The sequence below is a fragment of the Pseudopipra pipra genome (assembly GCF_036250125.1).
Source record: "Pseudopipra pipra isolate bDixPip1 chromosome 30 unlocalized genomic scaffold, bDixPip1.hap1 SUPER_30_unloc_1, whole genome shotgun sequence".
Lineage (NCBI taxonomy): Eukaryota > Metazoa > Chordata > Aves > Passeriformes > Pipridae > Pseudopipra > Pseudopipra pipra.
The window spans coordinates 169,780-237,857 of NW_026990578.1; the positions used below are offsets into that span (position 1 = coordinate 169,780).

Here is a 68,078-nt window from a genome sequence, read left to right on the forward strand (position 1 = left end):
CAGCTCAGGGTTGGGAAGGGGGGGAGGTTGTGGGACCTCAGAACCAGCTCAGGGGTTGGGGGGGGGTGGGTTTCTCCTTCCAGCTGCTTTTCTCGGCCCAATTCTCGCCTGGCAGGGGCACAATTTGCTGTCTGGGGGCAGGGACCCTGCTCAGTGCCACAAACTCTGGAACCACCCTGATTTTCTTGCCTGCCCTTCGTTGCTTTGCTAAATCGTGGATTTCGTGTGAGGAATGTGTGCAAAATCAGATAAGGAGCAAAGCAGGGCTTGTTCTTTCATTAAAATAACGTTATTAAGGTGTGTTTTCTCCTTGCCCTCATCAGAGTTCCCCCACCCCACTAAAGCTCCAAAATATTGCAGCGTTTTCCTCCGAGCCAAAGAGGAGCTGCTCAAGCAGAGCAGAAAGGGAGCAGATTTCTGGTTCATCAGTGAAATGGGCAGATTTTGGATCAGATTTTGACCTATTTTGAGCTGAAAACCCCAAACATTCTGGTGCTGTTGCAGTGACGGACTTAAATGCCCTTGAGGGAATTCAAGCAACAGGAGCTGCTTCTCCCCTTTTGCCAATTTTTGGGGTCATTTTAGGTGGGTTTCTTGCGTCTCACTTTAATCAGCTGAAAATCCATTCTCGGGGCTCAGTGGACAGAGGCAAAAGTCTCCAGAAGGGCGGGATTGTCTTCTGGAGCTTCCCTTTCCCCGCTGCCCGTGGGACGAGGAGGATTAAAGGAGGTGATTAATTCCTGGCAACCACGGGGTGACAGGTGCCATTCCCTGGAGTTCCCAGGGCATCTTCCAGCCTCACCCCTCGCTTCTATTCCTCCTTGATGTGCCCGTCAAGCACGAAACCCCCCCCGGGGCAGGATATTCCGGGAGAGCCCGGGTCTCACCTTGTCGATGAAGGAGGCGAATTTGTTGTTGAGGGTTTTGATCTGCTCCTTCTCCTCCTTCCGGATCCTTTGGATGTTGGGGTCGATCTCCAGGTTGAGGGGCTTCAGGAGGCTCTGGTTGACGGAGACCTCGTGGATCCCCCCCGCCGGGAAGGCGGGGTACCCGTAGCCGAGGTTGGCGAAGCCGCCGCCGTAGGCGCTCCCGGCTCCGTAGAAGCTCCCACCCCTCCCAGCCACGGAGATCTTCTTGCAGCCGCCGACGTTGTAGAGGCTCTTGCTGCCGAAGCCCCCCCCGACCCTGGCGAAGCCGCTGCCGGCGCCGCAGCCCCCCAGGCGGGTGACGGAGCAGGAGCTGAAGCTGGTCCGGCACGTGCCGGGCACCGCGGCCGAGGCGGCGCTGAAGCCGCTCCGGCCCCGCTGGATCCGCACGGTGGACTGGCGAGACATGGCCCGGCTGGGTTTTGGGATCGGGATCGGGATCGGGATGGATGGATGGATGGATGGATGGATGGATGGATGGATGGATGGATGCTGCGGCGGGAATAGAGGAGCGGAGGCGCTGGCCCCGAGCGAGGAGTGGGCGGGATGAGGAGAGGGACGAACCTGCGCCGGGCACGGGCTGGGAGAGCCCTTTTATGCCGGGCTGGGCTGGGTTGGCTGAGGTGGATCTCCCCTCTGATGAATTCAGCTTGGCATGTCCGACAGCATTCTGCAGGGTGAACTCACCCCCACACACGCCCTGCTGAGACAATGCAGGAGGTTCTCAGCAACAGGGATTGTTTGGGAATAACTGTCGCCTTCTCCTGCCTCTGGAGACATCCAGACTCGTCGCCTTCCCCGAGCCCCGGGAGGTGAGGATGAGTCACGGCGGGCACGGGGAGAAAACACCGTTCCGAGCGCCTGTCACTCAACAGCTCTGCCTCGGGAAAACTCCATCCCTCGGGAGTGCTCCCGGCCCTCCTTTCGCTCCCAAGCAGGGCTTGGGAAAGTCCAGACCCTGGTGCTGCAGGAGAGGGGTCGGTGCCGGGCCAGGAAATGTTGCACAGCCAAGCCTGCAGAGAATTCCCCCTGCAGTAAATTCAGTTCACTCTGCAGAGAATTCAATTCCCCCTGCACTGAGTTCACTTTGCAGAGAATTCACTCTGCAGTAAGTTCACCCTTCAGTGAATTCCCCCTGCAGTAAATTCACCCTGCAGGGAATTCAAATCACTCTGCACTGAATTTTCCCTGCCCTGAATTCCCTCCCTGCAGTAAATTCACTTTGCAGTGAGTTCAATTCACTCTGCAGTAAATTCAATTCACTCTGCAGTAAATTCACTTTGCAGTAAATTCACTTTGCAGTGAATTCAATTCCCCCTGCCCTGAATTCCCCCTGCATTGAATTCACTTTGCAGAGAATTCTCCCTGCAGTAAATTCACCCTTCAGTGAATTCAATTCACTCTGCACTGAATTTCCCCTGCCCTGAATTCCCCCTGCAGTGAATCCTCCCTGTAGTAAATTCACTCTGCAGTGAATTCAATTAATTCTGGACTGAATTCACTTTGCAGCAAATTCACTTTGTAGTGAATTCAATTCCTCCTGCCCTGAATTCCCCCTGCAGTAAATTCACTTTGCAGAGAATTCCCCCCTGCGGTGAATTCCCCCTGCACTGAATTGTTTTACCCTGGGGGGTCTCTGATATGGGATTTGTGATAAAATCCTTGTGAGATTTGCCCGGAGAGGCCGTGGAATCCCCATCCCTGGAAGTGCCCAAGGCCAGGTTAGAGTCACCTGCTCCAGGGAAGGTGGAACTGGGGGGGCTTTCAGGTCCCTCCCACCCCATCCCATCCCATCCCATCCCATCCCATCCCATCCCATCCCATCCCATAATTCCATGTCCTGCCCGGTCCCCTCCGAGCCACCACGGGAATCTGCAGGAATTTGCTCCCACCCCTGAGAAAATCAAAGCTCAGCTCCCTGATCTCTGCCCAAAGTCCTCCTTCTCCGGGTTCACCCCTCTGCCTTTGGAAGAACAGTTCCGGGCTGGAACTGAGGAGTTTGGGGGAGTCCCTTCTGTTCCTGGGAGCTCTGGGACAGCCGAGCTCTGTCCCCAACCTGTGCTGCTCCCTCGGGACCTTCCCTGGGCAGCAGGAAAACCCCCGACCAACAACCCAGTGAGGAACAAAGAGCAGGGCAGGTTGTGGGAACGGGAACTGCTCTGACGCCTCTCTGGGAGGATCCATTCCCTGTGGAAATGGGGCTCTTCCCAACACCCAGTTCACAACCACGGGGTCATTCCCCGAGGATTTCATCAGCTCTTCCAGCACAACTGGGATCCTGCCTCCTCGAACCCACCAGAGAATCGGATCCACCCTCTCCAGGATTCCCTGCAGGACACAGAAAGACATCCTGGATCCATCCTTTCCCGGCACAGCCCCTTGCAGGTGCTTTGAGTGACAATTTAAACAGAAATGTCTAAACAATAATTCCTTTTGAGGGGACAAGAAGGAGGTTCCTGCACCTCCTCGTGCCGCAGGTTGGTCAGGGAAGGATGATCCGTGTTTAATTCCCTTAAACAAGAGGGGGAAATCGGAAATGTGTCCCCCTGAGCAGCTTCCCCTCGTGCTGTCTGCGGGTCTGAGCAGCTGCTGCAGCACAGGAACGATCCAATAATCAGGAATCCCCATAAAATCGAGGAATTACCCCGGTGGGGGGTGTTGTCCTTCCGTCTGTGGTCGGAGCAGGAGTTTCCCAGGAATATTCTGTGTCCCGTCGTTTCCCCCCCTGCCCAGCGGACAAGGCTCCAAATGGAGGTTTTTAAATGAAGGGGGGAAATAAATAACGATTTTGGGTTGGGTTTGGAGTTTATTTCCAGGCTGAGCCTTTATTGCAAGGAAGGGCTCAATCCTGGAGCCTTTGTCTCGCTGGGGCTGACGTCCCACACCCACGGGAGCGGGAAGCAGGTGGATTAACAAACCACAGGGCTGTGTCCAAAAGGCGTTTTTGGGAGGATTATTGCCCGGCTTTGGGGTTTTCCTCACCAGCTGACAGAGGATGTCACGACCTGGAGGCACGAGGTGGATTCCCCCTCACGCAAAGCGGGGATTCCAGTCCCACAGTCAGAGATTTCCAGCTGAGAGAGGGGGAAAGAGTTAGGGAAGGAATTCCTCCCTGGGATGGGTTTCCCACAGGATGCCCCGTCCCTGGAAGTGTCCAAGGCCAGGTTGGATCCACCTGGGACAGGGAAGGTGTCCCTGCCCATGGCACGGGGTGGGATGGGATGAACTTTCCCACCCAAACCCATCCCGTGACCGTGAGATCCTCAAAGGCAGACGGAATTCCTCCCGGTGGGAGCTGCTCTGTCCCTTCCATCCCCCTCCCCTCTCTCCGACCACCCCCCAGGCTTCTCAATCCCACCTTTTTCCCAGCGAAATTCCCCACCGGACCCCGGATCCTCCCCTCCTGAGGGATCCCAGCCCCTGGAATTGCCATTTCCCCCCTCTCCCAGCACGACGTGGGGAGCTCGTGTGGCCGAGCCAGGGCGTGCAGGGCTGAAATCCCCCCCCCCGTTCCCAGGAGCTCAATGAGTCAGCGCTTCCCTCTCCCCCCTCGGGCTCCTTTTGCACCAGAAACTCGGCTTTTTTTGGCCAAAGAACGCGGCGGCTGCGTGTTATTAACAGCAGTAATAACCACCCGGCTCCTGCGGCCCGGCGAGAGGGAATTCAGCGCTCCCCGGGCCCGCTCCCCGGGGTGGAGGTGATGCGGTTGTCGCTCACCTGGAAGGAATTTCCCAGGTAATTACAGGAGGCAGGACCGGCAGCGCCAGGAGCTGCAGCGGCAGGTTCGGGGGCCGGGCCGGTGCGAAGGGGGGTCCCCACCCCGGGCCCTGTTGGGCAAACAAAGAGGGTTTCCAGGTGACTCCCGCGGGAGTGTCTCCCGTGGGGCTCCGGGCACGGCGGGAATTCGCTCCTTTTCCTCCTCCGGGGATGGTCCCGGAGCGGGAATTCGCTCCTTTTCCTCCTCCGGGGATGGTCCCGGAGCGGGAATTCGCTCCTTTTCCTCCTCCGGGGATGGTCCCGGAGCGGGAATTCGCTCCTTTTCCTCCTCCGGGGATGGTCCCGGAGCGGGGAATTCGCTCCTTTTCCTCCTCAGAGGGTGGTCCCGGGGCTCTCTCGCTGCTGAGGAGCTTTTCCTCCTGATCCCCCCGCAGGTCCTGCCAGGGCTGAGCCCCCCCGGGGGGCAGAGCTTGGACGGGCTCTGAATCCTTTTCCATCCCTTCCCCTCCTCGTGTCTTCCCTCCGGGACGAGCAGAGGGTGCAAGGCCCGGCCCGAGAGGCAGGAGAACCCTTTGCAGCACACTGTAAACCTGGGACTAGAGCCCTAAACCTGGGACTAAAGCCCTAAACCTGGGACTAGAGCCCTAAACCTGGGACTAGAGCCCTAAACCTGGGACTGAAGCCCTAAACCTGGGACTCGAGCCCTAAACGTGGGACTCGAGCCCTAAACGTGGGACTCGAGCCCTAAACGTGGGACTCGAGCCCTAAACCTGGGACTCGAGCCCTAAACCTGGGACTCGAGCCCTAAACCTGGGACTCGAGCCCTAAACCTGGGACTCGAGCCCTAAACCTGGGACTCGAGCCCTAAACCTGGGACTCGAGCCCTAAACCTGGGACTCGAGCCCTAAACCTGGGACTCGAGCCCTAAACCTGGGACTCGAGCCCTAAACCTGGGACTCGAGCCCTAAACCTGGGACTCGAGCCCTAAACCTGGGACTAGAGCCCTAAACCTGGGACTAGAGCCCTAAACGTGGGACTGAAGCCCTAAACCTGGGACTAGAGCCCTAAACGTGGGACTGAAGCCCTAAACCAGGGACTGAAGCCCTAAACGTGGGACTAGAGCCCTAAACCTGGGACTAAAGCCCTGGCTGAGTTTGGGTCTGGCACCGTGCTGATATCAAAGCAATAACTCTCCTCTGGTATCAGGAGGTGAGTCCTGACTCTGTCAGGGCACCAGATGTGACTCCGGCCCCCATTCCACGAGGACTTTGAGCCTTTTTGCTGTGTTTTAGTGAATCTGAGGGTTTCAGTGAGCGGGGACGGCTCCAACAGCTTTGCCCCGGTCCCTCTCCAGCTCTCAGCTCTGCTGCTCCTCTCCAGCGTCCCCCTGGAAATCCTTCGCCTGCTGCAGCTCCTCAGACCCGGCAGCAGCTTTTGGACGTGTCTGTGAGTGTTTAGTTTGCAAAAACGCCCGTATTTGTGAGACGAGAGCGAGTCCAACTCCCTCGCGCTGGTTCACCTGTGCTGCTTAATCTCAGTTTAATTATCAGCAAAGCCAGGGCTGTAATTTGGGTTAATTGCCTAAATTAAAGCCTTTGGGTTAAACTCGGGCTTCTCACCTGCGTTCAAACCCGGCTCCTTTCAGCCCTAATTCGCTGTCTCATCCCACGTTCCCCAAGCCCTGCCGGTGTCCCCGGGGGGTTTCCAGGGGACACCCAGGACCCCTCGGCCTCCCCGGGCCCCCCCGAGACCTCCCCGGGCCCCCCCGAGACCTCCCCGGGCCCCCCCGAGACCTCCCGGGTGGGGGGAGTCCCTGAATCCCGATTTCCCGAGGGATGGACCGGGACGGGCTCCTCAGCTGCTTTCCCACAGGAGCTGCCCCGTGCCCGTTCCAGCCCTCGCAGCGCGTTCCCGGCTCCAGCTGCTGGGGCACTTTGAAGTGTAGGCGTGACCTGCTTTCTCCGGAGAGTTGTTTTCGGGGCCAGCGCGGAGCCACCGCTGCAGCCCCGGCTCTGGGAACCATTCCCTGTCGCTGGGGTTGCCTCGCATGGGGCAGGGGGGGGCTCCTTTTCCCCGGGGGTTTGGTGCTCCTCGAAGGACCCTCCGAGCTTTGGTGGGGCCTGAAACCTCCTTCATCCTGCCCTGGTGCTCCTTCATCCTGCCCTGGTGCTCCTTTATCCTGTTGTGGTGCTCCTTTATCCTTTTCTGTTGCTCTTTTATCCTTCCTTGGTGCTCCCTTATCCCACTCTGGTGCTCCTTTATCCTGTTGTGGTGCTCCTTTATCCCATCCTGGTGCTCCTTTATCCTGTTCTGTTGCTCCTTTATCCCACCCTGGTGCTCCTTTATCCCACCCTGGTGCTCCTTTATCCCACCCTGGTGCTCCTTTATCCCACCCTGGTGCTCCTTTATCCCACCCTGGTGCTCCTTTATCCCACTCTGGTGCTCCTTTATCCCACCCTGGTGCTCCTTTATCCCATCCTGGTGCTCCTTTATCCCATCCTGGTGCTCCTTTATCCCACCCTGGTGCTCCTTTATCCTGTTCTTGTGCTCCTTTATCCCACTCTGGTGCTCCTTTATCCCACTCTGGTGCTCCTTTATCCCACCCTGGTGCTCCTTTATCCCACCCTGGTGCTCCTTTATCCTGTTCTTGTGCTCCTTTATCCCATCCTGGTGCTCCTCTGTCCTGCTCCGGTGCTTGGATGGTGGTACCCAAAGGAACCCAAATCCCCCACATGCCCTTTTAAGACCTCTGGAGAACTCCCCAAGCCCAGTCAGGGCCGTTGGGGCTGTGACTTCCCCGAGCTGCACGTGGCAAACCAGATCCAGCGGGCTGCAGGTGCTCCCAGATGTTGCCACATCTCCTTTCCCAGGGCCCCAGGGCATGTCTCCTTCCTCCCGGTGAGGGACGTGGAGCCCTGGGAATGGGGCTGCTGGGGGGCCCCGTGAGCTCAGAGCAGCTCTGTGCCCGCACAGCCCCCGTCCCTCAGCTCCATCCTGCCCCCAGAGCTGCCCCTGGGCCCGTTTTCCACCCCGGGAGCGTGGGGAGTTTAATTTCTCCCCGTTAAAACAACGGGATCCACACAGCGAGCTGGGAATCCCAGAACCTGCTGAGCTGGAAGGGACCCACAGGGTGGACACTGAAGGGAGATCCCACTGGTTCCAGCCCCAGCATTCCGTGAGAAGTTGGATCTCTGAGCTTTTCCATCTTTTTATCCCACCCTGAGCTTCCAGGTGTGGGAATCCAGGCTGGAAGGAGGCACCTCCCGAAGGGACATTTGGGGTCCTGGGGGCACTTCCCCAGGAGCAGGAGCACCCCCAGGAGATGAGGATTCGGGTTCCAAACCCCCCAGGGCTGCTCGGGGGGAAATGCCCCTGGGAGACGGGGATCCGAGGGTCTGGATGCTCCGGGAAGGAGGGAACCCCCCGAGCGGGGAGGATGAGGAGGGAGGGGAGTGGGGAGAGATCCCAGTGAGGAGGGAGGGGATCAGTGAGAGATCCCAGTGAGGAGGGAGGGGATCAGTGAGAGATCCCAGTGAGGAGGGAGGGGATCAGAGATCCCAGTGAGGAAGGAGGGGATCGGGGAGAGATCCCAGTGAGGAGGGAGGGGTGGGTGAGAGATCCCAGTGAGGAGGGAGGGGATCAGTGAGAGATCCCAGTGAGGAGGGAGGGGATCAGTGAGAGATCCCAGTGAGGAGGGAGGGGAGTGGAGAGAGATCCCAGTGAGGAGGGAGGGGATCAGAGATCCCAGTGAGGAGGGAGGGGATCGGGGAGAGATCCCAGTGAGGAGGGAGGGGATCGGGGAGAGATCCCACTGAGGAGGGAGGGGATCAGAGATCCCAGTGAGGAGGGAGGGGATCGGGGAGAGATCCCTCTGAGGAGGGAGGGGATCGGTGAGAGATCCCAGTGAGGAGGGAGGGGATCAGTGAGAGATCCCAGTGAGGAGGGAGGGGATCAGTGAGAGATCCCAGTGAGGAGGGAGGGGATCAGAGATCCCAGTGAGGAGGGAGGGGATCAGAGATCCCAGTGAGGAGGGAGGGGTGGGTGAGAGATCCCACAACTCCCGAGGCTCTGTGGGGACAAGAGGAAGGGACTCGGTGTCCCAGCACAGGGAGGGATTCTTGGCGTGTCCCGCGCAGGGAGCTGGGACGGGGGATCCCGGTGGGTCCCTTCCAGCTCAGCACATTCATTCCCTGATCCCGCGATCCTGCGCCGCGAGGGCTCCGAGCCTTTCCCTGCTCTGGGTCCCCACCTGCTGGAGACGCCGGGTGGGATCTGGGAGGTGTCGGGTGGGATTTGGGAGGTGTCGGGTGGGATCTGGGAGGTGCCGGGTGGGATTTGGGAGGTGCCGGGTGGGATCTGGGAGGTGCCGGGTGGGATCTGGGAGGTGCCGGGTGGGATCTAGGAGATGCCGGGTGGGATCTGGGAGGTGCTGGGTGGGATTTGGGAGGTGCCGGGTAGGATTTGGGAGGTGCCGGGCGGGATCTGGGAGGTGCCAGGCGATGGGCGCGGGGGTCCCGCCGGGGCAGGAGCTCGGAGGGGTTTCCCTGCGGCTTCTCCAGGACGTTCCATGAGGGGTTTTTCCCTTCCAGGCTCGGCTGACGCCTCCCTTCTCCCCCAGCTGGAGTTTGCAGGGATCGAGGGCTGGGTGGGCACCAACCAGGCTCCTTTTGGGATCCCGAGGGCTGTGGGTCCTTCCTGGTCTCTCCCCTCCTGCCCCGACCCCTTTCCTCACCCTTGGTTTGTGGTCCTGCCTCCAGGGCTGGATTCCCACCTCATGTTCTGCCTTTGGAGTTCCCACCTCGTGTTCCCACCTTCAGGACTGAGTTCCTACCTCATATTCCTGCCTTTAGAGCTCCCACCTTTTATTCCTGTCTTTGGAGTTCCCACCTTTTATTCCTGTCTTTGGAGTTCCCACCTTTTATTCCTGTCTTTGGAGTTCCCACCTTTTATTGCTGCCTTTGGAGTTCCCACCTTTTATTCCTGTCTTTGGAGTTCCCACCTTTTATTCCTGTCTTTGGAGTTCCCACCTTTTATTCCTGTCTTTGGAGTTCCCACCTTTTATTCCTGCCTTTAGAGTTCCCACCTTTTATTCCTGCCTTTAGGAATTCCCACCTCCTGCTCCCGCCCTTGGGGTCGGGTTCCCACCTCTGCCCCCTCCCTGCTGCCCCAGGGATCCCCCCCGGCCCTGGCAGGGAGTGAGATCCAGGGACACTCCCAGAGCCCCAGGAGGGAGCCTGGAATCAGTTCAGGAGCTGAAACCCTCCATCCAGGGGCTCATGGAACCCCCCCCCGGGGGGGCAGGTGGGAATTGGGGGTCCGGGTGCCGGGGGCACCTCGAAGACTTTGGGTCCATTCCAAATGAAGCCGAGGCCCCAAAACTGCCCTTCCGGAGGCACAGCCAGGATATTTCACGGGATATTTGGGGAAAGCTCCCTGTGCCAGCACTGGGTGTGCAGGTCTGGGGCTCTTTGCCCCGTGCCCACCCCTCCAGGGGCTGTTCCTGGTCCCTGTGCTCCGTCCCCTCCCTGCTGTGACACCGATCCCTCCAATCCCTCCCCGTGCCGCTGATTCCAGGGCTGGGCTCCTCCCAGGAGAGATTAACTACCCCTTGTACCAACTAACAGCTTCCCCTGCACGAGCCAGCTCATGAATCCCAGCTGAGCCTTCGGGAATCCTCCTTTTCCCACCTCCCCACGCTCCCTCCCTCCGGCAGGGACAGGCAGAGAGGGCAGCTGTGCAGGTCACCCCCATGGGGGGATTCATCCGGCTTTTGGCTCAGTCCCGAGGCAGCTTTTCCTCCCCTGTGCCTCAGTCCTCCATCCATGGAGCCATGGAATGGTTTGGCCTGGAAGGGACCTTGAAGGCCACCCAGTTCCACCCCCTTGCCATGAGAAGGGCACCTTCCACCACTCCAGGCTGCTCATCCCACCCTCCTTCCCACCTTCCACCAGCCCAGGCTGCTCATCCCACCCTCCTTTCCTTCTTCCACTGGGTCTGATTGCTCATCCCACCCTCCTTTCCCCCTTCCACCACTCCAGGCTGCTCATCCTACTCTCCTTTCCATCTTCCACTGGATCTGGTTGCTCATCCCACCCTTCTTTCCCCCTTCCACCACTCCAGGCTGCTCATCCCACCCTCCTTCCCACCCTCCACCATTCCAGGCTGTTCATCCCACCCTCCTTTCCATCTTCCACTGGATCTGGTTGCTCATCCCACTCTCCTTTCCCCCTTCCACAGGCCCAGATAACTCATCCCACCCTCCTTCCCACCCTCCACAAGCCCAGTTGCTCATCCCACCCTCCTTTCCATCTTCCACTGGATCTGGTTGCTCATCCCACCCTCCTTTCCCCCTTCCACCAGCTCATCCCACCCTCCTTCCCACTTTCCCTGACTTCTCCCAGAGCCCAGCTCCTAAAGCTGTGTTTTGTTTCCTCAGGGAGCCAATCCTGTCCCAGGATCTGTCCCCAGCGTGTCCCCCCCGCAGCAGGGACGGGGCACAGGCACCCCAGGATGGGGCACAGGCACCCCAGGACAGGGCACAGGCACCCCGGGATGGGGCACAGGCACCCCAGGATGGGGCACAGGCACCCCGGGATGGGGCACAGGCACCCCAGGATGGGGCACAGGCACCCCGGGACGGGGCACAGGCACCCCGGGACGGGGCACAGGCACCCCGGGATGGGGCACAGGCACCCTGGGCCGGCAGAGAAGAAAAGCCAAAGCCCAGCAGGCTTTAAAAATGACAAATGCTCTTTATTGGACCTTCCCGTGTGTTGGGCCTGGAGGTGAAGGGGCTGCAGCCCCGGGGACGGGGAGTTGGAAACCAAACACACACCAAGCAAAGCCTTTCCCGCGGGGGCCTGAGAGAACAGAGGGGCTGGGGGGAAAATCTTGTTGCAGACAAAAACCTTTGGGGGTTGTAACCGGAGTCGCAGGCAGAGGCTTTGGGAGCCTCCCGGAGGAGAGGACCCGGGGCTGTGGCTCCACAAAGTGGTCGGACGCGGCTTAGGACGAAAGAAACCTCGTCCCCGATCAGGGATGCGCTTCCCCTTCCCTTTGGAGCGCGAATCCAAAGGGAGACCGAGGACGGAGGCGCTGCCGGGGGTCCGCAAAGCCCCGCCGGGGACCCGCCACAACCGGTGCTTCGGCCAAAGGCGCTCCGGGTGCCGGAGGGGGGTCCTGGAGCCCCCCCCGCGGGCCCGGAGGTGAAGGACGGAGGAAGCAGAGGGTCTAGCGCAGCTATTTACACCCTGGACGCGCAGGGCAGGGGCGGGCGGGACCCGCTCCCGCCGCCCCCGGGGGGCTCTCCGCCCTTATCTGATGGTCTTTTTGCTGGTGGTGGTCTTGGAGACGATCCTGACGCTGCCGCCCGTGCTGGAGCTCACGCCTCGGCTGCTGCCGGAGCTGAAGGTGCTGCCCCCGCCGTAGCTGAGCCCCCCGAAGCCGCCGCCGCTGCCGCCCCCGAAGCCGCCGCCGCTCACGGAGAAGCCGCCGCCGCCGCCGCCGCCCATCCCGAGCCCTCCGCCCATCCCCAGGCAGCTCCCGCCGCCGTATCCCATCCCGCTGGAGCTGCTGACCACGGCTGGGGGGGACACACCGGGAACGGCCGCGTGAGGGTCCCGCTGCCCCCCAAAACCCCGAACTGGGGGGTCTGTCGGGAGAGAGGGAGGGGGGAGGTGGGGAGGTACTTACAGACGCTGACGGCTCCCACTCCTTCTCCAGCCAGCCTGTGGGAAAGGGGAAAGTGAGGAATGACGCCGACAACTGTCCCCGGGAGCACCCAGCGAGGCTCCCGGGGGGTCTCTGGGCTGGGGCAGGGCCGGGTCGCGGGCGGGAGGTGACAACGTTTGTTTTGGGCAGCGCCGGGAGGTGACAACGCTCGTTTTGAGCAGCGCCGGGAGGTGACAACGCGCATTTTGAGCAGTGCCGGGAGGTGGGGGAACGAAGCTTTTCCTACATGATTTCACCGTCCCTCTCTGCCCCGGAGCTCCGGCCCCTCGGGAGGAGCTCTCTGAGCGCAGGGAGAGGGTCCCTGCCCTGAGGAGCAGCAGCACACGACAGGTCCCCGTGTCCCCACCTGCTCTCCTCCCCCTCCAGCAGCTTCCTGTAGGTCGCGATCTCGATGTCCAGGGCCAGCTTGACGTTCATGAGCTCCTGGTACTCCCGGAGCTGCCGGGCCAGGTCCTGCTTGGCCTTCTGCAGGGCGTCCTCCAACTCGGCCAGCTTGGCCTTGGCGTCCTTGAGGGCCAGCTCCCCGCGCTCCTCGGCCTCGGCGATGGCGGCCTGGAGGTTGGCACACTGGGAGGGGGGAGAGCAGGGGCCTGGTTGGCTTGGGATGCCCCAAACAGCTCTCCCGAGTGTTGCTGGGGGGTGCAGACACCAGGGTGGCACTGAGAGCCCAGAGAACCACAGGGGGATCACAAGGACCGTCGAGTCCAACTCTTAGCCCCACACGGGACACCCCAAAAGCCACACCCCGCGCCTGAGAGCGTTGTCCAAGCACTCCTGGAGCTCTACCAGGCTTGGGATCACTGCCCTGGGGAGCCTGGTCCAGCTCCTGGTGGGATCTGGCTCTTCCCACTGTGCTCAACCTCCACCAGCTCCCACCCACCCTGCACCCTGAGGGACCCCCCTGCAGGACCCCCCCGTCCCACCTGCTTCTTGACGCTGTCGATCTCGTTGCGCAGCCTCTGCACCATCCTGTTGATCTCCGAGATCTCGATCTTGGTGTTCCTCAGGTCGTCCCCGTGGCGCCCGGCCGAGACCTGCAGCTCCTCGTACTGGGACGGGCAAGGAGACCACTGGTTACACCCCGGGGGGGGCTCAGGGGAGCAGAGGGGGCTGCGGGGCACCGGGAGCAGGTCTGGATGTGGGGAAAGGGCTGCGGGACAACATTCCCTCGGGAAAGCTGCCCGTGGAAGGGCAGCGTTTGCCGCCGGTTGTCGATGCTCAGCGTGATTGCAGAGCCCACACAACAGCCCGGGAGGGAAAGGGTGTCCAGCCAGAGCCACCAGTGAGCTCGAGGTCAGGGCACTGACCCATCTCATCCCTGACACCCCCTGGATCCCGGGAATCAGGCCGTGCTCCCAGGAATCAACCTGTGCTCCCAGGAATCAGGCCGTGCTCCCAGGAATCAGGCTGTGCTCCCAGGAATCAGGCCGTGCTCCCAGCCAGGAATCAGACTGTGCTCCCAGGAATCAGGCCGTGCTCCCAGGAATCAGGCCGTGCTCCCAGGAATCAGGCCGTGCTCCCAGGAATCAGACTGTGCTCCCAGGAATCAGGCCGTGCTCCCAGGAATCAGCCTGTGCTCCCGGGACCCACCTTGTTCTGGTACCAGGCCTCGGCCTCGGCGCGGCTGCGGTTGGCGATGTCCTCGTACTGCGCCTTCACCTCGGCGATGATGCTGTTGAGGTCCAGGCTCCGGTTGTTGTCCATGGAAAGCACCACCGAGGTGTCCGACACCTGCTGCTGCATCTGGGACAGCTCCTGCCCGCGGGGAGAGACACGGCGTCAATGGCCGGGGGTGGAAGTGCTTTGGGAACTCGCCCCGAGCTCTTCCCTTGCGTTTCCGCTGCTCCGTCGGCATTTTCCACCTTATTCCTGCTCTGTCACTTCCAAAAAGGCTGGGACCACCCTCTCTTGGTGCTGGGCAGCCCCAGGCACAGCTCCCAGAGCTCTGGGACAGGGAGATCAGTAGGGAAGGAGCTGTGAGTATGCTCTCCAGGGAAAGGTTGGATCCCAGAGCCCTGGGATGGGATGATCCATAGGGAAGGAGCTGTGAGGATGCTCCCCAGGGGAATTTTGGGTCTCAGAGCTCTGGGATGGGGGATCCATAGGGAAGGAGCCATGAGGATGCTCCCCAGGGGAATTTTTGGTCCCAGAGCTCTGGGATGGTCCATAGGGAAGGAGCCATGAGGATGCTCTCCAGGGGAATTTTGGGTCCCAGAGTTCTGGGATGGGATGATCCATAGGGAAAGAGCTGTGAGGCTGCTCTCCAAAGGAATTTTGAGTCCCAGAGCCCTGGGATGAGTGGGATCCATAGGGAAGGAGCTGTGAGGACACTGCCCAGGGGAATTTTGGGTCCCAGAGCCCTGGAATGGGATGATCCATAAGGAAGGAGCCATGAGGACATTCTCAAGGGAATTTTGGGTCCCAGAGCCCTGGGATGAGTGGGATCCATAGGGAAGGAGCTGTGAGGACACTGCCCAGGGGAATTTTGGGTCCCAGAGCCCTGGAATGGGATGATCCATAAGGAAGGAGCCATGAGGACATTCTCAAGGGAATTTTGGGTCCCAGAGCTCTGGGATGAGGGGAATCCATTGGGAAGGAGCTGTGAGGATGCTCTCCAGGGAAAGGTTGGGTCCCAGAGCTCTGAGACAGAATGATCCATAGGGGAGGAGCCATGAGGACACTTCCCAAGGGAATTTTGGGCGCTCACCGCCTCGTAGAGAGCCCGCAGGAAGTTGATCTCCTCTGCCAGCGAGTCTGCCTTGCCCTGCAGCTCCACCTTGTTCATGTAGGCGCCGTCCACGTCCTAAGGGAAGGAAACCCAGGGATTTCTGGTGAAAACCAGGAGCCAGAGGGGAGTGAGGACAGCAGGGACCCTGCTTCCAGGTCTGTTACTCATGGAACCGTGGAATCGTGGGATGGTTCGGGTTGGAAGACACCGTAAAGAGCATCTCGTTACAACCCCTATCCCACCATCCCAGGGGGATCCAACCTGGTCTTGGACACTCCCAGGGATCCAGGGGCAGCCACAGCTTCTCTGGGAAATCCATCCCAGGGCCTCCCCACCCTCATAGGGAATTCCTTCCCCAAATCCCATCTCTCCCTGCCCTCTGGCAGTGGGAAGCCATTCCCTGTGTCTGTCCCTCCAGCCCTTGTCCCCAGTCTCTCTCAGCTCTCCTGGAGCCCCTTCAGGCCCTGGAAGGGGCTCCAAGGTCTCCCTGGAGCCTTCTCCAAGCCAGTGGGGGTGGGATGGGATGGGATGGGATGGGATGGGATGGGATGAGTGTGTGTTCCCTTGGAGAAGGGAAGGCTCCAGGGAGACCTTGGAGCCCCTTCCAGAGCCTGAAGGGGCTCCAGGAGAGCTGGAGAGGGACTGGGGACAAGGGCTGGAGGGACAGACACAGGGGAGAAGGGTTGGCTGGAGGACCTCAACCCCCACCAGCTTCGCTGAGTGAGTCAATTCCCTTTTGATTCCCACAATTCTCTTTTGATTCCCACAATTCCCTTTTGATTCCCACAATTCCCTTTTGATTCCCACAATTCCTGGCTCCCTCACCTTCTTGAGCACCACGAACTCGTTCTCGGCCCCCGTGCGCCGGTTGATCTCATCTTCATATCTGCCAGGATGAGAGGGAGGGGGAGGCTTGTGATGGGAGCCGGGAGCCGGACCCGCCCCGCTCCCAGAGCCTCAGTTGTGGCTCCCGGCCGGGTTCCACCCTCCCACCCGGCTCCCACCCTCCCACCCGCTCATCCCGAGCCGACTCAGGGCGAATATTGCTGCCTTTGAACCTCCAGCCCGTGAGTAGGCCCGGCTCGAATGAGCCCCTTTCGGTGGCCGCCCATGAAGCCGAGCTCACCCGCGGATGTGCCCGCGGAGCCCGGTCGGGCAGGAACGGGAGCTGCTCTCCCGGGTGACCTCTGCCCCGAGCGAAGTTATGCAAAAAAAGGGCTTTCAACAAAGCTGCGAAGGCATAATGAGGGAGCCATGTGCTGTTTGATATTGTAATGACGCCGAGGGCTCTGAATCAGCCGCCGCAGCGTTTAATTAAACATGAAACGGCGGGTTGGGCAAGAGCAGGATCATCCCGGGGTTCTGGGGAGCTTTTTGTGGCTCTGAGCAACGTCCTCTCATCAGATAACCAGGGCAGGGCCGGGCTGGAGAGCAGACGGGACACGAGGGCTCTCCAGGCAAAGGCCTGGGTTTCAGGGGCAGGTTTGTGCCAGTCCCCAGACCAATCTTGGTGAGGGTTCCCTGCGGCGGGAGCTTGGAGCAGGCACGGGAAGGAGCCGGTGGGAGGGGAACTCTTGGCTTGAGTAACTCCAGACTTGAAATAAAGTGTGTTCTCCTTCCCAGGTGGCAACTCTGAAACTTGGGAATCAACCTAGACCTGAAATCCAATCTGTTCCTAGACCTGAAATCCAATCTGTTCCCTCTTCTCTTTTTCCCAGGTGGCACCTCTGAAACTTGGGAACCAACCTAGACCAGAAATCCAATCTGTTCCCTCTTCTCTTTTTCCCAGGTGGCACCTCTGAAATCCAGCCTACGGAATTAATAATTTCTGGGGTCTGATCAGTGTTTCTGAAAGCCTAAAACACGTTTCAAGGCCTGAAATGCCCCCAAACCCGCAGCAGGAGCTGCGTCAGTCCCTCCTGTCAGATGAAAGCGCTGTCTCCCCGTCCCTCCTCCCAAAAATCTGCCTCTTCCCAGCCTTAATTACCCAATATTAACAAATTTCAGCCCTCTGGGGCGACTCTCAGACAGGTTCAATAAGGGAGAGATTGTTCTCACCAGGCTGCAGCCAACTAAAAACCAACAGCCCTGCCTAAAAACCCACCCAAAAACCAACAGCCCTGCCTAAAAACCCACCCAAAACTCAACAGCCCTGCCTAAAAACCCACCCAAAACCAACAGCCCTGCCTAAAAACCCACCCAAAACCCAACGACCCTGCCTAAAAACCTACCCAAAACCCAACAGTCCTGCCTAAAAACCCATCCAAAACCCAACAGCCCTGCATAAAAACCTACCCAAAAACAATGGCCCTGCCTGAAAACCCACCCAAAACCAACAGCCCTGCCTAAAAACCGACCCAAAACCAACAGCCCTGCCTAAAACCCCACCCAAAACCAACAGCCCTGCCTAAAAACCCACCCAAAGCCCAACGGCCCTGCCTAAAAACCCACCCAAAACCCAACAGCCCTGCCTAAAAACCCACCCAAAACCTGACAGCCCTGCCTAAAAACCCACCCAAAACCAACGGCCCTGCCTGAAAACCCACCCAAAACTCAACAGCCCTGCCTAAAAACCCACCCAAAACCCAACAGCCCTGCCTAAAAACCCACCCAAAACCAACGGCCCTGCCTGAAAACCCACCCAAAACTCAACAGCCCTGCCTAAAAACCCATCCAAAACCCAACAGTCCTGCCTAAAAACCCACCCAAACCCCAACGGCCCTGCCTGAAAACCCACCCAAAACCAACGGCCCTGCCTAAAAACCCACCCAAAACCTGACGGCCCTGCCTAAAAACCCACCCCAAACCAACAGCCCTGCCTAAAAACCCACCCAAAGCCCAACGGCCCTGCCTAAAAACCCACCCAAAATCCCTTTCAGGTGCCAACTGGTGTGTTCTGAAACTGGTTCATCCCCCCCTCTGGCCACTGTGTCCCAGGAGGGGCTGAATTTCCTCCCCAGGGATATTTTTCAGTCCAAGAGCTGAACACCTCTCAGGTGGTGGGAGCTGAGCGAGGCTGAGCACTCCCAGCTCGCTGGGCTCTCTGGAAAAGACGGAATTTCCTTCACAAAGTGAGAACTTGGGGCCTTTGGGAGCTGGAATTTCGTGACCACGTTCCACTCCCTCCCTGCCTGCCCATCATCCCCCTGATTTACTCATTTCTCTGTGCCCAGGAGTGTTATTTTGGGACACTCCAGGGGTCAGACCCAGTTTCCCACGAATTCTGTGCTGAGCACTGACCTTGCACTCAATAAATCTCCCTAACCAGGGGTTGGATTTATTAAACCTGAGCCCAGGGAAGAGGAAAACCCGGCGCGAAGCCGAGGTGTGAAACGGGCAGGAGGGAGGGAACCGCCCGCCCGGCGTTGTTCCTGCTGCCCCACACGATCCCTTACTTGTTCTTGAAGTCCTCCACCATGTCCTGCATGTTCCTGAGCTCGGAGTCCAGGCGGCCCCGCTCGCCCACCAGGCTGTCGAGCTGCCTCCGCAGGTTGCCGATGTAGGCTTCGAACAGGGGCTCCAGGGACTTCCTGGTGACCGTGTGCCCCTGCTCCTGGAGGAGGCTCCACTTGGTCTCCAGCACCTTGTTCTGCTGCTCCAAAAAGCGAACCTGGCGAGGGACAAAAAACAAAACAACTATCACTGGGATTTCTTGTTGAAACCCAAGGCACCAAAACACCCCCCCCAACCTCGACCGCCGGGAAAAGGTGGGATCCTCAACACCTCTGGTGGCCTTGGAAGGTCAAGGGACACGGGGACAATCTGGCCAAAATTATTGGGAACATCCTTATTTCGGGTTCTCAGAAGTACCAGAAGCCCCTGGAGATGTTTAGAGGGAACTTTTGCGGAGTTTAGATCAGGCCAAACACCCGTATTTGTGATTTTAGGTGTTTCTCCCCTCAGCGGATGCTCAGCCCACCTTACTGGTGTTATCCCACCGTAGAGTTGGTGTCATTCCATTGCTGGAATTTTACAACCAGGAGAAGATCCATCCAACCCCCAGGGACGTGTTTTATGGGGAGAAGGGGGAATTACTGTGCCAATGAAAGGAAGGTGCTGAGAAGCTCATCCTCGCCGAGAGGAAACATCAAACGGGTCTTTAGTTTCCAGCCAAGCCCCGCCGTTTGCCGGCCGGGATCCGTCCAGGCAGGTCCCCGGATCCAAGGGAAGTCTCTTCCTGAAGTTTTTTTCCCGAGGCAGCCGAAAACCGGCCCGGCCCGCCGGGCAGCAGCGAGCTCTCACCTTGTCGATGAAGGAAGCGAACTTGTTGTTGAGGGTCTTGATCTGCTCCCGCTCCTGCGTCCGCACCTTCTGGATCTCGGGGTCGATGTCGAGCTTCAGGGGGGCCAGCAGGCTCTGGTTCACCGTCACCTCGTGGATGCCGCCGGGGGGGCACACGGGGAACCCGGGGCCGCCTCGGCCGCCGAACCCGGGACCTCCCAGCCCGAATCCGCTTCCCAGCCCGTACCCGCCACCGGCACCGGCTCCTCCTAAGCCAAAAGCGGCTCCACCGCCACCGTAGCCCAGCCCGAAGCCGGCGCCGCCGCCGAAGCCGAATCCGCCCCCGGCTCCGCTCCGGAGACCCCCGATGGAGATCCTTTTGCTTCCACCCAAGTTGTAGAGGCTCCTGCTGCCGAAGCCGCCGCCGGCTCCGAAGCCCCCTCCGCCTCCGGCTCTTCCTCCCCCGACTCTGGAGACGGAGACGGAGCTGAAGCTGCTCCTGGTGCCCCCGCCACCGCCTCCCACGATGGCAGAGCCCGAGCTGAAGCCCCTCATGCCCCCTCCGGTGGATGATCGGAAAGAGATCCGGCTCATGGTGGCTGCAGACGCAAAGAGTAGGGAAGAAAAAGGGCCGGAGAACCGAAGCTGCGCGGCAGGAAAAGAGCAGAGGGCGAGGGAGGCAGAAACCCCTGTGATGGGAGAGCTCGGGAGCCTCCTCTTTTATCTGCTTGGAAAACTTGGCACGGGGATTCGGGACTTGATGTGCCTTGCAGCGACTTGCCTTGTCCAACACACCTCGGCTGCGGGAGGCGCTGAAAAATGCATTGTTTGCAGGCAGGGAAGTAACGGGCAGAGGGAGCTCCCCACCCCCCCAGCGCCTCTGAGTCATGGAATTAGAATTGAATGGGACCGGGGGCAGGATCCGACACGATTCCCGGGACCCTGGGAGCCGCTTTCCCTCAAGGGCTCGCTCGCTTGAGCAAGATCCCTCACCCCGAAGGTTTTGCAAGTGGGGTTTTGGGGTTGGACACGTTTCGTAAGCGGCAGAAATCGGGGCTTTTCCAAGGTTTCCAGCTCCAGGGCTGGACGTGGGTCTCCCATTTGTTGGCTTGGGAAGTTGGGTGTGAAGGTGGTTTTGAGGATCAGAGCAGATATTTTGATTTTTTTTTTTTGGGGGGGGAATCAAATGGCAAAATCAGATTTGATTTTTTTGGGTTTCTTTTGGATCCGAGTGATCACGGGCTGGAGGGGACGAGCTGAGTGGGAGTTGCCTCCTGGCACTATTTTCTGGGATCTTCCCAAGAAATCATCTCCCCCTTTGCAGGGGAAACCGAGGGATTAGTTCACTGAAGGTTTTGCAAGTTGGGTTTTGGGGTTGGACACGTTTCGTAAGCGGCAGAAATCGGGGCTTTTCCAAGTTTTCCAGCTCCGGGGCTGGACGTGGGTCTCCTGTTGTTGGCTGGGGGAATTGGGTGTGAAGGTGGTTTTGATGAGCAGAGCAGATGGTTTGATTCGGTTTGGGAAAATCAAATGGCAAAATCAGATTTGATTTTTTTTATTATTTTTTTGGATCCGAGCAATCACGGGCTGGAGGGGACGAGCTGAGTGGGAGTTGCCTCCTGGCACTATTTTCTGGGATCTTCCCAAGAAATCATCTCCCCCTTTGCAGGGCAAACCGAGGGATTAGTTCACTGAAGGTTTTGCAAGTTGGGTTTTGGGGTTGGACACATTTCATAAGCAGCAGAAATCAGGGCTTTTCCAAGGTTTCCAGCTCCAGGGCTGGACATTTGTTGGAGTGGGTCTCCCATTTGTTGGCTTGGGAAGTTGGGTGTGAAGGTGGTTTTGATGAGCAGAGCAGATGGTTTGAATTTTTTTTTTTTTTGGGAAAATCAAATGGCAAAATCAGATTCTGTTTTTTGGGGGATCTAAACGGTCGCAGGTTTGAAGAGATGAGCTGAGTGGGAGTTGCCTCCTGGCCCTATTTTCTGGGACCTTCCCAAGAAATCCTCAGCCCTCGTTGGAGGGGAACCCGAGGAATTGGTTAACACGACTTTGAAAGGCAGCAGGCAAATCCCTTTTCCAGAATCACTTCAAATTAGATTAAACAACACCACGAGACTCATAAAACAGCCAGTCAAAAGCTACTTGGAAGGATTGTTGCTCTGTAGGTTCCCCCTGTCAGGCCCAGGGTTCAAAAGCTCCCTCTGAAGTGGGATTTTTATCACTTTTTTCCGCCCCCCCCTCTGTATTTATCCAACAGTTCCCACGTCAGTGCTGGAAAATGTTTCTAAAACAGCTTTTGCCTCTTGATCTTGGCCCGGGGTGAACCCTCAGGAGGAGCTTGAACCCCCCCGGTGAGTCTGGGTCGTGCTTTGGGACGGGGTAAGAGCTGGGGGTCCTTCTCCTGGATCCATGAACAGCTGGATGTGGGACACGAGGAAGATTCCCCCTCGCTGCCACCCAAAACACCTCCCAAAACATTCCAGTGAACCGGATCCTTCCCACCTTGGCCGGGTGATAAAACAGCGACGGGCTGAGAGATGAAACCCTGAGCTCCTGAACCAAAAACTCATCCTCAAATTCATCTACACGAGCAACAAAAATCTCCTAAACCAAAAACTCATCCTCAAATTCATCTACACGAGCAACAAAAATCCCCTAAACCAAAAACTCATCCTCAAATTCATCTACACGAGCAACAAAAATCCCCTAAACCAAAAACTCATCCTCAAATTCATCTACACGAGCAACAAAAATCTCTCCAATTCACCGACGTGAGCAATAAAAAAAAAAAATCTCCAAAATTCACCAGTGTGAGCAATAAAAAAGAAACCTCCCAAATTCAGCAATGCGAGCAATAAAAAAAAAAAATCTCCCAAATTCACCAACATGAGCAATAAAAAAGAAACCCACCCAAATTCAGCAACGTGAGCAGTAAAAAAGAAACCCACTCAAATTCAGCAACGTGAGTAATAAAAAAAAAAATCTCCAAAATACACCGACGTGAACAATAAAAAAGAAACCCTCCCAAATTCACCAACGTGAGCAGTAAAAAAGAAACCCTCCCAAATTCAGCAACGTGAGCAATAAAAAAAAAAATCTCAAAAATTCACCGACGTGAGCAATAAAAAAGAAACCCTCCCAAATTCAGCAACGTGAGCAGTAAAAAAGAAACCCTCCCAAATTCAGCAACGTGAGCAGTAAAAAAGAAACCCTCCCAAACGTGAGCAATAAAAAAAAAATCTCCTGAATTCAGCAACGTGAGCAATAAAAAAAGAACCCTCCCGAATCCACCGACGTGAGCAATAAGCGCTCCAAAAGGAGCAGCTCAAGGGGATCGGCTGCGTCTCGGAGCTTGTTTGTGTTGATGCGTTTCCAACCCCCGCCGTGTTTTTTTTTCCAGTCTGGGAACTTGAAAGGGCCTGAGCGGCCGGGGCTGGGCTGGGCCGGGTCTGGTCGGGTTCTGTCGGGTTTTGCCCCGCCGCGATCGGCGAACGCTCCCAAATCCCGGCTCCCCGAGCGATTGCCAGCGGTGACTCACCGGCCCCGCGGCGCCCATCGGAGCCCAGCCCGGGACGGGCCGATCCCGCTGGAAAAGGGAGACGGCGCCGGTAGCAAGGGGGTGCTCTCGCCCCGGCAGTGGGATGTGGGAACACCCCGGCTGCTGGAAAAGCGGCTCCGCGGGGGAAAAACTCCACCCGAAACCGGCGAGCCGCCGTTTCCCCTCGATAAATTAAAAATAGAAATACTGGTGCTGAGATTAAATCAATCCGGTCCCAAGCGCGGCGGAGCCCCGGGGATTCGCTCCCCTGTGCCCGTGGATCGGCACATCCCGCCGGGATCCTTGGGTGGGGGCCGGGCAGGGACCTGCCTGGGGCTGCCCGGAGCTCTCCGGGCAAAGCCACCCCCGGGAAGCCGAGCAGGGCCTGGGAAGGGTTTAATTAAAGCAGGAGGAGGGATCCCTGGGCGAGGAAGGCCGTGGTCGCCTCCCCGGCTCTCCCGGAAAAGCCTCGTGCTGCAGACAAGGGAATTAGGGGGGATGTCACGGAGGGGTCGGGAGAGTGAAGCAGGGGGGGACTCAGGCACCAAACCACGGGAATTCCTGCGGGATCGCTCATCCCGCGGCGTCTCCTCGCCTGGTTTGTGCCCCTCACACCAAGGGAAGGTGCTCGGGGCTGCGGGTGGGACGTGCTGGCCCCCCCGGGTGGGACAGTTCCCCGTGGAGAGGTGGGATTTGCCATGGAGGGGGCACCGGGGGGGGGTGAGGGCGCTGCTGGGGAGGGAGCAGAGCCAAGGGAGGAGGGACTGAGCGTTTGCAGCAGCTCAGCTGCCTGAGAGCTCCACCGGGGAATCTGGCTGGCTTCTTATCGCAGCAGGGGCTGGAATTGGGACGTCCAACCCTCTCCAGGTTGGTCAAGGTTGGGCATCCTGAGCTGCCTTAAATCCTCACGCCCGTCCTGGGCAATTCACACAGAAATCCAGGGCACTCAGAGTCCATTTTTAGCCTTCCCTGACATTTTTTGGTCTGTCTGGAACCTCCTCTGGGCAGGCAAGGGGGCTTGGTGGGTGACAAGTTGACCGTGAGCCAGCTGTGTGCCCAGGAGGGCAGTGGGATCGTGGGATTCCATTTGGGAAGAACGTGACCAGCAGGTCAGGGAGGGGATCCTGCCCCTTTCCTTGGCCCTGGTGGGTTGTGTTCAACTCTGGTCTCCACAGTTCAAGAAGGATGAGGAATGCCTGAAGAGGGTTCAGAAGAAGCCCACAAAGGTGAGGAGGGTTCTGGAGCATCTTCCTGAAGAGGAGAGACTGTGGGATCTGGGCCTGGTTAGTCTGGAGAGGGGATCTCCTCAATCCATAGAAAGATCTCCTCCTTCTCCTTCTCCTTCTCCTTCTCCTTCTCCTTCTCCTTCTCCTTCTCCTTCTCCTTCTCCTTCTCCTTCTCCTTCTCCTTCTCCTTCTCCTTCTCCTTCTCCTTCTCCTTCTCCTCCTCTTCCTCCTTCTCCTTCTCCTTCTCCTCCTCCTCCTTCTCTTTCTTGTCCTCATCCTCCTTTTCCTCCTTCTCCTGTTTCCTACAATTCCTCAATTTATTTTGGGACAAACAACCAATTTCCACATTTTTGTGACGATTTTATCCGAATTTAAAGCTTTTCCCTCAAAGTGACGTGACCCTCCAGCTCGCTCTGCTGAAGGTTGGGAATGATGTTTTCGTGCTGCTGGTTCTGGTTTAGAATATAAAAAAAGGTAAATAAAAGGGCAAATAAAAAGAACAGATAAATTACAATCCGGTTTTATTGGACACGTTCCCAAAAAGAGAGAGAGGGGGAAGGAAAACACCGTGGAAGTATCAAAAGCTGCAGTTTTTACTTTTTTAATGGGATTTTCCGAAAATCAAGAAGAGACAGTGGGAGGTCAGAGGGGCAAATTCCATCAGGAAAGGGGAAATCAGCTTTGGGGCTCTGGGGTTCCTTTGGGATCCTGCTCCCCGTTGCCTCGCTTCCCACCTGCTGCACTTCCCAGTTTCCCAAAAGGTCTTTCCTTTGGCAGAGGAGCCCAGACGTGGGGGAGAAGTTGGAATTCCCCCAGGAGAGGTGGACCAGGCCCTTCAGGCAGCGTTTCCAGGGTGATTTCCACCGGCTCAGCCTTTCACCTCGACCGAGGCAGCGGGAAAGGTCGGCGGGACTTGGGCTGTGGGATGATCTGGGAATTTTTTGAGCCATTCCAGCAAAAAAACCCCGCACGAGACGGGACAGAAACAATTCTGCAAACACTGCCCTTGCTTTCGAAGGACTCTTTGTCTCACACATGGTTTAGAACTTGAAAAATCCCACAGCTTGGAAAACGAGCCCTTTTCCATAAGTGTGGGATCAGCCACCGCTGAACCCTCTGGCAAAGCACATCCGTGAGGTCACGTGGGAGGTGCCCAGGACAGGAATGGGAGAGAAATGTGGGAAAAGCCTTTGGATAAGCTCGTGGCAACTCGAATCACCCCCCAATCCCGAGGGTGGCACTTTTCAGGAGGAGGCACCTCAGGCTGCTCCCTGATTTCATCCCTCTGAACCCCTGGCCGGGCTCAGGGGCCTGGAGGATCCTGGGTGATCCTGGTTTTCTAACCCTGGCCGTGAATGGGGAAAAGAGGGATTTTCCATCCCGCTGGAGTGGCTCCCAGCAGGCTCTGTGCTCCCAGAATGAGGGATGTTTTTAGGAGGGGCCTCACGCTCACAAACCACTGCCTGGGATCTCTCAGCAGCTCCTGGGGGGTTTCTACACAGCAGAAAAATAACCCCCATCCCCTCAAAGGGGAGCTCCTGAACGTGGAGGAGCGAGTTGGGGTCATCCCAGCGGTGCAGGGGGAGTTAAAACCACATTCCCAGCCCATCCCTGGGCTTCTGGGGGGCAGAACTGAGCTAAAACCCCACTTGTTGCCTCCTCACCCTCTGCTCTCCGCTCTGTCTGGGCTGGGGCTGCTGGGTGGCCACAATTACAAACTCCTCGGCCTCACTAAAAACAAACAAACGGAAAACCAAACCCATTCCCCTTTGGAACAGTCCCTTAGGCCCACGTTTTCCTTTTAATCCCGTTTCAAGGCCTCGGGGAGCTCCGGCTGAGGCGTTTTCCTTGGCCTGGGATCCGGAGGTGTGAGAACTGCGGAGCTGGGCCGGGGCGGGCGAGGGGCCAGAGGGGCAGGACGGGGGCAGGAGGGGCAGGAGCAGGAGGAAGGTCTGGGAAGGGCCCGGGCTGGGTTTTACTCGGGCTCCGTGGCGTTCTTCAGGCTCTGGCTCTTTATGCTCTTTTTGCTGGAGGAGGTTTTGGAGACGATTTTCACCCCGGGGTTGGTGCCTTTGGCGCTCCCGGAGCTGAAGTTGCCCCCGCTGGTGCTCAGGCTGCTGCCGCCGCCTCCTGCTCCGTGGCCACCTCCAAATCCGCCTCCAACACCACCTCCACCCCCGAGTCCGAGTCCTCCTCCACTTCCAAAGCTGTAGCTTCCTCCTCCTCCTCCGCTGCCTCCGAGACCGAAACCGCTCCCTCCGCCTCCTCCGAGGCCGAAGCTGCTTCCACCTCCTCCTCCAAGGCCAAAACCACTTCCACCTCCTCCTCCAAGGCCAAAACCGCTTCCACCTCCTCCTCCGAGGCCAAACCCGCTTCCACCTCCTCCTCCGAGGCCGAAGCCGCTCCCGCCGCCCCCGCTCAGGCTCAGTCCACCAAATCCTCCTCCCAGGCCGGCCCCGCCGGCCAGGCCGGAGCTGGAGCTGATCACAGCTGCAAGGAGAGGAAACCAGAGGGTTGGACACCTGCTGGCAGCCACGGAATCATGGAATGGTTGGGTTGGAAGGGACCTTAAAGCTCATCCCATCCCACCTCTGCCCTGGGCAGGGACACCTCCCACCATCCCAGGGGGATCCAACCCGGCCTTGGATGCTCCCAGGGATCCTCTGGGAAATCCATTCCAGGGCCTCATCACCTTCCCAGGGAGGAATTCCTTCCCAGTATCCCATCTCTCCCTGCCCTCTGGCAGTGGGAAACCATTCCCTGTGTGCTGTCCCTCCATCCCTTGTCCCAGGTCCCTGGAGCCCCCATCCCCAGCTCCCCTGGAGCCCCTTCAGGCACTGGAAGGGGCTCCAAGGCCTCCCTGGAGCCTTCCCTTCTCCAGGCTGACACATACACTCATCCCATCCCATCCCATCCCACCCCTGCCCTGGACAGGGACACCTCCCACTATCCCAGGTTGCTCCAACCTGTCCCTGGACACTCCCAGGGATGGAGCAGCCACAGCTTCCCTGGGCAATCCCCCATTCCCAGGAAGGACCTTCACCCACAGGACCTGCCCCAACTCCCACGCCCTGTGCGAGCCCCTGCTGAGGGTGGAGGGCTCCGAATGTCTGACTTGGGGCAGCCCCTCCCTTTTCCCAAGGTCCCTCCCAGCCCCTCCTCCCGAAGCAGGACGGTGGGACGGAGCCCCGGGACACTCACAGTAGCTGATGGGGGTCAGTCCCTCCCCGCTGAGCCTGTTGGGGGGCAGATGAGGAGCAGATCAGAGCCCAGTTTAGGACACGGGCAGAGGAACCAACCTCTGACCGGGGAAAACCGAGAGCTGCCGAATTCCCGACGGGATTCTGCCCCCACCTGCTCTCCTCCCCCTCCAGCAGCTTCCTGTAGGTCGCGATCTCGATGTCCAGGGCCAGCTTGACGTTCATGAGCTCCTGGTACTCGCGGAGCTGCCGGGCCATGTCGGCCTTGGCCTTCTGCAGGGCGTCCTCCAGGTCCATCATCTTGGCCTTGGCGTCCTTGAGGGCCAGCTCGCCGCGCTCCTCGGAGTCCCCGATGGCCGTCTGGATGGTGGCACACTGCAAGGCAGGGCTGGGCTCCCAACGCTGCTCTGCCCTCGGAGGGACGGGCCCCCAAGGGAGAAAACCCTCCTGGTTTCATGGAATGAGCTGCTCCCGAGCTCCTTCCCCCCCTGGCCGGAGCTGGGATGCCAGCCCGGCAACAACGGCTCAAAAACGGAATTTGAGAGCCCGGAGCCCTTTCCAGGAGGGAATTCAACGCTCCAGTGAGGCTGTTAAAGCCCCCGAGCAGCAGAGCAGAGCTGAGGCAGCGCTGAACGGGGCTCCACGGGCTGGTCCAGCCCGTCCCTACCTGGTTCCGGGTGTTCTCGATCTCGGAGCGGATCCTCTGGATGAGCCGGTTGAGCTCCGAGATCTCCCCCTTGGTGTTGCGCAGGTCGTCGCCGTGTCTGCCCGCCGTGGCCTGCAGCTCCTCGAACTGAGGGGCAGGAGGGAAAGTGAACCCTCTGGGGTGTCCCAGGGGACTGAAACCCCTCAAACTGAGGGGCAGGAGGAAAAGTGAACCCTCTGGGGTGTCCCAATTCACTGACACCCCTCAAACTGAGAGTCAGAAGGGAAAGTGAACCCTCTGGGATGTCCTAAGGGACTGAAACCCCTCAAACTGAGGGGTGGAAGGCAGAATGAACCCTGTGAGGTGTCCCAATTCACTGACACCCCTCAAACTGAGAGTCAGAAGGCAAAGTGAACTCTCTGGGGTGTCCCAGTTCACTGAAACCCCTCAAACTGAGGGGCAGAAGGGAGGATGAACCCTCAGGGGCCAAGCCGTGGCTCCGACAGCCCCATTCCATGATTTCCCGTGGGATCCCGGGGCTGTTCACCTTGGTCTGGTACCAGGCCTCGGCCTCGGCGCGGCTGCGGTTGGCGATGTCCTCGTACTGCGCCTTCACCTCGGCGATGATGCTGCTCAGGTCCAGGTCGCGGTTGTTGTCCATGGACAGGATGACGGCCGTGTCGGACACCTGGGCGCTGAGCTGGGCCAGCTCCTGCAGGGAGACACGTGGGAGTCACTCCCGTCCTTCCCTTGGGGCGGTCCCCGGACGGGGGGTGACAGGGACAGGGAATTGGGGGGTGTCGGTACCGCCTCGTAGAGGGCGCGCAGGAAGTTGAGTTCGTCGCTCAGCGCGTCCACCTTGGCCTCCAGCTCCACCTTGGTCATGTAGGCAGCGTCCACGTCCTGCACAAGAGCAGTCACGGGGACGTCTGGAGCCTCCTCTCAGCCCAGAGGAGGCGCTTTGGCTCGGCAGTCACAGAATCATGGAATGGTTGGGGGATCAGCTGGGTTCGGCACAGGGCACCGGGGGGGGGCAGCTCTGGCCCCAAAACAGTGGGATTGGGAAGGGGATAAGGAGAGAAATCCCAGCTGTTTGGCCTCGGCACCTGGAATTCCTGGTGCTTCTGGCCCCCTCTGCCTCCCCACGGGGAGCCCCGGGTGTGTGGTGGGACAGGAGCGGGAGGAGATTTTCGGCCGCCCCTCAGCCCCCTCCATCCTTTTCCCCAAACCCACGATCCCAACGGGGGTTTAAAGCCCTTCCAAAGGACCAGGACGCAGCTCCATGAGATCTCCCATGGCTCGGGACATTCCCAGGTCCGGGGTGGGCTCAGCATCCCGACCCCTCCCGTCTCACCCACCTTCTTGAGCACCACGAACTCGTTCTCGGCCGCCGTGCGCCGGTTGATCTCCTCCTCGTACCTGCGGGGACGGAGGGCAAAGAGGGGCTGGGTCACACCTGGGCAAGCAGAACAGGTGCCCAGGGAGGGCTGGGAGGGGACCTGGGCACCTCCAAGTCAACCTTCCAGCTCAAAGGTGTGAGATCCCCTTTTCTCAAAGGGCTGAAAGGACATTTCTGATTTAATGCCGGAGGGACGAGGAGGGTAAAGGTGGTTTAGGGGATTTTCCTCTGCAAGTGCCACCACAAGGTGTCATGTCCTGGCTGAGCCAGCATTTCCTGATGGGAAAAATGTCCATGGACCCTTTCCGGGGTCCTCCAAGGAGAGAAACCTCAGAGCAGTGGTGCATTAGGAGGGATTAATTAGGTTATATCACTGGCTACAGCACAAACTGGAGACACTTCTTCCCCTGTCCTGTAGAAATTTCCACGAGTGTCTCAGGTCTGATGTTTGCCCTCCAGAAATGGACATTTTTGAGACAAACCACAGAAATCACAGAGGAAAAAAAAACCTGCTGAGTTGGAAGGGACCCACGAGGACCTCCCAGCCCAACCCCCAGACCACGCCAAAAATCCCCCCAATCCCAAAATCCCAGCTCCTGAGGGGATCCAAACGCTCCTGGAGCTCTCTCAGCCTTTTGGGGCCGTGACCAAACCCCGGGGAGCCCCTTCAGAGCCTTCTGGGGGTAAAAACCCTTCAGCCCAATGTAAGGGGAGCCCAATGTAATCCTGAGCCATTCCCACCCCGTTTCCCCCGGAATCGCCTCTGTTGCCTTAAGGGCTGGTTTGGGGTTTTTTTGGGGTTTGATTTTTCATTTATAGGTTTTGGAAGTGGTTCTGCAGATTTCAGAAGCGACTGCACTTATTCCCTCCCCCTTCAGCACGGTGGTTGCACACACCCCCAACCCTCTCACCCCATTCCATATTCCCCATATCAAGCCCCCCTAAATTCCAGCAGCATGTTTAGTCTCCTTTTCAAGGTAGGCCTTCATTTTGGTTGAGAACATCCCTGGCCTGGAGCACCAGGTATCCCCCAGGACTTGGGACAAGCTCCAAGGACAGTGTGCCCTGGAGAAGATGAGGAAGAAAGGGTCCCAAAATCCCCCCAGACTCAATTCCCAAGGGGGGGGGGTTGGGGGGTGGGACGGGGCAAAGGCTGAGGGGGTGGATAAATCAGAGGTTGGAGGGACATTATTATAAAAGTGTAACACTGGGTCAGGGGGTGGATAAATCAGGGCATTATTATAAAATTATAAAATGATTATAAAATATATAATGGACATTATTATAAAACTGTAACACCGGGTCAGAGGGTGGATAAATCAGGGCATTATTATAAAATTATTATAAAATATATAATGGACATTATTATAAAACTGTAACACCGGGTCAGGGGTGGATAAATCAGGGCATTAAAATTATAAATTATTATAAAATATGTAATAGACATTATTATAAAAGTGTAACACTGGGTCAGGGGGTGGATAAATCAGGGCATTATTATAAAATTATAAAATGATTATAAAATCTATAATGGACATCATAATAAAACTGTAACACCGGGTCAGGGGGCAGCAGTTCTGTATTTCCCAGAGCCCGGAGAAGCTCCATTAAACCCTTCCCTTATCTTCCCTCCTCTCTAAATCGCCCTGGAGTGTTTTTCTCCTCCCGAATCTTTCAGGCAACGCCTCCCACGGGACACCCACTTGTTCTTGAAGTCCTCGACGAGGTCCTGCATGTTCCTGAGCTCGCCGTCCAGGCAGCCCCTCTCGCCCAGCAGGTTGCCCAGCTGCCGCCGCAGGTTGCCCACGTAGGCCTCGAACAGCGGGTCCAGGCTGCTCCTGCCGGAGTTGTTCTTCTGCCCCTGCTCCTGCAGGAGGGTCCACTTGGTCTCCAGCACCTTGTTCTGCTGCTCCAGGAACCGAACCTGAGCGCCGGGGAGGGGGTGGGCACGAGAATGAGCAGAGGTGTTAAATCAGAGAGTCACAGAGTCAGGGGGTTGGAAGGGACCTCTGAGATCATCCAGCCCAACCCTTGATCCAACCCCGCTGTGGTTCCCAGCCCGTGGCACTGATGCCACATCCAGTCTGTCCTTAAACACCTCCAGGGACGGAGAATCCACCCCCTCCCTGGGCAGCCCATTGCAATGGCTGAGCACCCTCTCTGCAAAGAAATTCCTCCTGATATCCAACCTAAACCTCCCCTGGCACAGCTGCAGACCCAGCCCTCTTGTCTTGCTGATGGGAAAAGAGACCAACCCCCCCCGGCTCCCCCCTCCTGTCAGGGAGTTGCAGAGAGTGAGGAGGTCTCCCCTGAGCCTCCTCTTCTCCAGGCTGAGCCCCCCCAGCTCCCTCAGCCTCTCCTCACAGCACTTGTGCTCCAGTCCCTTCCCCAGCCTCGTTGCTCTCCTCTGGCCCTGCTCCAGCCCCTCCATGTCCTTCCTGAGCTGAGGGCCCAGAGCTGGACACAGCACTCCAGGGGTGGCCTCACCAGGAAAAAATCCCTTCCCTGGCCCTGTTGGCCACCCTGTTCCTGAGCCAGGCCAGGATCCATTGGCCCTCCTGGCCACCTGGGCACACTCTGGCTCCTGTTCAGCTTCCTGTCAAATCCAGCTGGGAATATCCTCTGGATTATCCAGCCCATCCTGCACCTGAGCAAATCCTCCCTCAGGGGACGGTTCTCTTAATTTATGAAGCCAACGTGCAACGATTAGAAAGTGAGGGTTCAGCTCTTTCCCCACTGGCTTTTCTTTAACATCCTTTGGGTTTTTTTTTTTTACCTTGGAAGATATTTATCTTCCTTCCTTAAAGCCAATCCTTCTACAGTTAGAAGACTTAATTGCCTTTCCCTTTGCTCACACGTGCCACAGATTTATCCAATTAAAAGCCGAGGGAGGACCTGAGTTGAGTCACCATAAAAGGATTTTATCTCGCAGGCCATAACCAAGAGCAGCACACCCGCTGTGATCCCACAGAGAGAGATGGTGGAGCCACCAGAGCTGGACTAAAACTGCCTTGTTCTGTTTAAACTAATCCTAAATGCTATTTGTCAGGCAGGGAACCTGGACCTAACGCTGTTATTACAAGCCTCAATCCTCGTTTTCTGCCCTGTAACTGCTCAGCAGGACGTTATTTTTTGAGGGTTTGACGAAGCCCCGCGGGCAGGGAACGGGCAGGAGACGAGTGTGGCTCGGTGGAGTTGTGTTTTTGTACCTGCAGGGCTCCTTCTGTCCCTCGTCCGGACCCGCAGCCCCCCCCAGCCCTCACCTTGTCGATGAAGGAGGCGAACTTGTTGTTGAGGCTCTTGATCTGCTCCTTCTCGTCCTTGCGCACCTGGCCGATGCTGGGGTCGATCTCCAGGTTCAGGGGGGCCAGCAGGCTCTGGTTCACCGTCACCTCCTGGATTGTGCCCACCCCGGAGGGGCCACCGGCGAACCCTGCCGGGATCCTGCCCCCTCCCAACCCCCCGGGGAACCCTCCCAGCCCCCCGGGCCCCCCAAAGCCGAACCCTCCTGGTCCCGCGAGCCCGCCCCCAAAGCCCGGCCCCGCGGCCCCTCCACCGAAGCCGAACCCCCCTCCTGCCCCGCCGAGCCCCAGCCCGAGCCCAGCGCCAGCCCCTGCACCCCCAAACCCTCCTCCTGCACCGAGCCCGAGCCCCAGCCCGGCACCAGCACCCCCGGCACCGAGCCCCAGCCCAGCACCACCCCCTGCACCCCCTCCCAGCCCGGAGCCCCCTCCAGCTCCCCCCCCAAAGGCGGCCCTGAAGCTGCTCCCGACCCCGATGGAGATCCTCTTGCTGCCCCCGAGGTTGTAGAGGCTCCTGCTGCCAAAACCGCCACCGCCACCGCCTCCACCTCCCCCGACGAGCCTCCCAAAGCCGCCCCCTCCTCCTCCTCCTCCTCCTCCCCCTGCCCGTGCCACGGACACGGAGCTGAAGGCAGCCCTGCTGCTGCTGGGCACGATGGCCGAGGCAGCGCTGTAGGACCTGCTCCCGGGCCCTGCCCTCACGCTGAAGGTTCTGTTCATGGTGCAGGAGGGGACAGCCCGTATGGAGGGAGGAAGAGCCCGCTGTGGAGGGAGGAAGAGCCCGCGGGCAGACGCGGCGCCCAGAGAGACTCTGCTCTCTGCGGGCAGGCAGGGTGGGACTCCCCTTTTATCCCCCTGCCAGCTGGGCTTGGCTGTGTGGAAGTCCAGCGATCAAGCCGGTGCCCTCATGGTTTTGACGTGCCCGGAGCCAGGTGTCTCCCTGAGACTCGGGTGAGCACTGATGGCACTCAAACACACCTACGGGGCCGCTGGGGATCTGCTCAGCTGGAAGGGGTTACCTAACGCCCGGATTCCTGGCAGGGAGAGCCCAGCCCTGGGTGCAGAACCTCTGCAGGGACATGCTGGGTTAATTTGGATTCATTTCTCCAGCCCTGGGAGTGCTCAAGTCCAGGCTGGAGCAACCTGGGAGAGTGGAACGTGTCCTTGGTCCAACAGAAGGTGTCCCTGGGCCAGTAGAAGGTGTCCCTGGTCTAGTGGAAGGTGTCCCTGGTCCAACAGAAGGTGTCCCTGGTCCAACAGAAGGTGTCCCTGGTCCAATAGAAGGTGTCTCTGATCTAGTGGAAGGTGTCCCTGGTCTAGTAGAAGGTGTCTCTGGTCCAATAGAAGGTGTCTCTGGTCCAACAGAAGGTGTCCCTGGTCCAATAGAAGGTGTCCCTGGTGTAGTAGAAGGTGTCCCTGGGCCAGTGGAAGGTGTCCCTGATCCAACAGAAGGTGCCCCTGGTCCAATAGAAGGTGTCCCTGATCCAACAGAAGGTGTCCCTGGTCTAGAGGAAGGTGTCCCTGGTCTAGTAGAAGATGTCCTTAGTCAGTGGAAGGTGTCCCTGGTCCAATAAAAGGTGTCCCTGCTCCACTGGAAGGTGTCCCAGCCCATGGCAGGGGGTGGAACTGGATGGGTTTTAAGATCCCTTCCCACACAACCCATTCTGGGCTTCCATTATTCCCTCCCTGTGGACCCCAGAATATCCCGAGCTGGAAGGGACCCAGAGGACCATGGAGTCCAGCCCTGGGCCCCACACAGGCCCATCCCCAGGAGTCCCACCCTGTGCCCCAGAGGATCATCCAAACCCTCCCAGAGCTCTGGCAGCCTCGGTGAGGTGACAGAAAAGGCCTTTTAAAGGTACCAAACCCACCCAGGATCCCCCAGTTCTGCTCCCAGGGTGCAGCAGATCCACACAGAGCTCAGGGCAGAGTCCTGGGAGAAGAAAATGGCCAAATCTGGACCAAAATAGCTCCTGGGGCCTCTTCCCCTGGAGGAGAGGGCGGGTGAGACGCTGCTGAGCCCTGACAGCTCTGCTGGGGCTCCCATTTCTCCAGTCTGTTCCCACTGGCTGGGCAGGGACTGCCTGCTGGGCTGGCACAGAGAGGTCCTGATCCACTTTGCCTCTTTCCCATTCCCACATATTTAAATGTCACCCCAAGTTTTGGCCCGTTTTGTCTCAGTTATTTGGTTTGGGGCAGGTTTTTCTGGGCTTCTCTCCTTGATGTTTGCACTTCCAGAGGACGATTCCATCCCAGCCAGGGGCCACTGTTGGGATTTCTCCTGCCAGGTGATTGTGTGATCGATGCATTTTCATTTTGACCTCAAAATTATTCCAGTAAAAGAGGCCTATTTTCTGTAAAACTCCCTGCCCAGCTCTCTGGAAGGATGTGATTTGCCTGCTCCATGTTGCCAGTCCTGAGTTTCTGGCTCTTTCCCAGCCCTGATTCCCTTTAAAGACCTTTGAACCTTCCATTCAAAACGCCTCCAAAAGCAGATTTTTAACCAGCATGAAAAACACTCCCACAAATTCTCCTTCTTTTACTTCCTGGAGTCCTTGGGGGGAAAAAAAAAAAAAAGAAAAAAAAGAAGAAAGCTCCGGTTGAACGGGGTGTGGTGGCACTTTCTGGCATCTCAGACTTTGTAAATCTGTGTCTGGAGTATTTTATTCACCAAATTTCAGAGCTCAGCTGGTTTTCAGCGCTGGCTTTGCCCGGGCCCTGCACGTGACTGGGAATTAAACACATTTCCAGGACAGGACTCCACACGCCCTTCAAAACACCTCCGTGAGCCCCAAGTGCTCCAAACCCACGAGGGACGAGCTAAAACCCCACTGGCATCTCTGGCAGAGCAGGGAAGCAGCTGCTGCTGAGCACAGAACTCCAAAAATCTGATTATCCGGGGGAAAAGCTGCAGGGTTTGCAGCAAATCCAGGCCTGGGATATCACTCAGAATTCCCAATCACCCACTGCCTGCAGGGTTTGTAGCAAATCCAGGCCTGGGATATCACTCAGAATTCCCAATCACCCACTGCCTGCAGGGTTTGTAGCAAATCCAGGCTCAGGATATCACTCAGAATTCCCAGTCACCCACTGCCTGCAGGGTTTCCAGCAAATCCAGGCCTGGGATGTCACTTTGGATGTCACTGGGAATTCCTGAGCATGGGGTTTGCAGCCACTCCAGGCCTGGGATGTCACCTGGAATTCCCAGTCACCCACGGCCTGCAGGGTTTGTAGCAAATCCAGGCTCAGGATATCACTCAGAATTCCCAATCACCCACTGCCTGCAGGGTTTGCAGCAAATCCAGGCCTGGGATATCACTGGGAATTCCCAATCACCCACTGCCTGCAGGGTTTGCAGCAAATCCAGGCTCAGGATGTCACCTGGAATTCCCAAGCACCCACTGCCTGCAGGGTTTGCAGCAAATCCAGGCTCAGGATATCACTCAGAATTCCCAATCACCCCCTGCCTGCAGGGTTTCCAGCAAATCCAGGCCCGGGTGCGATGGGAACACGAGGTTTGTGTTCACAAAATGAGGTTTGTGTTCACAAAACGAGGTCTGTGTTCACAAAACGAGGTCTGTGTTCACAAAACGAGGTCGGTGTTCCTGTTCCCCAGGGAAGGCAGATGGGCCTGAAGCTGCCAAACGGGTTGGGAGCCGCGGGAGAGCGGAGTGAGCAGCGAGTGAGCAGCGGAGTGAAGGGAATGGGATTAAAGGTGGGGCTGCCCAGGAAGGGGGAACCGTCACTCGGGGCTCTCACCCTCCCCTCCCTCCCCCTCCCCTCCCTCCCCCTCCCCTCCCTCCCCCTCCCCTCCCTCACCCTCCCCTCCCTCCGGCCCCGCCGTGCAGGAGGGGTGAGAGCCACACAAAACCACCCCCGTCCCTCCTGGGCTGGGCTGGGGCCAGGAGCAAACGAGTCTCCAGAGCCAGAGGACGTGGGGATTCCGTCTGTCCGTGGGGATCCGTCTGTCCGTGGGGATTCCGTCTGTCCGTGGGGATCCGTCTGTCCGTGGGGATTCCGTCTGTCCGTGGGGATTCCGTCTGTCCGTGGGGACTCCGTCTGTCCGTGGGGATTCTGTCTGTCCGTGGGGACTCCGTCTGTCCGCCGGGATCAGCTCTGCCAGAGCCCGGGCTCAGAGAGGAGGAGGGGGAATGGAAGTCAAACACACGGAATAAATCCCTCCCCGGGGGGGGGAGGCCCTGGAATGGATTTCCCAGAGGATGCCCCTGGATCCCTGGAAGTGTCCAAGGGCAGGTTGGAGTAACCTGGGACAGAGGAAGGTGTCCCTGCCCGAGGAACTGGATGGGCTTTAAGGTCCCTCCAACCCAACAATTCCACGATTCCGTGATTCCAGACTCTGCCAGTCTATAAAGGGGCACGTCCAGAGTGACCCCCGGCAGGATTTGGCCTCCAATATGTCCCAGACCACAATCCTGGACTTCTTTCTCCCCAAAACCCCCCGAGCTCCGTGAGCAGGAGAGGCTGGGAAAGGTGGGGCTGTCCAGCCTGGAGAAGGAGAGGTGGGGGTGTGGAGACCTCCCAGCACCTCCCAGGATCTGAAGGGGCTCCGAGGAAGCTGGAGGGGGACTCTGCAATCACATTATCCAGGACAAGGATAAGGGGGTCAAAGGGAAAGAGGGGGAATTGAAGTTAAATATACAGAATAAATTCCTTTCTGGGAGGGTGGGGAGGCCCTGGGATGGATTTCCCAGAGAAGCTGTGGCTGCCCCATCCCTGGAAGCTTCCAAGGCCAGGTTGGAGCCACCTGGGATAGAGGGAGGTGTCCCTGCCCATGGAACTGGATGGGCTTTCAGGTCCCTTCCAACCAACCATTCCATGATCCCACAATTCTGGACTCTGCCCATCCACGAAGGGGCACATCCAGAGCTGCACCGTGCAGGATTTGGCCTCCAGCCTGCCCCAAAACCACACTGCTGGCCTTTTTCTCTCTCCCAAACACCTGATCTGCATGAGCACCTGAGAGCAGGCAGCTGCAATCCTGGGTTTTGCAACACCTGCGAGTGGAGGACAGGGATGATTAAAGGTTTTCTCCCAGCAAGAGCTGCTGGGCTGCTTTGGTCCCCTGGGGACCTGGCTGGGGTTGGGTGTGCAGGTATTGCTTGGCAGGGACACCATCAACATAAATTATGAGCTGTCGGGGCACTGGAAGCTTCTTGTTTGGGTGTTTCTGCTTCTTATTTACATGGAAATGAGGCGAAGTCCGAGCTGAAAACAGGGGGAGAACCGGTTCCAAACCACCTGTGGGTGGGTGAGTTTTGCCTCCTCACCGAGGGCTGGTCCACTTGGCTTTCAGCACCCCCCGCCCAGGCACTGCTGCATTTATTAAAGTCTCATTAGTGTCCTGCCCTCGTTGATCTCCCCCAATAAACCCCCGGAGAACCCCAGCGTGGGGAGCCTGAACCCCCAGAGAACCCCAGCGTGGGGAGCCCGAACCCACAGAGAACCCCAGCGTGGGGAGCCCGAACCCACAGAGAACCCCAGCGTGGGGAGCCTGAACCCACAGAGAACCCCAGCGTGGGGAGCCTGAACCCACAGAGAACCCCAGTGTGGGGAGCCTGAACCCACAGAGAACCCCAGCGTGGGGAGCCTGAACCCACAGAGAACCCCAGCGTGGGGAGCCTGAACCCCCAGAGAACCCCAGCGTGGGGAGCCTGAACCCACCGAGCCCCGTGAGGGGACAGGAACAGGGTGGGCTTGGGGACAGAACCAGGGTGGGTTCAGGGACAGAACCAGGGTGGGTTTGGGGACAGGAACAGGGTGGGTTTGGGGACAGAACCAGGTTTGGGGACAGGACCAGGGTGGGTTTGGGGACAGAACCAGGGCTGGGTTTAGGGACAGAACCAGGGCTGGGTTTGGGGACAGAACCAGGGTGGGTTTGGGGACAGAACCAGGTTTGGGGACAGGACCAGGGCTGAGTTTGGGGACAGGACCAGGGTGGGTTCGGGGACAGGAACAGGGTGGGTTTGGGGACAGGACCAAGGTGGGTTTGGGGACAGAACCAGGGCTGGGTTCATCCCCAGCACACCAGCGAGCTCAGGCTGAGCCTGGCAGGAGGGCTGAGCTCGTCCTCCAGCCCTGGGAAGAAGCCCTGAGTCAGCAGGGAAGTCTGGGAAGCCGAGTGGGACGTGGGGGAATAAATCACCGGGAATTAGCGCCCGGCTCTGGGCGAACCTTTCACGGGGCAAACGAAGCCACCCACGCCCTGTGCTGCTCCCAGAGCTCCCTGTGCTGCTCCCAGAGCTCCCTGTGCTGCTCCCAGACTGGCTGAGATGTGGATTTGTCCAAAGGGCAGCTCAGAGCGGGGTTGACTCGGGTCTGGCTCCCAGTAGAGCCGTGGGAAGGGAGAAGCCGCAGGGCCGGTTGGTTTTCCCGGCATCCAGCTGTGCATCCAGCTGTGTCACCCTGAGTGTCACCCTGAGTGTCACCACGGCCAGACCTTCCCAGCCTTGTCACAGAGACCTGTCAGAGGGTCAGTGGCCCCCTGGGAACTGGGGACTCTGCCAGAGCTTCAGGAGCGCTGGGACAACGCTGGGACACGTGGAAGGATGTTTGGGGTGTCCTGTGCAGGGCCAGGAGTTGGACTCGATGACCCTCGTGGGTCCCTTCCCACTCAGGATATTCCATGATATTGTGCTCCCTGTGGGTCCCTTCCAGCTCTGGTTATTCCGTGATTCCATGATTTTGGAGGTCAGGGAGTGTTTGGACAATGCTCTCAGGGACAAGGTGGGATTTTTGGGGTTGTCCCTTGCAGGGCCAGGACTTGGTCTGGATGACCATTGTGGGTCCCTTCCCACTCAGGATACTCCATGATTCCCTGCCCCTCGTGGAGAACAGGTTGTGGGTTTGATCCCTGTAGGGACCATTCCCTTAAGAGTTGGACTCGATGGTCCTTGGGGGTCCCTTCCAGCTCAGAGTATCCTGGCATTCCAAATCCCAGTCTCCCAGAGTGGGGGGAGAGGGTTTTCCCCTCCCTGGAGGGGGTGTTGGAGGGGCCCATCCAGCCACAGCTCCGGACTCTGCTCTCTGGGAGGGTTCCCATGTTTTGGGGTGGGTGGGGGCCAGGGAGGAGCCCCCGGGGATGCATTTTTGGGAAGCTGCACTTTGGCTTTCTCCAACCAACCCACTCCTGAGAGGGTTCCAGGGGTGGGCTGGGGGATTGTTCCTCTCTGACCACCTGAGCTGCTCCTCAGTGGTTCCTTTGACCAAGGCCCAGCTGCCTTTTTGTGCCTCCGGAGCTCCCAGACCCCGGGAGAGATCCCGGGAGTTCTGCACATCCCAGAGTGTTAAATACCCTCCTTCACCCCTCCTTTCCAGACTCCCTCGTGGCCACACCAGTCACTGGATGGGACAAAGGCAGACAAAGGTGCCTCGGGAAGCAGAGCAGACAAAAACTTCGCTAAAACTCCGCTCCTTGAAGCTCCAAACCCCTTTGGAGACTCGGGTCTGAGGAAATCTGTGATCCCAGGAGGGAAATCAAGCCCAGCATGAATTATGCATTTCGTTTATTGAAGGCACAGCTGAAAGGCTGGAGTAAGCGAAGGGTAATCAACTCTGTTCACTTACACATGAAAAGCTTTAAATCTGTCTGGTACACACAGGAAAAACAACTCATGCATTAACCTACAGAAGTATAAGGTGCTCGTCGGGCTGTAATTAAACTCTGCTCTGCCAAACCCGGTGGAGCAACTCGGACCAATTTACATAAGTGTTACCAACCCTCCGGTAAACAGGAAAAATTGGCTTTTCTGCTGTCATTAAAGGAGTTAAATTACAGCTGCAGCTTCGTCTCGGACAATTAAACTGTGGCTTCTCTCTCTGAAGTCGGGATGAGCAAATTTCTCATCCTTTTTTGCAAGAGCTGCGTCGGGGAAAGAAAGTCCCCGCTGGGCAGGGGTCAGGCGGGGCAGGGCCGATGTGTGGAGACAGGGACGGGCTCTGAAATGAAAACCTCACCCGGCTCGGGGCGCGGGCGGGGGGTCTGGGGGGACTTTCCCGCACTAAGGACACGAGAGGGAGGGCGGGTTTTGGTCCTGCAGAGTTCGCGGCAGAGCGCCCCGCGGAGCGCACGGGGCGTGGTGCCCGGAGCCGTCGGGGGGTGGGACGGGGACAGGGACAGGGGGAACACTGTTTTGTTTGTTTTCCTGCAGAAATGCTGGTTATGTTTTCCAGCGGCGGCGCGCCGGGGGAGGGCGGTGCGGGGGTCTCTCTACCGGCTCGTTCTGACCACGCGCACGGCCGTGCCGAACCTGCTGCCCGCCCCGCACACCCCCGCGCCGGGCAGCAGGACGGCGCCGGGCCCGCACTGCTCCACCCCGGCGCACACCACGCCGCCCAGGTTGCCCAGGTTGCCCAGGTTGCCCACGGCGGGGGCGCACTGGACGCTCTCCACGCCGGGCATCACCTCCCTGCCCACGCAGCCCGCGGCGCTGCGGGCCCCGAAGCCACCGCCCGCCTTGGGCAGGCAGTCCACGCTGCGGGCGCTGAACCCCGCCGTGCCCACCGCGAAGGACGGGCCCAGCCCCAGCCCCAGCCCCAGCCCCGCGCCCGCCCCGCCGGCCTTGACGGAGCATTTCCCGGCGAGTCCCGACAGCGAGCGGCACTCCCCGACCGTGCCGCCGCCGCTGACCACGGCTGCGGGAGAGAAAACACGCCCGGTCACTGCCGGGGCAGCCAGGAGCGGCTCGGGGGGGTTTGGGGAGGGTTTAAAGTTTAGGGGTTAAATAATTCAGGAGTTAAATTCAAGGGGGTTCATCCACTCACCTACGCTCACGGGGTTGCCGGTGCATATCCTGTGGGGAAAAGAGGTGTCTCAGGGATGTCTTTAGGGAAATATTCCTCAAATAGAGGCATTTCCAAAGCAAATTCAGGTGCTGCCCGGCCGCCGCCTCCTTAAAAAGCCGGCGGGTCCTTCAGCACCTTGGGGTGTGAGGAGCTGGGTCAAACTGCCCGCTGCGGGGGGGGATCCCAGAATTCCGTGGACATCCCGATATCCCATGCTCCCTTCGGAGGGGATGTTAAGGTGTTCGGGAGGCGGGGGATCTGAGTGCACTGGGGGGAGGAGGAGGAGGAAAGGGGGGCGATGGTCCCTCTGCACCCACGAGGAGAGAAGAGAAACCCTGTTCCCCCTCTGCACCCACGAGGAGAGAAGAGAAACCCTGTTCCCCCTCTGCACCCACGAGGAGAGAAAAGGGGGGATGTTCCGCCCATTCAGAGAGGAAAGGGACCCTGTTCCCCCTCTGAACCCTTGGGGAGAGGAAAGGGATAACACACCCACTCTGCACTCAGGGGGTGAGAAAAGGGACCCTGCTCCCCTCTGCACCCAGGGGGAGAGAAAAGGGACCTTGTTCCCCTCTGCACCCACAGGGTGAGAAAAGGGACCCTGTTCCCCCTCTGCACCCTTGGGGAGAGAAAAGGGACCTTGTTCCCCTCTGCATTCACAGGGTGGGAGAAGGGACCCTGCTCCCTTCTGCACCCATGGAAGAGAAAAGGGGTGATGTTACACCCGTTGGGACAGAAAAGGGATCCTGCTCCCCTCTGCACCCATGGGGACAGAAAAGGGATGGTGTTCTCCCCCTGCACCCATGGAAGAGAAAAGGGACCCTGCTCCTCTCTCCACTGATGGGGAGAGAAAAGGGACCCTGCTCCCCTCTGCATCCATGGAAAAGGGACCCTGCTCCCCTCTGCACCCACAGGGTGAGAAAAAGGACCCTGCTCCCCTCTGCACCCTTGGGGAGAGAAGAGGGCCCCTGTTCCCCTCTGCCCCTGGGGTGCATCCTTTCCCTCTCCTCCTGCGGGGTTTTCCCGACCCTCCTCCCGAGGCCCCCCGGGATGTCCCACCTGCTCTCCTCCCCCTCCAGCAGCGTCCTGTACGTGGCGATCTCGATGTCCAGGGCCAGCTTGACGTTGAGCAGCTCCTGGTAGTCCCTGAGCAGACAGGCCATCTTGTCCTTGGCCTGCTGCAGGGCCGTCTGCAGGTCCACCAGCTTCTGCCGCGCGTCCTTGAGGGCGCAGTCCCCGCGCTGCTCCGCGTCGCAGATGGCTGTTTGCAGGGCCGAGATCTGGGACGGGGACGGGGACACAACCGTGGGGTGTGTCAGGGTGGGAGGCACCCCCGAGCCCAGCCAGTCCCACCCCAGCCTTCCACGGGTCGCTCCAAGCCCCGGCCAACCCGGCCCTGGGCACCTTCAGCTGCCACTTCTCTTGGCAAAGAAGGTGATGGGGGGGTATAAACAGGGATCTCCACAGGGTTGCTCCTGTAACCCCTCATTTCTCAGTGAGGAAGTGTCAGAGAACCCAAATTTCACCCGGATTGGTGGTGGCCAGGGGGGATATTGAGGCATCTCCACTGGGTTGCTCCTGTGACCCCTCATTTCTCAGTGAGGAAGTGTCAGAGAGCCCAAATTTCAGCTGGATTTGTGGTGGCCAGGGGGGATATAAACAGGGGTTTCCACAAGTTTGCTCCTGTACCCCCTCATTTCTCAGCAAGGAAGTGTCAGAGAGCCCAAATTTCAGCTGGATTTGTGGTGGCCAGGGGGGATATTGAGGCATCTCCACAGGGTTGCTCCTGTACCCCCTCAGTGAGGAAGTGTCAGAGAACCCAAATTTCAGCTGGATTGGTGGTGGGGGGATATTGAGGGATCTCCACAGGGTTGCTCCTGTACCCCTCATTTCTCAGCGAGGAAGTGTCAGAGAGCCCAGATTTCAGCTGGATTGGTGGTGGCCGAGCAGTTTGGGGTGAAAGGAAAGGGACCTTTTGGCTGCACCCTGTGGGGAACTCAGGAAACACTGATCCTGTTACAGCCAAACCAACCAGCCTCTTATTCACCAAGTGAGAAATAAATCTGCTTTTCTGTGTGCATTTGAAGCTCCTTTGTGTGTATTTGAGTGCATTTGAAGCTCTCTAAAGTGTATTTCGAGTGCATTTGAAGCCACAAACAGACCCGGTCTGGGGTGGGGGTTCTTGGCCGCCCTGCAGGGTGGGAGCTGCTGAGGACTCCTCCCTTTGCTGGATTAGTTTCCCAGCCCCGTGGGACCCAGCCCTCGGTCCTACCTGTTTCTTCACGTTGTCGGACTCGCACTGCAGCTTCTGGATCATCCTGTTCAGCTCCGCGATCTCGCTCTGGTTGTTCCTCAGGTCGTCGCAGAACTTGCCCCGGCTGCTGTGCAGCTCCTCCAGCTGTGGCACAGGGGAGGGGACGGTGGGAACGGGCCCCAACCGCCCCTTCCAGGGAAGGTGGAGACTCCCCAGACACCCCCTCGGCCCGGACGAGGCCCCATCCCGGGTGGGGGCCGGGCTGGGCAGTCTTGGAGGTCTTTTCCAAGATTTTCCCTCGGGAAAACGAGGCTCCTCGTGGGCGTGCACAGGGGAATGTCTGTCCCACCACCTCCCTTCAGACGTCCCCGAAGCAACCCCACGACCTGCCGTGCTCTGGTTTTACACCAGAGTCTCAAACCACACTTTTAATGTCGCTTTTGGGTTGGTTTTTTTTTCTGGCCAGACTTTGTTCAGGTTATGAGAAACAAAAATAGGGGTTTATAGGCAGTTGTGAGATGTCCAAGTCCTGGAGTGGACTTGGGTGTCAGGGTCTTTTTTTCGGCCAGTTAAGGGAAATGTAAAAACTTAAAAATTAAAATCTTTCGGGGCCATGTGAGAGTTTGGTCCATGGGGGGGTTTCTTTTCTCTCTTGGGGCTAAGAACAAAGGAAGATCCATCACTTTTGACAGAGTGGCCGATTAGAAAGAAGGGAAAGCCCCTTTTCAGAGAAAAGAAACCTTTTGAGGCAAAACTGAATATATTAAGCTCATCTAAAAATGGTGGGACTTTGTAAAACTATAAAATGCACGAAATTTAAAGCCAAGGGGTCTTTTCTCCCCGAAGAACTCGGTGTGAGACCGGACCCAGCACACTGAATAAACCCTTCCTTTGTGTTTCGGGGGTTTTTGCCACTTTTCCAAATTCAAGGGAGGAATTTCTCTCCCAAGGTGGCCCCCCCCGAGAGGTCCCTTCCACCCCTGAGGTGTGACCCTGCGGCCCTGAACCCCCCCGGGCAGCGGGTGGGGGACAGAGGGGGGTCCCAGGAAGGGTGTCTGGAGGGGTTTCACTCACCCTGGTCTGGTAAAAAGCCTCCACCTCGGCCTTGCTCTTCTGGGCGATCTCCTCGTAGCAGCACTCCACGCTCTTGATGATGCCCTCCATGTCCAGGTCGCGGCTGTTGTCCATTTGCACGATGACCGACGTGTCACAGAGCTGGCAGTCCAGCTGGGCTCTCTCCTGCGGGACCCAGGGCACGTCAGGATCATCCCTGAGCCACCCAGGGAGCATCAGGACCATCCCTGATCCACCCAGGGAGCATCAGGACCACCCCTGACCCACCCAGGGAGCATCAGGACCACCCCTGACCCATCCAGGGAATGTCAGGGCCACCCCTGACCCATCCAGGGGACATCAGGACCACTCCTGACCCATCCAGGGCACATCAGGATCATCCCTGACCCACCCAGGCAGCATCAGGACCACCACTGACCCATCTAGGGAGCACCAGGACCACCCCTGACCCACCCAGGGGACATCAGGACCACCCCTGACCCACCCAGGGAGCATCAGGACCACTCCTGACCCATCCAGGGCACATCAGGACCATCCCTGACCCACCCAGGGCACGTCAGGACCATCCCTGACCCATCCAGGGAATGTCAGGACCACCCCTGACCCACCCAGGGCACATCAGGACCACCCCTGACCCACCCAGGGCACGTCAGGACCACCCCTGACCCACCCAGGGCACATCAGGACCACCCCTGACCCATCCAGGGCACGTCAGGACCATCCCTGACCCACCCAGGGCACATCAGGACCACCCCTGACCCACCCAGGGAGCACCAGGACCACCCCGACCCATCCAGGGAATGTCAGGACCATCCCTGACCCATCCAGGGAGCACCAGGACCATCCCTGACCCACCCAGGGAGCATCAGGACCATCCCTGACCCTCCCAGGGCACATCAGGACCACCCCTGACCCATCCAGGGAATGTCAGGACCATCCCTGACCCACCCAGGGAGGATCAGAACCACCCCTGACCCACCCAGGGAGGATCAGAACCACCCCTGACCCACCCAGGGAGGATCAGAACCACCCCTGACCCAGCCCAGCCCAGCCCAGGGGTGGTTGGGAGAGGGGGAGCACTGGGGGAGCTTCTCCCCCCACACCCCCGAGTGCAGGACGGGGTTCTCCGCTCGGGTGACGGATCCCCAGCGAGAGCTGGAAGCTGGGACCTGTTTTGGTGGCACAGTTTGGGATCTGGGGGGGCAATTCCCTCTTTGCCAGCGTTTTTCTGGCTGTGAGACCCTCGAGGGTGAGTTCTTTTTGCCCCACTGAGCCCCCCCAGGAGGGTTTCTGCTCAAAAAGGGGTCAATTCAAACCATCCCCGTGTGTTTTCTTAAAAAACTTGTGATATTTTAGACAGAAGTGTTGCTTTCATAAAAATATTGTGATATAAATACTGATATAAATATAAATACATATTTATAAATTATATAAATATATATTATATAAGATATTATATATATTATATAATATGTATAATAAATAATATATGTATATAATATATATGTATATAATATATATGTATATTCTATAAATTACATGTTTATATAATATATTATATAATATACATGTATATAATATATATTATATCTGTATATATAATGTATATTATATATTATATAATATACACTATATATAATATGTATATTTAATTATATATTATATATATTATGTTTATATAATATATAAGTATATATTTATATCAGTATTTATAATATATGTTATATATGTATTATATATAATATAATATATAAGTTTATGTTATATAATATATAATTTATAATATATAATATATAATATAATATATAATATATAATATAATATATAATATATAATATATAATATATAATATATAATATGTAATATATAATATGTAATATGTAATATGTAATATATAATATATATAAAATTTTATATGTATAAATTCTGATACAAATAGCGTTACTACCATCAAAATATTCTGATGTAAAAAAAAAAGCTAAAAAATGTCAAAAGATGGTAAGTGCAAAATGCGATGTAAAAAGATGTTAAAAAGTAAATAAATAAATAAATAAATAAATAAATAAATAAATAAATAATGTAAAAAAGATATTTAAAAAGTAAAAAAAAAAAAAAAGCTAAAAGTAAAAAAAAGCGCTAAAAATGTCTGGCCATCCCGAGGATGGTTTGGATCAGAATTTGGGAGGCAGCAATGCAGGGGACAACCAAGCCCCCCCTTTTCCTTCCCCAGGTGTGTGTGATAATTCTGTTCACAAACCCCCGGGGTTTTTGGGCTGGAATCGCGGGGTTCTCAGCAAGGCTCCTTTGCCTGGCCCTGGTTTGGGGGGTCAGAGGGGGCCCCGAGCTCTCACCTCGGCGTAGATGCACTTGAGGAACTCGAGCTGCTGCCGCAGGAGCCCCACCCGCACCTCCAGCTCCTCCTTGGTCAGGTACAGACAGTCCACGTCCTGCGGGGCACAGGAGCTCGTGAGAAGGGAAGGGAGCAGGGACGGGGCAAAGCCCGGCTGTGCTGCCGGATCCGGAGGAAACCTCACAGTTCCCAGCCCGGGCTTTGTGTTTTCTGTGCTTAAAAACCCCGCCGAGGTTCCCCCAATTCGTGGAGCTGCCTCATTTTCGGGGCTGTCCGGCGAGGCCCCGGGCAGTGCCGCGGGGCCGGGACTCCCCACGTCCCTCCCGGCCCCTTCTCCCCCTGGTTTTGCCCTTTCCCAGCTGCTCCCTGGGGTGACTTCACCTTCTTGAGCACCACGAACTCGTTCTCGGCCGCCGTGCGCTTGTTGATCTCATCCTCGTACCTGCGGGGGGAGAGAGAACGGGGGGGTCCTGAGCCCTGGGGGTGCCCCCTGCGTCCCCCAGGCGGCCCTTGGAGACCCTGGGAAGTGAGACTTGGCTTTGGCACCTCTTTTTTCGTTATTATTTTTCCCTTTGTTGCCGTTTCTCCCCTCCCTTTGCTCAGCAGTTTGAAGCGGTTCGGGGCGGTTTGGAGTCCGAGGGCAGAAAACGGGGCCAAACCACGAGAAAGGCAAAGCCTGGCCCGGGCTGGAGGCTTGGCTTTGCCTCTCGCAGCCCCGGCCCGGGCTGGAGGTTTGGCTTTGCCGCTCCCAGCCCCGCTGCTTTGGGAGAGGTTTCTCTGAAGCGCCCAGGACTCTGCCCGGAGGGGTTTTTGGGGAGACTGTGGCCAAAAACGCCCCGGGGGGGGTCAGGAGCTTGAGCAAGCCGTGACACTCCCAGGGCAGCGGGGAGCAAAGCCGGGCAGGGGTGAGTCAGGAACTGCAAGAGCTTTCCCAAGAGGACGCTGCTGTGAGCTGGACCTTGGTGGGGGTGGCTCAGCAAGAAAAGCCCCCGGGGTGCCGGGCTGGAAAATCCCTGGAGAAAGGGGTGTCCGGTGTCCCGGTGTGTGGCTCAGCAGAGCACACGGGGAGATATCCAGGGGTGGCTGCGGCTCAGACGGACAAACCCGCTCCCACATTCCCTCTGGGAAGGGAGAAGGAACCCCAGCACCACGTGGGTGAAGAGTGGGGTGGAGATAAAGAGGCTGAGGGTGTTGTGGGACAGATCTGGGGGAGCCCCAGGCACAGATAGGGGGAGATCTGACGTGGCCAAGCACGGGCGAGGGCAGGAGGGAGAGGAGAAGCGGCTCCCTGTCCCTGTCCCTGTCCCTGCCCCTGAGGAAACCGTGGCTGAGGAGCTCTCCCAGTCCAGCTCCATCACCTGGAGTGCAGCGGTGGGACCCCGGCACAGGAAACCAGCCCGGTCCTGCCGTGCCCTGCCCCGTGTCCCGGGGTTTGGACACATCCAGCGCAGCCTCCTGGGATTCCCACTCCGGGCAGCGACCCCCCGGGAGCGCAGATTCCCTCCGGCCGGGACTTACTTGCACTTGAACTCCTGGACCAGGTCCCGCAGGCAGCGCTCCTCGTTCTCCAGCCGCTCCCTCTCCCCCATCACACACTCCAGCTGCTTCCTCAGGTTGCAGATGAAGTTCTCGAACACGGGCTCCAGGTTCCTGCGGGAGGCTGGCAGGACATACTGCTGCAGCAGCTCCCACTTGGTGGTCAGCACCTTGTTCTGCTGCTCCAGCAGCCTCACCTGGGGACGGGAGGGGGTGGGAGAGTCAGGAAACCCCCTCCTGGCCCGGCCAAAAAAGGGGTTTCTCCACTTGCAAAAGGCAAAAATCCGAATTGCAAATGGTGGAGCGGGCCCGGCGCCTCCCGTGAGCTCGGGCTGGTCCCACCCAGGACTCGTATCACAGGCTGGGCAACATCAAAGCCTGTGCTCTGTGCCGAGGCCGATCTGGGCTCAACCAGACACCTCCCCTTCCCCTGGAGGATCCACAGCCCCATCCAGGGCAGGAATGAGCCTCCCTGAGCACCGGCAGCTCCATCCGGGATCTCATTTGGGTGTATCTGATTTCAGCTCTAACCACGGGTACTTATCATGCCTTTCACTGCCAGATTAAAGGCTCTCTGAGAGCCTTGATGGGTCATGAATAAGTCATTTCTCCAGCTGGGAGCTGCTCCTCCTGGCTTGGTTCGGTTTTTCCAGCTGCTGAACAACTCCCAAGGAAAAGCAGGAGCAGATCAGACACAGCAAATTTCCTTTGCCGTTTGAAAAGTCATTTCCCAGAGCGGGTCTCTGAACAGGCATGAAAACCCTTCCATTTAGCTCAGGAAACAATGATAAATTATGTGTTCTTAGGAAATCACCAAATCATTTCATTGCCAGAGTGGAGGGACAGAGAAATTAAAATTATACATTTGATTTTAGCCAAGTCTGTCCTTCCCCACCTCGATGAAGCACAACTTCAAGAACACAAAGTCCTTTGGGGTTCACAGAGTTGTGAGAGCAACGTCAGGTTCTGCACTTGGAATAAACCTTCCTGGTTTGCCTCTTTCCATTCCCGTGCCTCCATCCCCTCTCCCACAGCTCTGGATTTACTGAATCCCTGGAGCTGCCCCTGCTGGAGCTCTTGGGTGGGTTGGTGACCATCCAGAGGTGCAGCTCTGGTGAGATTGCCTCGGTGTGAGGCTTAAATCCAAAGTGTCCCAGGTCAGGCCCACCCTGCTCCCTCAGAAAGGTTTGGATGTCGGGCTGCCGGGAGAAATATCTCCTGGGGCGTCTCTGGATCATCTCTAAGGTCCCTTCCCACCCAACCATTCCATGATTCCACGAGCTTTCCTACTGGAAGGGGTCCCTGTCCACGGCAGGGGGTGGAACTGGATCATCCTTACAGTCCTTTCCAACCCAAACCATTCCATAATTCCATGATCTTTCCTAACAGAAGGTATCCCATGGCAGGGGGTGGAACTGGATCATCTTTAAGGTCCTTTCCAACCCAAACCATTCCATAATTCCATGATCTTTCCTAACAGAAGGCATCCCACAGCAGGGGGTGGAACTGGATCATCTCTAAGATGCTTCCAACTGAAACCACTCCACGACTCCACGATCTTTCCTAGAGGAAAGTGTCCCTGCCCATGGCAGGGGCTGGAACTGGATCATGTTTAAATCCTTCTCAACCCAACTCAACCAGTTCCACAATTCCATGATCTTTCCTAGATGAAAGTGTCCCTGCCCATGGCAGGGGCTGGAACTGGATCGTGTTTAAGATCCTTCTCAACCCAACCCAACCCATTCCACGATTCCATGATCTTTCCCACTGGAAGGAGCCCCTGGGGACACCACAGCCCTCGGAGCACGGGGACACAGGGACAGAGGGAGCCATTAACCCTGCCCCTGCCCCTGCCCCTGCCCCTGCCCCTGCCCCTGACCTTGTCGATGAAGCAGGCGAACTGGTTGTTGAGGTTCTTGATCTGCTCCTTCTCGTGGGTCCTCACTTGGCACTCCTCGGGGTCCACGCCCACGCACAGGGGCTTCAGCAGCTCGGGGTGGATGCTGACGCCGCGGATGCCCTCGGACCGGCCCGTGCCCACGCCCAGGCCCACGCCGAGCCCTCCGCCGTAGCCCCCCACGGCCACGCCGTCGCCCAGCCCGCGGTAGCCGCCCAGGCCGCCGAAGCCGCCGCAGCCGCCGCCGAAGCCCACGACGGCGCCCACGCCGAAGCGTCCCGGGGGGCCGAAGGCGACGCCGCAGCGCCCGACGGCGGGGCCGCCCAGGACCCCCCCGCGGCAGCCGCCGCCGAAGGAGATGCGCTGCCCCCGGCCCAGGTCGCAGACGCTGCGGCTGCTGAAGCCGCCCAGGCCGCAGCGCCGGCCCGAGGGCGGGCACGCCGAGGCCGAGCCGGCGCTGCCGCGGCCCAGCCCGCACACGGCCGAGGCCGAGGAGAAGCCCCGTCGGCCCAGGATGGAGCCCGAGGTGTAGCACTGTCGACTCATGGCGGCGGGAGCGGCGGCGCGGAGCGGAGGGAGAGGCAGAGCAGATCTCCTGTGGCTCCTCCGAGGCGCGGCCCTTCCCCTTATATACATTTCAGGAGGTGCCTGAGATGCAAAAATTTAATTTATCCGCTGGGTTTGGCCTGCCTGGCAGCGAGGAATGGCTTCCAACATTTCAAACCCACAGCAAACACTTGTATCTCATGCGAAATAATGTGGAAATTAAAATAAACTGCTTTGCTTGCAAGCTTCGGTTTCAGGACTTGTATTTTACTTAATTAATCTGCTTCCTTATTGTGTAATTATAGTTCAGCAAAATAATTCAAGGGGTTTTTATTCATGGCTTGTTTACGGTCGGGTTTCACCACAGCGTTTAATTACGTGTCAGGGACCTCCCGCAGGAGTGTCGTGGCGATGCCGCCTCTCCCGGGGTCCCCGGGCGGCCCAGGGCGGGCTCTGGAGCCGTGGCCGGGGCACAGGGAGGGTGGATCCACCGAGGAGCAGCCCTGGAGCTGTCGGGAGCCTTCTCGGGAGCGTTCGTTCCCTCCTCCCGCAGGGATCTCGCGGGGAATTCGGCCGCAGCCGGCTCGTGGCACCGGGAATTTCCGTGTCGGCGGAGCTGGGACGGTGTGAGACAGTGCCGAGGATGGGTTTGGTCACAGGGAAGCTGCTCTGGGAAACTGGGAGTCAGAGAATCGTGGAATTGTGAAGTGGTTGGGGTTGGAAGGGACCTCAGGGATGGTCCAGTTCCACCCCTCTGCCGTGGGCAGGGGCCCCTTCCTCTGGGAAAGATCATGGAATTGGGGAATGGTTTGGGTTGGAAGGACCTTGAAGATGGTCCAGTTCCACCCCTCTGCCATGGACAGGGCCCCTTCCTCTGGGAAAGATCATGGAATTGTGAAATGATTTGGGTTGGAAGGACCTTAGAGACCATCTGGTTCCAACTCCTGCCATGGGCAGCGGCCCCTTCCTCTGGGAAAGATCATGGAGTCATGGAATGGTTTGGGTTGGAAGAACCTCAAAGATGGTCCAGTTCCACCCCTCTGCCATGGACAGGGACCCTTCCTCTAGGACAGATCATGGAATTGGGGAATGGTTTGGGTTGGAAGGACCTTAGAGATGGTCCAGTTCCACCCCTCCCGTGAGCAGGGACCCTTCCTCTAGGACAGATCATGGAATCATGGAATGGTTTGGCTTGGAAGAACCTCAAAGATGGTCCAGCTCCACCCCTCCCGTGAGCAGGGACCCTTCCTCTAGGACAGATCATGGAATCGTGGAATGGTTTGGGTTGGAAGGACTGTAAAGATGATCCCGTCCCAATCCCTGCAATGGACAGAGGCACCTTCCAGCAGGAAAGCTCATGGAATCATGGAATGTTTTGGGGCTGGAAAAGACTTTAAGGATGATCCAGTTCCAGCCCCGTGCCGTGGGCAGGGACACTTCCTCCAGGAAACATCATGGAATTGTGGAATGGTTTGGGTTGGAAAGGACCTTAGAGATGATCCAGTTCCACTCTTGTGTGTGCAGGGACACCTCCCACTATCCCAGGTTCCTCCAGCCAGGCCTTGGACACTTCCAGGGATCCAGGGGCAGCCACAGCTTCTCTGGGAAACCTGTGCCAGGGCCTCCCCCCTCCCAGGGAAGGTGAGGGTGGTGAAGTGCTTCCCCATCTTCCTGTGACACCCCTTGGTGACACTTAATCACTCTGGAAATGTCAGGTAATGAGAAGGCACCGTCCCCTCTTCATCAAAACTCTTAAAAAGACTTTGGAATTTGCTTGGAAACAAATAAAACTCCTTTTTTTTATTAATTTTATTTTATTTTTGCCTTAACAAAGGGATCCAATCACAGAACCACAGGGGACTGCAGAGCTCGCCCTGAGAGGTCTTTGTGTCTTTGCCGGGGCAAAATTAACTGGCTCTGGAAGGACTCTTGAGTTAAAAATAATGCAAAAAAATCAGGATATTTAGAATATTTGTGGGGTCTCTCCTGGAAGGGTCTTTCCCTTTTTTTTTTTGGCACGTCTCGGGTTGAAATGAAGATTAAAATACTCTGTGTAATTATAACCACCCAGCAGCTCCGTTGGTCTGAGTGTGTTGGGATGCACCTCTTGCAGTGGGATGAATTTTCATGTAATCATGGAATCATGGGGTGGTTTGGGTTGGAAGGGACCTCGAAGTTCATCCCATTCCATGGGCAGGGACACCTTTCCCTGGACCAGGTTCCTCTCATTTGCAGGGTGGTTGGAAAGACCAGCAGAGCTTTTGGGCACCGTGTTCTCCGTGTCACCGTGTCCTGGGTAATCCAGGTGTCACCGTGTCCTGGGTAATCCAGGTGTCACCGTGTCCCGGGTAATCCAGGTGTCACCGTGTCCTGGGTAATCCAGGTGTCACCGAGCCCTGGGCAATCCAAGTGTCACCGTGTCCTGGGTAATCCAGATGTCACTGAGCCCCAGGTAATCCAGGTGTCACCATGTCCTGGGTAATCCAGGTGTCACCATGTCCTGGGTAATCCAGGTGTCACCGAGCCCTGGGTAATCCAAGTGTCACCGAGCCCTGGGTAATCCAGGTGTCACCGTGTCCCGGGTAATCCAGGTGTCACTGAGCCCTCAGCAATCCAGGTGTCACCAAGCCCTGGGTAATCCAGGTGTCACCGTGTCCCGGGTAATCCAGGTGTCACCGAGCCCTGGGCAATCCAAGTGTCACCGTGTCCTGGGTAATCCAGGTGTCACCGAGCCCTGGGTAATCCAGGTGTCACCGTGTCCCACGTAATCCAGGTGTCACCGAGCCCTGGGCAATCCAAGTGTCACCGTGTCCTGGGTAATCCAGGTGTCACCGAGCCCTGGTCAATCCAGGTGTCACCGTGTCCCGGGCAATCCAAGTGTCACGGAGCCCTGGGTAATCCAAGTGTCACCGTGTCCTGGGTAATCCAAATGTCACCATGTCCTGGGTAATCCAGGCACTGGGACCTCCTTCTTGGCAGTGAAAGGGCAGATATTTTGGGAAGGAGCTGGATTTTGGGCCCCGGTGTTGGTGCACACGAGGGGTGTGGTCTGACGTGGAGCTGGATTTTGGGCCCCGGTGTTGGTGCACACGAGGGGTGTGGTCAGACTTGGAGCTGGGCCCGGGGCCAGGGTGTTCACAAGAGGGATGGAGCTTCACGTGGCCCTTGGGTAGGACCAGGAGTGACTCCTGTGGATGTTTTTAGGTTGGCACCACCACGGGAAAGCTGAAAACAGGGAGAATCCAGGCTCCAATCCTGCTTTCCGTGTGCCTGAGCCCTGCACTGGCCACAGGGACAGTGACCAGGAGCAGCCACAGCTCTGAGCTCTGCTGCCCACAGGACCATGAGGAGACTCCAGCCCCTTTCCACGGCAGAAGGGACACGGCCCTTCATCCCTGGGGATGACGACTGTCTGGTTTTTCCAGCTGTGAGAAACCTGGATCTGGCTGGGAGCAGGTCCCTGTTACTCTCCACCCACCCTGGAGTGCCTTGTGCCACACGGGTGCCACCCATTTGGGAGCTGCAGACCCTCCAAACCCACAGTTTTGCTGGAAAACAGGGAAACACCGCTCACGGGACAACCCCCCTGCAGCAGCTGCGAGCCCTGAGATCCCTCCTTCCCACCAGGAGCTGTTGGGTTTTTGGAGCCCTGAGATCCCTCCTTCCTCCAGGAGCTGTTGGGTTTTTGGAGCCCTGAGATCCCTCCTTCCTCCCAGGAGCTGTTGGGTTTTTGGAGCCCTGAGATCCCTCCTTCCTCCAGGAGCTGTTGGATTTTCCGAGCCCTGAGATCCCTCCTTCCTCCAGGAGCTGTTGGGTTTTCTGAGCCCTGAGATCCCTCCTTCCTCCAGGAGCTGTTGGGTTTTCTGAGCCCTGAGATCCCTCCTTCCTCCAGGAGCTGTTGGATTTTCCGAGCCCTGAGATCCCTCCTTCCTCCCAGGAGCTGTTGGGTTTTTGGAGCCCTGAGATCCCTCCTTCCTCCCAGGAGCTGTTGGGTTTTTGGAGCCCTGAGATCCCTCCTTCCTCCCAGGAGCTGTTGGGTTTTTTCCCTCCGCATCCCGAACGCCACAAACCTGCCCTTCAACCTCGGAGGCTCCTCCTCGTATCCCTAAGAAGTGGCTTTTCCGGGTGCCCAGCCTTGCACTTCAGAGCCGGGGCAGCGCTTGTGGTTTTGCAGCTGCTGAGCTTTCACAAAGCCGGGTTGTTGTCACGTGCTGGGAGCCCCGAGAGCTCCTTCCCTCAGCTCCCAAGGAAGGATGGATCCCGTGGGATCTGGGCTTTGCAAGACGAGATTTGGGACTGGTTTTATTCCACCGGCTGTGCACACGCACAGGTTCCCTTCCTAGAGACCTTCTTCGTGTCTCCAGGCCGATTCTCCACGTCTTTCCTGGCTCGCTGAGGGTCAGAAGGTGTTTGGAGAGAGGGACCGACCTCCCTCTGCCCAAGGAAGAGATGGAACCATCTCTTGAGGCTGCTTCCAGGCCTCACCAAAGCTTTAAACCCACAGCTTTACACCCAGACTTACAGGGGAACCCCCCGAGCTCCCAGGCCCCAAATATTCCCTGAGCTGTGGTGGCTTTCATGAGATTTACACCTCTGGGATTTACATGTGCCCAGATAAATTAATTCTGCTTGAGCCTCTTCCTGAAGCCTGCTGAGCCACTGACAGGGAGAGCCTGGAGGGGCTTCTCAACCTCCTGTGGGGATTCTGGTGGAAACAACCACCCAAGAGCCACTTTTGCAGTGGAAAAACCGCTTTTTAAGCCCCTCTCCCTGGAGAAGGGGGCTGGCAGGGCCTGGTGGTGCCGGTGCTCTGTCCCTCCCCGCGGGCCGGGCAGTTGTTGCTCCGTGGGAAAGGGACGGCGAAGCCACCATTGAATGGTTAATGAGGCCCCTGGGACATCTCCCTCTGCCTTTGTGGGCCCTGCTCTGTCTCTAAATGCACCTTGATCCCGCTCCCACATCAAAGCAGGCGCTGGATTAGTGGGGACGGGGCAGAGGAGATGGTCTGGGCTCCTTCTGTGGCCACCGGGAACCTCCCGTGGCTCCGCGGCCGCTCCTCGCCCTCAGCCTGGATCGTCCCCGGCCACTTGTGCTGCTCTGGGGCAAAAGGGTGGACGGGATAATTCCTGAGGTTCCCCCTGGGCTGTTCCACGGCCGCTGCCCCTTTGCACCACCTGCATTTGAGGGGATTCCAGGTAAGACCTTCCCAAAACCTCTCCCTTCCTCCTGCTGGGCCGTGGGGGACCCGCGTGGGTCCCACCCCGGTGTTGGTGGGCAGGGCTGGGGGGTCAGGCACGTTTCTAAGCGGGAGAGAGGAATGGATACGAGCCACAGGGGTGCCCTGGCAGCCAGGAGGGCCAACCATGTCTGGGGGGGCATCAGGAAAAGCGTCTCTGGGATTGTCCAGAGCGGGATTGTCCCGCTCTGCTCTGCCCTGGGGCGGCCTCACCTCAGTCCTGGGGCCACTCTGGGCACCACGAGGTAAAAAAAGGTTTGAATCTCTTAGAAAGTGTCCCCAGGAGGGACACGGGGATGGGGAAGGGTCTGGAGGAGCAGCTGAGGGTTTGTTCAGCTGGAGGAGACTGAGGGGAGACTCCTCAGGGTCTGCAGCTCCTCCCGAGGGGCAGCTCCAACCTCTGCTCCCTGTGAGCAGGGACAGGACCCAGGGAAGGGCTGGAGCTGGGACAGGGCAGGGTCAGGCTGGATTTTGGGAAAAGGTTCTTCCCCCAGAGGGTGGTTGGGCACTGCCCAGGCTCCCCAGGGTTTGGGCACGGCCCCAAGGCTGCCAGAGCTCCAGGGGCGTTTGGACAACGCTCTCAGGAGTTGGGATTTTGGGTTTAGTGGGATTTTTGGGGTGTCCTGTGCAGGGCCAGGAGTTGGACTCGATGATCCTGCGGGTCCCTTCCAGCTCAGGACATTCCATGAGTCCCCGATTCCGTGAACTGTCCCTCCCCAGGGCGGGGTCTCACACGAGGAACACGCAAAGAGGTCTCACACCAACCACCCCGAGCGTCCACCCCGAGCCTTGGGGACGTTCCTCCTTTGCCCAGGAACTTGTGGGGCCCTTCTGCATCACCCCCCCAGCTCTGAGCCAACACTGGGGGCCGGAGGACCATCAGGGCTCCCAGGAATGGGGCGGGACTGGAGTCGGGATGAAAGTACAGCAGGAATTGCCTTGGGAATTGCCACCGAGGGGGGAGAGTGACCAGCGCCAAGGGCACGAGCCTTCCGCTGGAAGTGGCTTTTGGGGGGAAAAGCGGGCAAAAAGAGCCAGCCCATGAGGTTCCGAGGTGGGAAAAGCGCTGGGCTGTCCCACGGGACGCTTGTCTCGTTTGTCTCGTCTCTGCTGTGGCACAGTTCGTAACCAGGAAACGTGTTCCTTCACGCCCAGAGCCCGGCGGGGACTGCGGAGATGCCCTCCAGCAGCTCAGGGAAACGGGAGAGTGTGGGAGGAGGGAAATTCAGCCACGGAATTTCAACGAGTTCCCACCGCTCGGTCCGTAACTGTCCGTCTGTCTGTCTGTCTGTCTGTCTGTGTGTGTGTGCACCCCGTCCGTGGCACCACGGGAGCTGCTCGGCCAGTCCTTGATGTGACAGAGCTAATTCTGCAAACTTAGAAATTCTGAGTTTGCTTTTCAAAAAAAAAAAAAGCGGAGACGGTGCCCAAACCTTTGGCGCAGCTCGTTGGCAGCGGGGCAGAGAACAAAGAGGTTTTATCGGCAACACGATCTCCGCCGTGAATTCAAAAGCCTCCCCGGTGAATTTAAAAACCTCAGCGTGAATTTAAAAACCTCACCGGTGAATTCAAAAGCCTCGAGCCGGGCAGAGGGACAAGGAGAGATGCTGGTTGGCGAGCAAAGCCTTTTGTTGGCCGTGTAAAAACAACTCGGCAGGTGAGAGACATAAATAAATAAAACCCCCTCCAGCGTGGGAGTCCTCCCACCTAAACCCAGCTTCCTAAACACCGGTCACCGGGCTGAGGGCAGAGACAGGAACAGTCATCGGGAGAGCTTGGGAGCTTCAAGGAAAAGACACTTTTCCAAAGCCCCCGGAGCAGGAGAACCTGGAGACAGGAGTCAGGCTCTGCAGGGCCGGGGGGGTGGTGACCAAGGATCCAGGAGCAGAGCTGGGATCCAGGAGCAGAGCTGGGATCCAGGAGCAGAGCTGGGATCCAGGAGCAGAGCTCAGACCCAGGAGCAGAGCTCAGATCCAGGAGCAGAGCTGGGATCCAGGAGCAGAGCTCAGATCCAGGAGCAGAGCTCAGACCCAGGAGCAGAGCTGGGATCCAGGAGCAGAGCTGGGATCCAGGAGCAGAGCTCAGACCCAGGAGCAGAGCTGGGATCCGGGAGCAGAGCTGGGATCCAGGAGCAGAGCTGGGATCCAGGAGCAGAGCTGGGATCCAGGAGCAGAGCTCAGACCCAGGAGCAGAGCTGGGATCCAGGAGCAGAGCTGGGATCCAGGAGCAGGGCTGGGATCCAGGAGCAGAGCTCAGATCCAGGAGCAGAGCTGGGATCCAGGAGCAGAGCTCGATATCTGCCCGCAGCTGCCTCAGCAGAACAAACATCTGAGTGTGAGGTGGCAGGAGGAGCAGTGATGGGGTGGGGAGCACCCACTCAATGAGCACCCACTCAGTGAGCACCCACTCCATGTCATGGTGGGGAGCACCCACTCAGTGAGCACCCACTCAATGAGCACCCACTCAATGAGCACCCACTCAATGTCATGGTGGGGAGCACCCACTCAATGAGCACCCACTCAATGAGCACCCACTCAATGAGCACCCACTCAATGCTCTGATGGAGAGCACCCACTCAATGAGCACCCACTCAATGAGCACCCACTCAGTGCCGGGGTGGGGAGCACCCACTCAATGAGCTCCCACTCAGTGAGCACCCACTCAATGAGCTCCCACTCAATGAGCACCCACTCAGTGCCGGGGTGGAGAGCACTCACTCAGTGAGCACCCAGTCAATGAGCACCCACTCAGTGCTCTGATGGAGAGCACCCACTCAGTGCCAGGGTGGGGAGCACCCACTCAGTGCCAGGGTGGGGAGCACCCACTCAATGCTGTGGTGGGGGAGCACCCACTCAGTGAGCACCCACTCAGTGCTCTGATGGAGAGAACCCACTCAGTGCTGTGGTGGGGAGCACCCACTCAATGAGCACCCACTCAGTGAGCACCCACTCCATGCCAGGGTGGGGAGCACCCACTCAATGAGCACCCACTCAATGTCATGGTGGGGAGCACCCACTCAATGAGCACCCACTCAATGAGCACCCACTCAATGCCAGGGTGGGGAGCACCCACTGGTCACCCTGCCCAGGTGAAGGAGGCGACAGAAGGCCGAGCTCCTGCGGGATGTACCTCTCACCCTGATGAGGGGTTGGGGAGCCCTTTGTGAGTCACTTTGCCACCAACAGGCAGAGGAACTCCCGCTGTGTCACCCCAGAGGTGGCAGCTCGCTGTGGGCTCTGGGTGGTGGTTTCTCCTCCGGGAGAACCAGAGATAAAGGCAGGATTTGTCCTGGAGGAGTTGGCAACCAGCTCCTGTTCATCCTAGCCCTAATCCCCGGGAACCTTCCCTGCAGCCCCAGAGCCCTGGAGAGCAGCCAGGTGAGACACTGGGCTCCACACTCTTTGTTCCCAGGGAGCCCGAGGGGTTGGAACCTCCAGTCCCAGAGGTTGAACTCCCTGGATTGCCACAAACCCACACGTTCGGGGAGATAAAGGGAAGCAACGGTTGTGGCACCTCTGGGTTGGGGATCCCTCCTCCAGGGAGGGAGGGCACAGGGGCGTGGATCCATGGAATGGTCTGGAAGGGATGTTAAAGGTCATCTCATCCCACCCCCTGCCACAGGCAGGGATCGGGACACCTCCCACCATCCCAGGGGGATCCAACCTGGCCTTGGACACTCCCAGGGATCCAGGGGCAGCCACAGCTCCTCTGGGAAATCCATTCCAGGGCCTCCCCACCCTCACAGGGAATTCCTTCCCAGTATCCCCCCTAAATCCCCCCTTTCCCAGTGGGAAGCCATTCCCTGTGTCTGTCCCTCCAGCCCTTGTCCCCAGTCCCTCTCCAGCTCTCCTGGAGCTGCTGGAGCGAGTCCAGAGGAGGCACCAAGATCAGAGGGATGAGGAAAGGCTGATGGAACTGGGATTGTCCGGCCTGGAGAAGGGGAGGCTTTGGAGTGACCTAATTGTGGCCTTTCAGTGCCTGAAGGAGCTGCAGGAAACATGGAGAGAGTGTTTGCAAGTTCCAGGACAAGGGGGAATGGCTTCCAACTAAAAGAGGAGGTTTAGATCAAATATTAGGAAAAAATTCCTCCCTGTGAGGGTGGGGAGGCCCTGGGATGGATTTCCCAGAGGAGCTGTGGCTGCCCCTGGATCCCTGGGAGTGTCCAAGGCCGGGTTGGATCCACCTGGGCTGGTGGGAGGTGTCCCTGCCAGTGGCAGGGGCTTGGAACTGGATCATCTTTAAGGTCCCTTCCAACCCAACCCATTCCATGTTTCCGTCTTTCCTGCCACCAGGACTCCCAGGCCGTGGCTCTGCTGGAGGATAAAACACAGCATTGGGTAAACCTACAGTTTTCAGAGGAAACTTCTCAGAGTGGGATCCTAAAAACTCACAGTTTCCTTCCCCAGCTCGGCCCCCGGGTGATCCCGAGGGAATCAGGCCCCTTCCTCCTCCCCCTCAGCTCCACCCGGCTCAGGAGACTCCTTTGGGGAACTCCGGGGGAATTTCCTGGAGCGACATCCACCCCTCGCTGCTCGGCCTCGTCCTTCCCTTTGTTCTGTCATTGTGTGGTTGAGTTTTCTCCCCGAGCATCCCACGGGGAAATCCACCCGGGATCCCGGGCGGGGTCGGGCACCCGCCTCTCCCTCTCCCCATCCAGGCACGACTCTGCCCCTGGAAACCCGGCTGACCCAGAGCCAGCTGGGCGCTCCGGGCACCCCAATAATTGCCCCCTCGGCCTCCCGGCTCCTCCTCGGCTTCACCCGGCCAGCGTCCCGCGTGGTGTTTTTTCCCCTCCCGGGCGTTTTTGCAACGCGGGCCCCGCCCGGGCGGCCCCGGCCGGTGTCTGCAGACGGGACGGGCGGCTGCACTTTCCCTTTAATTACCGAGCGTGACATCTGCGGCTCCCCTGCCCTCCTTTCCATGCGGGGCTGACACACACCCCGGGCGCTCTGTCCCCAAAACGTCACTCCCCCTTTGAGCCACTTCTTTCAAGTCTCTCCAAGAGTTTATGATAAAGGGAACCGGTCGCTTGTGAGATCGCTACTGGGCTTGGCTTAATTACCTGCTGCTCCGCGGGGCTTTAGCACCTCCTTCCCACCCAAACCCTTCCCCTCTGTCCCAAGCAGGGCAGGCTCAGGGGCTGCTCCCCGAATCCAGAGGTCTTGGATGTGGAGTGTTCGCTCAGTTACACTGAACCCTCCTCCTTTGACCCCAAAACCGAACGAGAACCTCAAAATCTGGAAGGTTTTTATCCTTTCCTTTAAAGCTTCTTGTTTTATCTGCATAATAATTGTTAATTCCAGTTCTGTTGTATGAAATCACCCCTTCCAAGGCAGCCGACAAAGGTCCTCTTTAACTCCTCATCCCAGAGCTCCTGCTTAACTCCTCATCCCAGAGCTCCTGCTTAACTCCTCATCCCAGAGATCCTCCTTAACTCCTCATCCCAGAGCTCCTGCTTAACTCCTCATCCCAAAGATCCTGCTTAACTCCTCATCCCAGAGCTCCTGCTTAACTCCTCATTCCCAGAGATCCTGCTGAACTCCTCATCCCAGAGATCCTGCTGAACTTCTCATCCCAGAGATCCTGCTGAACTCCTCATCCCAGAGATCCTGCTTAACTCCTCATCCCAGAGCTCCTGCTTAACTCCTCATTCCAAAAGTCCTGCTTAACTCCTCATCCCAGAGATCCTGCTTAACTCCTCATCCCAAAAGTCCTGCTGAACTCCTCATCCCAGAGGTCCTGCTTAACTCCTCATCCCAGAGATCCTGCTGAACTCCTCATCCCAGAGCTCCTGCTGAACTCCTCATCCCAGAGGTCTTGCCCAATTCCTCGTCCCAGATCAACCTGTGGGCTCCTCCAGAGCTGGAAGTTGTTCTTGGGCAGTAATTTTCGGTGGCTTTTCAGTGGCTGATTCCTCCTTCCCTGACAGTTCCAAGCCCTGATCTCTGACCGGTGCCGGAATTCCGGGCAGTGCCGATACCCCCAAAACTGCCATTCCCGGCAGTGCCGATATCCCAAAACTGCCCGTTCTTCCCAAAGCTGCTGCCTAAAGGTTGCAAAAAACCCCAGCAAACATCTGCCTCTGGGAGCGGTTGCCCCTCATTTGCATCACTTTTGGGGAAATGCAGCGCTAATTGTCTAATGGGAGCCCCGGTCCTGCAGCCACAGCCCGGCCCGCGGTGATTCAGCACCCAGGGAGACACCGAAGCCTCCTTTGATCCCGGGGATGGGTAATTCCACCCACGGGGCTGGGGATGGATAATTCCACATGGAGCTGGGGATGGATAATTCCACCCACGGGGCTGGGGATGGATAATTCCACACATGGAGCTGGGGATGGATAATTCCACCCACGGAGCTGGGGATGGATAATTCCACATGGAGCTGGGGATGGATAATTCCACATGGAGCTGGGGATGGATAATTCCACACATGGAGCTGGGGATGGATAATTCCACATGGAGCTGGGGATGGGTAATTCCACCCACGGAGCTGGGGATGGATAATTCCACCCACGGAACTGGGGATGGATAATTCCACCCACGGAGCTGGGGATGGATAATTCCACCCACGGGGCTGGGGATGGATAATTCCACACATGGAGCTGGGGATGGATAATTCCACACACGGGGCTGGGGATGGATAATTCCACCCACGGGGCTGGGGATGGATAATTCCACACACGGGGCTGGGGATGGATAATTCCACCCATGGAGCTGGGGATGGATAATTCCACCCACGGGGCTGGGGATGGATAATTCCACACATGGAGCTGGGGATGGATAATTCCACATGGAGCTGGGGATGGATAATTCCACACACGGGGCTGGGGATGGATAATTCCACACATGGAGCTGGGGATGGATAATTCCACCCACGGGGCTGGGGATGGATAATTCCACACACGGAGCTGGGGATGGATAATTCCACCCACGGGGCTGGGGATGGATAATTCCACACACGGAGCTGGGGATGGATAATTCCACATGGAGCTGGGGATGGATAATTCCACATGGGGCTGGGGATGGATAATTCCACATGGAGCTGGGGATGGATAATTCCACCCACGGAGCTGGGGATGGATAATTCCTCATGGAGCTGGGGATGGATAATTCCACATGGAGCTGGGGATGGATAATTCCACCCACGGAGCTGGGGATGGATAATTCCACATGGAGCTGGGGATGGACAATTCCACACACGGGGCTGGGGATGGATAATTCCACACATGGAGCTGGGGATGGATAATTCCACATGGAGCTGGGGATGGATAATTCCACATGGAGCTGGGGATGGATAATTCCACCCACGGAGCTGGGGATGGATAATTCCACATGGAGCTGGGGATGGACAATTCCACCCACGGGGCTGGGGATGGATAATTCCACACATGGAGCTGGGGATGGATAATTCCACACACGGGGCTGGGGATGGATAATTCCACCCACGGGGCTGGGGATGGATAATTCCACCCACGGAGCTGGGGATGGATAATTCCACCCACGGGGCTGGGGATGGATAATTCCACACACGGGGCTAGGGATGGATAATTCCACACATGGAGCTGGGGATGGATAATTCCACCCACGGAGCTGGGGATGGATAATTCCACCCACGGAACTGGGGATGGATAATTCCACCCACGGGGCTGGGGATGGATAATTCCACCCACGGGGCTGGGGATGGATAATTCCACATGGAGCTGGGGATGGATAATTCCACACACGGGGCTGGGGATGGATAATTCCACCCACGGGGCTGGGGATGGATAATTCCACCCACGGAGCTGGGGATGGATAATTCCACCCACGGGGCTGGGGATGGATAATTCCACCCACGGGGCTGGGGATGGATAATTCCACCCACGGGGCTGGGGATGGATAATTCCACATGGAGCTGGGGATGGATAATTCCACACATGGAGCTGGGGATGGATAATTCCACACATGGAGCTGGGGATGGATAATTCCACCCACGGGGCTGGGGATGGATAATTCCACACACGGGGCTGGGGATGGATAATTCCACACATGGAGCTGGGGATGGATAATTCCACCCACGGGGCTGGGGATGGATAATTCCACACACGGGGCTGGGGATGGATAATTCCACACATGGAGCTGGGGATGGATAATTCCACCCATGGGGCTGGGGATGGATAATTCCACCCACGGGGCTGGGGATGGATAATTCCACATGGAGCTGGGGATGGATAATTCCACACACGGGGCTGGGGATGGATAATTCCACCCACGGGGCTGGGGATGGATAATTCCACCCACGGAGCTGGGGATGGATAATTCCACCCACGGAGCTGGGGATGGATAATTCCACACACGGGGCTGGGGATGGATAATTCCACCCACGGAGCTGGGGATGGATAATTCCACCCACGGGGCTGGGGATGGATAATTCCACCCACGGAGCTGGGGATGGATAATTCCACCCACGGGGCTGGGGATGGATAATTCCACACATGGGGCTGGGGATGGATAATTCCACCCACGGGGCTGGGCCGTGGCCAGCGAGCTCGGGGTGCAGAGGACTCCCCACCCGCACACCAGAGGATTTGGGGGGATTTTGGCTCCCTCCTGTGCACAAACCCCGCTGGACAAACACAGCTCAAACTGGGCCGGGCTGGACGAGGGGATTTCCAGGGAAAGAAAAGGAAAACCCAACCTGTATTTCCCTGTGGACAGAAAGGGAGAGGAAAGAGCAGAGAATCACAGGATCAAGGGATGTTGTGTGACCCACAAGGATCCCAAACCACAGGATATTCTGGGACCCACAGGGATCACAGGATCACAGGGTATTCTGGGACCCACAAGGATCACTGGATCACAGACTGGGACCCACAAGGATCACAGGCTGGGACCCACAAGGATCACAGGCTGGGACCCACAAGGATCACAGGGTATTCTAGGACCCACAAGAATCACAGGATCACAGGATATTCTGGGACCCAGAAGGATCACAGGATGGGACCCATAAGGATCCCAAATCCTAGGACATTCTGGGACCCACAGAGATCACAGAATTGCAGGATGTTCTGAGTTGGAAGGGACCCACGAGGGTCATCGAGTCCAGCTCTTAACAAGACAAATCTGCTGGTCAGTGCTTTGAGAAGATGCAGATCTTCTACTTCCTTCGTGGATGTGGATCCTTCACCCTTCTACATCCCTCATGGATGTGAATCCTTCATCCTTCTATCTCCTTCATGGATGTGGATCCTTCATTCTTCTGCATCCTTCATGGATGCTGAGCTGGACCATAAGACCAGGGTGTCTCAGTCCTGGAGAATTCCCCACACAGACCCTGAGCTGGACCACGAGCCCGGGGTCTCTTAATCCTGGAGAATCCTCCCCAGGGTCTCTTAATCCTGGAGAATCCTCCCCAGGGTCTCTTAATCCTGGAGAATCCCCACACACACCCTGAGCTGGACCTCGAGCCCAGGGTCTCTCAATCCTGGAGAATCCCCCCCACACCCTGAGCTGGACCACAAGCTCGGGGTGTCTCAATCCTGGAGAATCCCCCCAACGCTGAGCTGGACCTCAAACCCAGGGGCTCTGAATCCTGGAGAATCCTCCTTTCCAAACTGAGCTGGACCACGAGCTCAGGGTCTCTTAATCCTGGAGAATCCCCCACACACAGAGTTGGATCATGTGCCCAGGGTCTCTGAATCCTGGAGAATCCCACACACACACACACACACACCCTGAGCTGGACCACGAGCCCAGGGTCTCTTAATCCTGGAGAATCCCCCCCACATGGAGCTGGATCTCAAACCCAAGGTCTCTTTATCCTGGAGAATCCTCCTTTCCAAACTGACCTGGACCACGAGCCCAGGGTCTCTTAATCCTGGAGAATCCTCCCCAGGGTCTCTTAATCCTGGAGAATCCTCCCCAGGGTCTCTTAATCCTGGAGAATCCCCACACACACCCTGAGCTGGACCTCGAGCCCAGGGTCTCTCAATCCTGGAGAATCCCCCCCACACCCTGAGCTGGATCACAAACCCATGGTTTTTTAATCCCACCCTGATCCAGCCCTTTGCAGCTCAGATCTCTGAGTTAAACCTCCCCCTCCCTCCCTTTAGTCCAGGACCACATCACAGGCCACGACTTGCTCTGCAACATCACAGACTGTGGAGCCTCTGCCTGCCAGGGACGGGCAGGAGGGACTAATTAGGGACTAATTTCTGCCCTGTCTTAATCCACAATCTGCTCCGTGGGAGGTTCTTCCTTTGTTCCCACTCTCTGAGAGGTGTCCCGGGGCTGCAGGGCTGGAATCCAACGGTCCAGCCTCGGATCTGCCACCCCCTCCCTCGGCCAGGAGGAGGAACAGTCGAGGAACAGTCGGAGGAAAGGGTGTGTTCCCTAAAGAACGGGAAGCAGAGGGTCAGGAGGAGGCTGGACCATCCCTCTGGGGTCAGAAAGGGGCAGTGGAACCACTGGGAGCAGGAAACAACGGCTGGACCTGGGATAGCTGAAGGAAAAACGAGCAAAGAACCCCAAATTGTGGCTTTTGGGAGATGACTTTCTCAGAGATGAGTTTTGGGAGATGACTTTTGGGAGATGGTTTTTGGGAGATGACTTTCAGGAGATGACTTTCTCAGAGATGACTTTCTCAGAGAAGATTTTTGGGAGATGAATTTGGGGAGATGAATGTCAGGAGATATTTTTTGGGAGATGGCTTTTGAGAGATGATTTTTGGGAGATGACTTTTGGCAGATGACTTCTGGCAGGCGACTTTCTCAGACATGACTTTCGGGGAGATGACCTTTGGGAGGTGAATTTTAGGAGCTGGCTTTTGGGAGACGAATTTTGGGAGCTGGTTTTTGGGAGATGAATTTTGGGAGCTGGTTTTTGGGAGATGAATTTTAGGAGCTGGCTTTTGGGAGGTGAATTTTGGGAGCTGGTTTTTGGGAGGTGAATTTTGGGAGCTGGATTCTGGGAGATGACTTTGGAGACGTGGCTTCTCCTCTCCAGGTGAACTCACAACCCATCCCATTCCACCTCCTGCCACTATCCCAGGCTGCTCCAAACCCCTCCAGCCTGGCCTTGGACGCTCGTTTTTGGGAGGGGGAACCCTCCAAGCTGTCCAGGTGTCCCCAGGGATGATGGAGGTGACCTGGACCACACCCCGAGTCTGGATGGCTTTGCTCCTTCCCATTTTCCTCTTCATCTCCTTGACCAGGATTTTATTGGGATAAAATTCTTTTTTTTTGCAGTTGATCAACCGAACCCAAAATGTTTTATGGAACTGAAGAGCTGGATTTGTGTTTTTTTAAATTATTAATATTCTTTTCACTGACAGAACTGTGTTGAGACATTGCTCAGATATCAAAATATTTCCTCTGGTTATTTTTAACTGACAGAAAAAACCAGTTCCCCGACTTCAAACATCTGTTGGAGCTTGTTGCTATTGGAAAGAAGAGGAAAAAAAATCGTCAAAACACTCCTTGATATTAAGAAATAATAATAAAGTCAAAACAATCCTCAAGATTAAAATATAAAATGAACACGGGGAATAAAACCAGCGATCCCCTGCCAGGAGTTCCTCTGTGCTTGTTTTACAGCCTTTAATAAGTGGTTTGGAAACCACTTGGGATGAACCTTTTCCCTTCGCTCCTGTGACAAAAATTTTTAAGAGGGGAAAAATAAAAGCAGGCCTCGTTTCCCCCTTTGGTTTTCCTGGAATTACAGCTCGGGATGTTTGGGTGTTGGCTCCGGGAGGAGGAGGAGGAGGAGGA

General features: G+C 57.5%; 4 protein-coding genes across 4 annotated transcripts in view; all 4 read right to left on the minus strand.

The window, feature by feature from the left end:
- The window catches only part of LOC135407929 (keratin, type II cytoskeletal 6A-like), a 6,939-nt gene extending 5,223 nt beyond the window's left edge, over positions 1-1,716 (minus strand). Inside the window, exon 1 of the mRNA XM_064643350.1 lies at positions 888-1,716. Coding sequence (XP_064499420.1) covers positions 888-1,334 — 447 coding nt within the window. The 5' untranslated portion in view covers positions 1,335-1,716. The remainder of the gene's footprint in view (positions 1-887) is intronic.
- Positions 1,717-11,375: 9,659 nt separating this feature from the next.
- LOC135407928 (keratin, type II cytoskeletal 6A-like) lies at positions 11,376-20,029 on the minus strand. The gene is made up of 9 exons (XM_064643349.1): positions 19,345-20,029; positions 18,498-18,712; positions 15,928-15,988; positions 15,082-15,177; positions 13,965-14,129; positions 13,298-13,423; positions 12,721-12,941; positions 12,336-12,370; positions 11,376-12,225 (listed from the first exon to the last, which is right to left on the minus strand). The coding sequence occupies exons 1-9, from the start codon at positions 19,915-19,917 to the stop codon at positions 11,957-11,959; spliced, it is 1,761 nt and encodes a 586-aa protein (XP_064499419.1). The 5' UTR covers positions 19,918-20,029; the 3' UTR covers positions 11,376-11,956.
- A 5,843-nt stretch (positions 20,030-25,872) lies between these two features.
- Positions 25,873-34,084, minus strand: LOC135407926 (keratin, type II cytoskeletal cochleal-like). Its single transcript, XM_064643346.1, has 9 exons — positions 32,599-34,084; positions 31,039-31,259; positions 29,295-29,355; positions 28,744-28,839; positions 28,484-28,648; positions 27,958-28,083; positions 27,445-27,665; positions 27,292-27,326; positions 25,873-26,580 (listed from the first exon to the last, which is right to left on the minus strand). Exons 1-9 carry the CDS (start codon positions 33,355-33,357, stop codon positions 26,066-26,068), a joined length of 2,199 nt encoding a protein of 732 aa, XP_064499416.1. The 5' UTR covers positions 33,358-34,084; the 3' UTR covers positions 25,873-26,065.
- A 6,059-nt stretch (positions 34,085-40,143) lies between these two features.
- LOC135407927 (keratin, type II cytoskeletal 4-like) lies at positions 40,144-51,109 on the minus strand. Its single transcript, XM_064643348.1, has 9 exons — positions 50,530-51,109; positions 48,633-48,847; positions 47,496-47,556; positions 47,116-47,211; positions 44,765-44,929; positions 43,709-43,834; positions 42,496-42,716; positions 41,419-41,447; positions 40,144-41,289 (listed from the first exon to the last, which is right to left on the minus strand). Exons 1-9 carry the CDS (start codon positions 51,091-51,093, stop codon positions 40,865-40,867), a joined length of 1,902 nt encoding a protein of 633 aa, XP_064499418.1. The 5' UTR covers positions 51,094-51,109; the 3' UTR covers positions 40,144-40,864.
- Between the last annotated feature and the right edge of the window lie 16,969 nt (positions 51,110-68,078).

Bases quoted from the DNA above. Each gene is read 5' to 3' on its own strand.
- LOC135407928 (XM_064643349.1), bottom strand. From the start codon at position 19,917: ATGAGCCGGATCTCTTTCCGATCATCCACCGGAGGGGGCATGAGGGGC. The intron at 18,713-19,344 runs GTGAGAGCTCGC...GTCCCTCGCCAG, and splicing joins TCGCTTCCTTCATCGACAAG to GTTCGCTTTTTGGAGCAGCA. The intron at 13,424-13,964 runs GTGGGTCCCGGG...TGCCCGTCCCAG, and splicing joins AGGCCTGGTACCAGAACAAG to TACGAGGAGCTGCAGGTCTC.
- LOC135407926 (XM_064643346.1), bottom strand. From the start codon at position 33,357: ATGAACAGAACCTTCAGCGTGAGGGCAGGGCCCGGGAGCAGGTCCTAC. The intron at 28,649-28,743 runs GTACCGACACCC...GTCTCCCTGCAG, and splicing joins TGCGCGCCCTCTACGAGGCG to GAGCTGGCCCAGCTCAGCGC. The intron at 27,666-27,957 runs GTAGGGACGGGC...CCTGCCTTGCAG, and splicing joins TCGAGAACACCCGGAACCAG to TGTGCCACCATCCAGACGGC.
- LOC135407927 (XM_064643348.1), bottom strand. From the start codon at position 51,093: ATGAGTCGACAGTGCTACACCTCGGGCTCCATCCTGGGCCGACGGGGC. The intron at 47,557-48,632 runs GTAAGTCCCGGC...CTCCCCCCGCAG, and splicing joins GTCCAGGAGTTCAAGTGCAA to GTACGAGGATGAGATCAACA. The intron at 44,930-47,115 runs GTGAGAGCTCGG...TGGGTCCCGCAG, and splicing joins TCAAGTGCATCTACGCCGAG to GAGAGAGCCCAGCTGGACTG.